General features: G+C 49.3%; 2 protein-coding genes and 1 non-coding gene across 3 annotated transcripts; 1 reads left to right on the plus strand and 2 right to left on the minus strand.

Annotated features, from left to right (window-relative positions):
- The first annotated feature begins 8,487 nt into the window (after window positions 1–8,487).
- Window positions 8,488–10,894, plus strand: Mesp2 (mesoderm posterior bHLH transcription factor 2). Its single transcript, XM_046439034.2, has 2 exons — window positions 8,488–9,384; window positions 10,280–10,894. Exons 1-2 carry the CDS (start codon window positions 8,566–8,568, stop codon window positions 10,544–10,546), a joined length of 1,086 nt encoding a protein of 361 aa, XP_046294990.1. The 5' UTR covers window positions 8,488–8,565; the 3' UTR covers window positions 10,547–10,894.
- Window positions 10,895–16,836: 5,942 nt separating this feature from the next.
- Window positions 16,837–35,862, minus strand: Anpep (alanyl aminopeptidase, membrane). The gene is made up of 20 exons (XM_046437425.2): window positions 35,123–35,862; window positions 34,508–34,650; window positions 34,278–34,417; window positions 33,702–33,828; window positions 33,466–33,620; window positions 33,113–33,226; window positions 32,872–33,015; window positions 32,625–32,690; window positions 32,439–32,504; window positions 30,572–30,747; window positions 30,228–30,307; window positions 29,396–29,532; window positions 29,239–29,294; window positions 28,053–28,200; window positions 24,037–24,128; window positions 23,496–23,606; window positions 23,187–23,354; window positions 22,128–22,268; window positions 21,619–21,700; window positions 16,837–17,418 (listed from the first exon to the last, which is right to left on the minus strand). Exons 1-20 carry the CDS (start codon window positions 35,725–35,727, stop codon window positions 17,266–17,268), a joined length of 2,904 nt encoding a protein of 967 aa, XP_046293381.1. The 5' UTR covers window positions 35,728–35,862; the 3' UTR covers window positions 16,837–17,265.
- LOC124089557 (U6 spliceosomal RNA) lies at window positions 26,108–26,210 on the minus strand. Its single transcript, XR_006850793.1, has one exon. It is a non-coding gene; the product is annotated as a U6 spliceosomal RNA (small nuclear RNA).
- Window positions 35,863–50,807: the final 14,945 nt, after the last annotated feature.

Raw genomic sequence — 50,807 nt, forward strand, 5'->3', positions numbered from 1 at the left:
TCCTGATGGCCCAGACAGCAGCATTCCTCAGGCATCTGAACCCCAGGTCACCCCAGCTGCAGAGCAGTCTTCCTCCTCCCTCCACTCACTAGCAGGCCGCTCAGACCTCCTGGGAACCTCAGCCCTGGCCCCACCAGGCTCAATGCATGGACTCTGACTCAAAGGCAGATACCAGTGAGATAGAATTTTGGCTCTGAAGACTTTAGGCAAGTGACAGGACCTCTCTGGGCCCAGTTTCCTCATCTGTGCCGTGCATGGGGTTTGAGAAAGGAGCAGGCTCCAATAGGCACAGTGTTCAGCCCTGCTTTGTGCTGAAGTGCTCAGAAGACAGGCCGGTCTGAGGTCAGGTCAGGGAAAGCCCCGGTTCCAGGGACTGCTTTGCAACCTTGCTTTGGTGGTTGTAAGTCTCTGGGCCTCCTGATAACACTCATGGTCCACTGTCAGACAGGGCCTTGTCCTTAGGCTTCCCTGGGACCCGGGAGGCTGACTCAGGGCTCCTGAAGTGAGGGGCCCCTTTCAGACACCTGCCCCCATACTCCTTCCATCCCTGGCCCAGGGACACATGCCCTATCTTTACTTTGGCCTCCCACCCCCACCCCAGGAATACTTTCTGGGGCTTCTGAGGGGGCCTGCTGCCTGACTGTTTTGGAGGCCCCTCCACATTCTGGTTCCCAAGTCGACACCTTCTGCCCTGAGGGAGGCAGCAGCAGTGTCAACAGGCAGCCAAGAGGTGTGAAGGCAGGCACAGTGGCAAGGACCTCTGTGTTTGCTGGTAATGAGAATACCACTCGGCCCCTGCATGCCCCCTCCTTCCCTCCAGTATCCCATATCTGACACCCCAGGGCCTGGAGAGGACTCGAGAAGAAAGGGATGGAGACCTGTGGTCAGAGGCCTTCTCCGGGGCCCTGTGTCGCCTTCCCAAGGGGGAATGCTGTAGAGGACTCTTGGCGCAGTACTGTGGGCAGCCCAGGGTTGCTGGGGCCAGGCGTGAGCAAACCTGGAGACCTGTGCTCAGCTCCCACAGTCAGGCAGGACCTGGGTCACTGCCCTCCCACGCCCCTCTCAGGGCCAGGGCTGACTGAGCACGGGTAATGGGGGAGAATCTGGGGACCCTGCTCTCCCCTCCTGACTGGTGGTTTGGGGAAGTGGAGAAGGGGGTGGTGGGATGGAGGCTTCGGTCTCCTCACTGGTCTGACAGAAACACCAACACGGCATTGCCTGCCTCACAGTACCAAGCTGACCCATACCACGTGGGCATGTCCATCCAGCGGTGAGAGTGGCCTTCTGGTTCCTGTCCTGGAAGCAGGCCCAGCTGAACCACAAGCTGCAGGCACAGAGAGCAGGGGTGGAGGTGGTCTGAGCTGAAGGGCCTGGGAGCCTCGCTCTGCACTCCCTTATCCTGGGACTCTCTGCACTCCCTTATCCTGGGACTGGCCCCTGGATCTGGGATCTAGAAGTACCTCAGTGATCACTAGCCCCAACCTTTCTGCTGTGTGGTGTTTGGCAAGGGCCATCACAACTGCCCACTCCTGTCTGGCATGCACCTAATGTGTAGTAGTGATATGGCCTCTTATCTGCCTCCAAGAACAGGCCACTCCCTCTCTCACAAGATAGTCCCTCCAACCCTAGAAAGTTCTTCAGACTCTCCCTGGAGTGCTCCCCTAGGGCCAGGTCTCTCAGGATTACTAACACATCCTATTAGCTTCTTCTTTTTGGACTAAACACCCCACCAAGTCCTTGAGATGTTTCTCTGGTGACCTGGCTTCAAACCTCCTCCGCCTGAGCTCGGGTTTGTCCCAAAGCCCAATTCACTGTGGCTTCCAGGTTTCACTGCTTACTCTAGGTATCCACCCTGCCTGGGAATGGGAACCATCACCTTCTTGGTTCAAGACCTGCTGCTTCTTGCCAGTTGGAATGCACCTTGGCTTTTCCTGCACTTGACACCTGGAAGACAATGACCACCACGCCCTTCCCACCTGTACTGCTGCTTACCTGAGGCCTCCACATCCTAACTCGCAGGAGGGGTACATACGGCTTTGTGGATTCTATCTTTTTACACCTGATGGGTTTGTCCCAGCCCATCAGAGTCTCTTTAGATTCTGGCTGTTGCCCAATTCACTTCCTGGGTTCAGGTCTTACCCCAAAATATATCAGTCCCCATCTTCACTCAAAATCACATTGCCCCCAAGCAGGTACTTCCCTCCAGAGACCATCTTCCAGGTGAACATCTGTCCATGCGTCATCTTTTGGAAACTGTCTCTTGTGAATTCACTCAATAATTCATGAACTGCCACTCAGCTCACTTGAATGTCATTTGTTGACAAGGAAATCCTCGGAATTTCCTTATTATATGGACAGAGATTGTGTTTGGTTGCTCATAGAATAAACTCACGATGACAAATGAGATGGTGATTTTTCTTCCACATTAAAGAAATTCAGGGATGGAGAGTCCAGAGCCCCTGTGGTACTTCCATGTTGTCACCAACGCCTCAGGGTTTCTTTCTGCTTCACCATCCTTAGTGTATGATTTCTGTCCTCAGGACTGCCTCAGAGTAAGAGGAGGGTAGCTGAATTTCCACCCATCGTGTTTTTCAGGTAGGAAGAAAAGATACAGTACAGAGCCACAGGACTGTGCCTGTCAACTCTCCAAGCTGAGCATTGGTGCAGGTGCCTAGAATCCCAGTTACTTGGCAGACTGAGGTAGGAGGATTGGGTGTTTGAGGCCAGCCTGGGCAATTTAATGAGACCCCAGCTCAAGATTAAAACAAACAGACAAACAAACAAACAAAAAAACAGTGGTCTCCCAGAAGCCCCAAACAATGACAAATGACACCTAATAACATCTCATTGGTCATTCCAACTGCAAGAAATGTAGGTTTTGGGCAGGGCATATCACCACCCTCAACAAAACAGAGTCCTGTTATTTTAAGAAAACAAGACAATCAGAGGTCATACTAGATGCAGTACGGGTAAACTAGCTGTGTCAGTCACACTGGTGAAATCCACACATTTCACAACCACGTTTCCCTGACCTAGCCACTGCCTCTTCCTGTCACAGGAAGGAAGAGGTAATCCTGGCATTACCAGGCCAAGGCCCAGAATTCAGCCACCCTGCCCAGCAGCACAGCCATGCTCCCTCCTCTCGACAATGTCAGATGAAGGCTGGAGGGCAGGACTCAAGCCTAACTAGTTGTCCTGCACCTGGAGCAGGTTATAGCCCACAGTAAGTACCTGGCTCCACACCCATCATCCAGAGGAATAGCTTGCAGGGATGCAGGCAGGTGGGTAAGTTGGCTGGGCCAGGACCCTGCCCTCCAGGAGGAGCTGGTTCTGACCTCTATGTCTAGTCTTCCGAGGCTGGTTGGCCAGCACCAGCTCCGAGCACTGGAGTTCTGCACTGCAGGTCTGGTGACTCTCGCCATAAGACAGGAGGAGGCACCTGTGGAGGATGGCCCTGTGCTGAGTCCAGGCTGGAGATGGATAGGGGGTGGGGTGGATGCCCAGGGTCTGGTGCTGGACAGTGTCATAGAAGGACGGATTACTTTCCTTCTGCTGGGAACAGTGCTAGGGGTATCAGCCCCTTTACAATCCAATCCATTCCTTTACCCACCTCATTCTGCCACCCCCGAACTTGCTATCAGCATAACGTCAGCTCTGTGCTAGATACTATGGCACACACCATCTGAATTATCCAGTGATCAGAATTTCTACTTTATAGATGAGAAAACTAAGGTTGAATGAGTTATCCAAGTTCCTAGAACTGTTCAGGGGTGGAACTAGGAGTTTAAACCAGCCTTTTCTGATGCCACAGACCAGCACTAGCCACTTAGCCACACTGCCTCCCTTGCCAAGTGGAGTCTCAGGGAGCGGAATGAAGTTGACAGTGTTCCCTATGCTTCAAGAGCTGGTGGAGGGGCCTATCAGAGGCCACAGCAAACCAGGACTCCACCTTCCAGAACTTACACTCAGACACCCCACAGCCTAGGGCCTGGGCTTTAGGGCTACCCCAAACCAAGGTAAGTGGGCCAGGATAGTCTAGAGATGAGAGGGTAGTACTTACCATGCACATGGCCTTGTGTTGGGGGCGGGGTCTCACTCCTCACCAAATCCCTCCCCAGGAAACTCCTTTATGCTGGTTCTATAGGATACAGGGGGTGGGAGGGTAGGGGGTAGAGAAATGATTCTGGAAATTCAGAACCTTCCTGGAAATTACAAAGTCGTTCCACCACTGCCCATTCAGCTGTTCACACACAAGACAGCACTATGTGGCAAAAACTAAAAATACACTAAAGGGCATCAATAAGGGACTGTGTGGAATATCATATAGCAGTTAAAAGGTGTGAGTCAGAAACATCAGTAAAATACATGGATCTGAAATTTCTGAATGCAGATTAAGATATCTATGTAAAAGGTAGAGCTGGATAAGAGAAATAACTTCTAATGGTCTATAGCACAGTAGCGATCTGTGGTTGATGACAATTAACTTTATGTTTTCAAATAGCTGAGAGAGGATTTTCAATGTTCCCAACACAAAGAAATGATGTTTTAGGTGATGGATACACCAATTGCCCTGATGTATCATTACACATTGTACTGTGTATTGAAATACCACACTGTAACCCATAAATATATACAGTTAAGTGTTGATTTAAAAAAAATTAAAGCCATGTCTATGAAACTAGATGGATTTTGTTTATAGCTGTCAAATACATGTATGTAACTTCCTCATTAGACAATATATCAAGAATTTTATGTGGTCTTGGATCAATAAATCTGTACTTATACTACATTTGCCATTATTTTAACCTAAAAAGTCTAGGATTGTCTGTTTTCTAAGTCTCCACTTCCACCAGTAAATGGTATTTGTGTGTGTGTGTGTGTGTGTGTGTGTTAATAGTGAATGAATTCCAGGGTCTTGAACATGGTAGGCAATCACTCTACCACTGAGCTATACCACTAGCCCCCCACCTTTTTTAAACTTTGAGACAGGATCTCATTATGTTGCTCAGGCTGGCCTTGAACTTGCAATCCTCCTGCATCAGCCTCCCAAATCACTGGCAATTTTTAAATCTTGGTTTAAATCATTTTTACATCATTGTATTAGTCTGTTTTCCATTTTTATGTTTGGCTCACAGTGTTAATGGTCCAAGAGCATGGCACCAGCTTCTTCTTGGCTCTGGTAAGGGTTTCATGGCCATGATATCACAATGGCTGGAGCATGTGTGGAAGAGATCACATGGAAGAGATCACAAGCGAGAGGCTTGAGGAGCAGCCAATCTTGCTCTATTTATAACAACTCATCCTGGTAGGAACTAACCAGGGCTCTATGAGAGCTGCATTAATCCCTTCTAAAGAAATGCCCCCCAATAACCTAGCCACCTCCCATTAGACCCCACCTCTTAAAGGTTCCATGACCTTTTAACATTGCCACATGGAGGACCAAACTTCCCACTAAAGAACCCTTGGGGGGGCACTCAAGCCACATCCACTCAAGCCACAGTCATAAAATGCTGCCTAACTAGCTGCTTCTCCCCTACCCTGCTCCCTGCAACAAGCAAACAAAATAAATCCAACCCTGTTTGAAATTGAGTCCATCTTTTTTTCAAGTTATGGACATAAAGTTCTCCTTTTCATTCATATCAGCTAGGATAAAAAACAAATGACATGCCTGGTCCATTTTTTTCCCCTTTTTGCACTGGAAATTGAACCCAGAGCTTTGAGCATGCTAAGTGCATTCTCTAGCACTTAGTTACATCCCAACCACCAGTGTTATTTAGCATCAACTATTACTTCATTAAAACAGAGCAGAAATTTAGGCATATTTTCCCCCAATATACTTTAAGTTCTGTAAAGTAGAAAGTGATATAATTTCATCACTGAAGGTTTACCTGTATGTCCTGCCCTTTTACCATTTCTCCCAAGTTGACATTTTTTAAATGGATGAACATTTAAATCAATTATGGCCAGGGATTTGTTTTGTACATAATCAATAGTTTAAATCTGCATTCATAAGCAATACAAATTTGATTCATTGTTTTTAAAGAAAGAGTCAGCTAAATATGTCCTGACATGGAATGATCAAAGAAATGCTGTCTAATGAAACAAACAAACAAAACCCCTCAAAAAAAAACAGACAGGCAAGTTTCAAGTTGATATATACAATGTACAATGTGCAGAATGTAATCTCATGAGTACGTAATCCATTATTCTGTTACCATACCTGAATACCATGGACTGAGTAAATTTTTTTTTGTACTGGGGCTTGAGCCCAGGGGCCCTCTACCACAGCTACGTTCCCAGTATCTTTTTTATTTTATTTTGAGATAGTCTTAAATGTGCTATGTTGCCCAGGCTGAACTTTAACCTGTGATTCTCTTGCCTCAGCTTCCCAAATTGCTGGGATTACACATGTGCACCACCACACCCAGATGACTGGGTAATTTATAAAGGACTTTACTTATTTACAGTTCTGGAGGCTAAAAGTCCAAGAGCAAGGCATAAGCAACATCATAACATGGCCAAGGACATCTCAAGGTGAGATGGAGTGAGCAGCATGTTAGAGAGAGCTCCTTTCATAACAAAACCACTCCCCTAACACCCCATTGATCCAATCCCCCCCAAAGTTCCCACTGTGACTCTTGCTGCATTGGGAAGCATTCCAGGGAGATGGACCCACACCATGGTAAGTACTGTGGGCTTTCTAAGAACACACATGTATGTAAATTTACTGACAGGGCTAGAAGGAAATATATAACCTAACAACTGCTATTACCTTTGGGGAGAGTTACAGTGGTGTTTAAAGGGACTCCAATTTTATCTGTCATGTTTCCATTTCTCACAGTGAAACCTACTGGTTACATAATTTGTGTAATTCAAAGTTAATTTTTAAAAACAGTCATAAAAAAAATTACAGAACCATTTACAGTACTCCAGGCTGATGCAAGCTAATATATTCTTGAACACTGTCATCGTGTTGACCTTTAATTATTGATTGTTGGTTTTTTAACTATGTCACCCTTCTGCTCAAAGTCTCTGTGGCTCCCCATGACCTTGAGAATAAAATCCAACTCCTTCAGCCTGGCGCCAGTAGTCCTCTAGCAGCATCCTACTCCCGAAGCACCTCGGAGGGGTCCTGCTGCCAAGCCTTTGCTTTTGCAATCCCCTTCCAGAATGTTCTCCACACTCCTCTCTTCCCTACTCAAATCCTACTCACAGTTCAAGGCCCAAATGTGACCTGCCCACCTTTGTGGCCAGAACCCAACTGTCCTGGCCTTCATTTGGCTCTTCCTCCAGGCTCAGCCTTTTCTCTGGAAATCACAAGGGACATGGATACCTCCTAACTGTAATTGCTGCTGAGAACACTTACTTTGCAATCTTATTATCTCAAAATTATTCCTTACAACAGTCTGTAAGTAGATACTATAATTATTGCTTCTGTTTTGTGGAACAGAAGGTCAAGATCAGACAGGTTAAGAACCATGCCCAAAGGCCCCCAGCTAGTTAGGGGTAGAGCTACTAGTTATATAATAATGTGTCCACATGTCTTTCCCATTAGACTGAACCTCATGAGACCAGAGATGGCAATGGGGTGGTTCACCCTGGTGTGCCTGACATTTACCAGTTGCTAAATAAATATGAATTAAATGAATAATGCACATAGTGATTTGAAATATTAGTACCTTCTTTATAGAGTAATAGTAGTAGCAAACATTTAGCCCACTTGCCAGGCCCTTTCTAAGTTCTTTACAGGTATGATTGCACTGCTACCAGCAACCATCCCAGGTGGGAGGTACCTTGTATTATTACTGGAATGATGGGGAGGAAAACTGAGGCTCCACGGAGTAGTGACTTGCCTAAGATCATTCAAAACAATAAAAAAGGTGGGTTTGGTAGTCGATCTTCATTGCTTAACTGTACCCCAACCGTCTCCAGGCTGCTTGGTTCCATTTCTGGTCAGTAAAGACAGACCCTGGGCAGTAAAACGACCTTCTCAGTGTCACCCAGCAAATCAGCAAGTGCAGGTTCTAGGGTCCAAGAAAGGTTCACCTATGTACACCCCTATCCCCATCACTGTGGGCAGATTCTTTGGGCTTGTCCTCGTTTCTTGTCCAGCACACAGGAGACACTGGGTAGAAGTTATTGGGCACAACCTCAATAAGGAGAGGCGGCCAATCCTCAAGGAGTCCATGAGGCACTTGAGGGGCAGCCTTCAGTCCGCAGATCATGGCTTTACTCTCTAATAGGGACTCCTGGGCACTCAGCCCTGTGCAGTGGTTGGGGCGGGGGTGTGGGGTGAGAAGCTTAGCAGCTCCATCCAGATGCGAATTGTCCCTCCCACACTTCCCGGGCTGCGGGGGCCTCCATTAGAGCCCCTGAGGAGTCAGAATCCACACCTCCGCAAATGGGTCCGCTTTCCCAGGGCCCCCCTGCCCAGACCTTCCCTGGGCTCTGTGGGTTTTGACACCTCTCTGTAACCTGGTGGGGGTCCACCTCGCACCTTTGGTTCAGATAAAAGCTGAGGCCCGAAGGTGGCAGGTCCAGCCTCCCAGAGCCCACAGCCCCGGCATGGCCCAGTCGCCTCCTCAGCAGAACTTCCTTGGCTTAGACCATTGGATCTTCTCCCAGGGTTGGGGCTGGGAGGGCCACTCTGACTCCACGTCCCCAGCCTCTTCCTCGGATTCCTCGAGCTCGTGCCCCTGTGACAGCGCCCTCGGCCTCTCTCAAGCCCGCAGCGCCCGAGAAGCTGAGGCCACCCCGACAGTGCCCAGACGTGCACGGACGGGTCCAGCGGGTGGACAGAGGCGGAGCGCCAGCGAGCGCGAGAAGCTGCGCATGCGCACCCTCGCCCGCGCCTTGCACGAGCTGCGCCGCTTCTTGCCGCCGTCCCTCGCGCCGGCCGGCCAGAGCCTGACCAAGATCGAGACGCTGCGTCTGGCCATTCGCTACATCGGCCACCTGTCGGCTATGCTGGGCCTTAACGAGGACAACTTGCAGTGTCGGCGCCGGTGGCGCGCGGACGCAGTGTCTCCCCAGGACTGCGCGCTCTGCCCCGACGGCGGTCCCGTGCAGGTGCAGACCCGGGATCCTGGCCCGGGTTTGGGCACTGCTTTCTGTACCGGGCCGTGCTGGGGGTCCCCGCCCTCCTATCCTGCCACCGGAGCCCTGGCTGAGAGCCCGGGGAGCAGGGTTTCCAACACGGATTCCTGGGTAACACCCCCTTACTGCCCCAAGATACAGTCGCCCCCGCTCCAGCCCCTAGGGAGAGTTCCTGACCCGGTTCTTTGGACGCCACCCCAAACCTGTCCCGGGAAGCAGACATCCCTAGAGCCTCAAAACCCCGCTGCACCCTGGACGCCACCAGCGGAGCTGGCAGCAGTATACCAGGTACGCCATGGAGGCCCTTGCCCTTTCCTTGGTTTGATCCCCAGGTTTAATTTGGGAATGGAGTGGGTGGGTAGTTTCTAGTCTGCGGAGGATCTCATCTTTTCAGATCCTAGTTTATCTAACGGCGGGAAGGATGGAAAGAACCCTAACATCTATAGGGAAAGAGATGAGGCCCTGGGAAGTGAATGACACAACCACTGCCACCCAGCAATCTTCACAGCGGTGGACAAGAGAGGCTCCCTTCGAGCTTGCTCAGAGGTGGGGGTGGAAGTTGGGAGATTGCACTCTCAGGAAAGGCCAAGTGCTTCTTCATTAAGGGTTCAGGAGGGGAAGGGAACCCAAGGTAAATGGTGGTCAGCGGCGGACCCTCGCCGGCGCCTTGCACAAACTGTGCCGCCTCCTGCAGAGCCTGACCAAGATCTAGATGCTGCGTCTGGCCATTCACTACATCCTGAATAGATGGGCTTGCAGTTGGAGACAGTCATATTTTTTTCAAGTTTCATTCATTTATGAGGCCAATGAATGAATCGTGGTTCATAAACGATCATATCAGTAACCAAATTTATTAAATTCTTATTGTCTGCTCCACACTATTCTGGGCACTTTCCATGTATTCATTCATTCTGCCCTTCAAACAATCCTATGAAACAAAATCCTATGAAAAAAAATAAATTTTAAAGATGAGAACACAGACAAAAAGAAGTTACCTGAATTCCCACAGTGTAGCAGAGCTGGGATTTAAAGGTCAGCAGTGAGTCTGCAGAACCAGTGCTTTTAACCACTTTGCTCCACTGCATCCATGACACCAGGACTGTAAAGACATCATCAGCCATGCCCTGGGGAGCATCCAGGTTTTAGATTTCTGGGCAACAAGCTGTTCTTGTCTTTCTTACAGGGTATCTCTGGGTCTTCAGAATCCTGTCTACCTCTGGGAAGTCCACCCCTTCTGCCCCGCCCTTCATGCCAGAGACTCCAGCCTCAGACACAGTGGGGGTGTTGGAGCCACAGTGCAGAGGCGCTGCCCAGCTCAGAGGACCAGGGACCTGGCCCTGTTTTCCAACTCAGTGAAGTGAGCCTCACCCAGAGTTCAGGCCTACGGCTCAGTAGCTGCCCTGAACTTTGGCAAGAAGATTTGGAGGAGACCCACCTGGGCATCTTCTAATGGCCCTACCTGGCCTTTTTACATCCAAGAATCCAGGCTTGCAATGTGGACGTCCTCCTCTTCTGTTTCTTTGGTGGTTTTAAAGCTTTCTAGCCAAATACTTATCATGAAAACTGTCTGGAACAGAGATTGTGGGTATCCTCCCTAGCTGGAGCGGGGTTATGACAGTGCCCTCTACTGCTAGGCACCCCCCTCCCATACACCATGCCTTGTATTCTGCAGAGCACAGTCTGAGCTGCTATGAAAAGGGGGCTGCTTGACCCCAAGGAGACCATGATGGGACTGGTAAGGGAGTGGGCATGGAGGCCAGGCTCTTGCTTGCTGTGCTTCTTGGTGACAGCTGTCCAGAATCCGATATGCTTAAGATGTTTTGTAACTTTTAAAAAAAGAAAAAAATACCAATAAAATTTTGATACAGTCTGTTTTTCTATCAAGATAGGTTTTTCTTGCCTCTGGGGTAGGGGGGATATTCCCATTCTTGGGGAACAAGGCCTATTGCCCTTCCACTCCTTGAGTGCAGGCCTGCCAAGATAGATGTGGGCCCTTGCTTATTATCTTGATGGTATTTATTGTGTCCTGGTTCCAGGGCTGAGAGTACTGCCTGGCCTGCTGTGCAAGGTGACCATAGGTAAGCTAAGACTAGGGCCTGCTCACTTACCTCAGACACATCACCGCAGCTCATTTGCATTCTTCTGGTTGCAGTCCTGCTGACCCATGGGGTAAGCATATGCAGTTATAAACAAACAGGGCCTCCAGGGGAGGACGCCTGAGATACAGAGACCTGTGATTTAGGGCTCTTTCACAGTGATATAAAGTTTTTTCCAAAGGATGCTGTGAGTGGCTCCTATGTGCGTGGCCCAGTGTACTAGTGTCTAGGGCGGCCATAGCAAAATACCACAGAAATGCATTTTTCAGTTCTGGAGTCTAGAAGACCAAGAAGTATAGGCAGGTTTGAATTACTTCATGGCTTGCAGATGGCCTTCTCACTGTGTTATCTGTGTCCTAAATCTCTTTTTTTAAGGATATCAGTCATATTGGAATCAGGCCTACCCTAAGGACACCCCCACACACACCATTTAATCTTTTTTTTTTCCCCCAGTACTGGGGATTGAAACTAGGGACTCATCCAAGTCCTATTTATTTTTTGTTCCGGGACAGTGTCTTGCTAAATTGCTGAGGCTGGCCTGGAATTTGCAATTCTGCCTCAGCCTCCTAAATTGCTGGGATTACTGTTATGTACCAGTGTACCAGGCCCTGTTTAATCTTAATTACCTCTTTAAAGGATTTATCTCAATATTCAGTCACATTCTGGGGTGCTAGGGGCTAAGGCTTGTGTTAACTTTCTGTCACTATAAAGAGAAAAGATTTATTTTTGTTTATGGTTCTGGAGTTTCCAGTCCATTCCTTTGGACCTCTGGTGAGCAGAGCACATTGTGCCAGGAATGTGCAGAGCAAACTGTTTACATCAGGAGCCAAGAAGCAAAAAGAAGAAGGGATGGTATCCCACAATCCCCTTTGGGAACACACCCACAAAGACCTAAGGACCTCCCACAAGGCCCCACCTGCCAAAGGTTTTACCACCTCGCAAGAGTACCACCTGGGACTAAGCCTCTAATATTCAACCTTTGGGAGACATTTAAAATCTGAACAATAGCAAGGCTTAAGCATGAATTTTACTGTTTAGCTCATAATAATAAGTGTCAGAAATTACTCCCCAGTTAATGAGATAAATTGCAAGGACATAAGTGATCAGAATTCAGGTCCTAAATGCAAGGATGAGAGTTTATACAAAAGGCTTTAGGACCAGAGAGAGATGACAGGCTGGTGGAAGGCAATTGGCAGTACCTTTTCTTATTTTTTTAATATTTATTTTTTAGTTGAAGTTGGACACAATACCTTTATTTTGTTTATTTTTATGTGGTGCTGAGGATGGAACCCAGTGCCTCATATGTGCTAGGTGAGCACTCTACTGCTGAGCCACAACCTCAGCCTGGCAGTACCTTTTCATTCTTGAGTTACCTGATCCATTAGTCTCACTATCTTGATTTGGGCTGTCTTACCTAAGAAGAGGCACTGTGAGAATCTTGAAGAAAGGATGTCATGATCCGTGAAGGTTGCCATGGACTTGGGAGCCAACAGAAATGGTATCTTACTTCTATATCTACTCTGACTAAGGCAGGGAGTATTGAAGAAGACGTAACCTTGGGACTGGGTGTTGGAGGATGTGTAGGAGTTTGCCAAGCAAAGGAAGAGAGACTTGGGAAGGAACAGCATGAGCCAAGTGAAGACAGAGGCTGCTGGTATCTCCAGTTGATGGGGAAAGTAACAAATTGGAGAAGGAACCCAAGGTGTGCAGAGCTCTGTGGGGGTGTTATAGGAATTTGGCCTCTCTCCTGGGTGGCAGGAGGCACTGATGGTTTGGAGTAGGGGTGATCTGGCCGAGGGTACACTTGGCCTGTTGCCTGCTTCACACCAAAGGAGCAGGCAGGGAGGCCACTGTAACAGTTCAGGCTGAGAGAAAGGGAGGGAGGAAGTTGCCTGATTTCCTTAACCTGAGTTCTTGGCCACATTCAGGGCCTTGCATTTGGCTCTCATGACAGCCCATTGCTTGCTGAGATGCCCTGGGACATTGGGCATGTCACTTCCTCTCTGAGCCCATTTTCTCATCTCCTAAAGGAAGAACTGAGGTATCTTATTCCTCAAAACTTTGAAGGAATCTGGTTTCTGGCCCAGGTCCCTCTTGTCCTCAGGGACTGTTAGTCATCCTCAAAGGATGAGAGAACCCTAATCAAGGTTAGAGCAGAAAGATGGAGACAGGCCCTGTGGACCTAAGAGTACATTCCATTAGGCTTTTACTGGAAGTGTAACCATCAGTAAGCTTTAAAACCTCCCTGAGACTTGTTTTTTCCAACTGTGCAATGGAGCTAAGAGACCTTACCTACCTCTCAAGAGTTCTTAGGCTTGGCAAATAGTAAGTACTCAGTAAAATGAGTAACTAAGCAGAGTCCTGTGACCTAAGAGATGACAAGTGGACCCCAAACCTGGCTGCATATTGAGCCATCTGGGTCCAGGGTCCGTCTCTGAGAGCGTGATTCAATGCATCAGTTTCCCAAGATCCTTTCCAGAGGATTCTGAGGACGAGCCAGGTTGGAAAGCAATAGGTATTCTACACCTCTTAATTTCATTGCAGAGGAAACTGAGGACCAGGGAGAGGAGCAACTTCCCATAATCCCCCAATTAGGTGTGGACCTCAGACCCCTAACTCCTAGCCCAGTGCTCTCTCCTTTCCCCAAAGACTCAGGATCGTGGCTCCACAGTCTCGCACAACTCTGCACCAGAGGCAGAACCAGACAGGGGTTCTCACCAACCTGGGGTTGTCTTGCAGAGGCAGGGGAGGCCCTCCATGGCCATGATTCCCCGCTCCCAGGCTGTGTGCAAGCCCTAGTGGAGTCCAAGAGGACCAGCCCCACCAGCTGTAGCCCCATATAAGCATCTTCTGGAATTTGACAGCCTTGTTCTTCTAAGGCACTCAAAGGCAGAAAAGAGGACCCTAAGCCATCCAAGCAGGAAACATCACCAGCTAAAACTGCCTGGGAGACATCCAAGATGCTGCTGGATTGAGGAGAACTGGGCCCAGGAGGGCTTAGGGTAATTCTCTACCCTCGTGCTCCCTCACTGGAAGGAAAGGCTCAGTCCCACCTCTCAAAGTGGCAACTCTCATTGCTCCTGACCCCCATCCAGTCCCTTGTCTATGGCTGTGTCCTAGGCAGGTCTCCCTGGTCTGCACCTGTCTGCTAAGTGCCAGCAGGGTAGAGAGAGGGGCTGACACCTATGTCCTGCACAGGTTGACTAGTCCATCCACACCTTCTTGGCAACCCCAGTCCCCAGTCATAAGAGATAGGACACTGGCTGAGTACCTCGCTCAGGTCTTTCAACCACCCTGCAGTGTAGCAGACACTCCAGTTTTGCACATGGACAGCTGAGGCTGGGAGCAGTGAAATGCTTGGCTCAGGTCCAGGGCTTTGCTGAAATGTCATCTCAGTGTCCGGCACTAGGTCTGAGAAGACACTGGGCTGCCGCCTGCCAATGCCCAGCACCTTTAATTCTTGCTGGCCTAGGGCAGGCAGAGTGCCAGACAAGGAGCCAGCAGTCTGAGTTCTAGTAAGTTTCTACTCTATGACCTTGACCAAGGCTCTGCAAGCAGGTCTTTGGCTTCGGGTGTCCTCGCTATATATAGGGGACTGGTTTCCTGTATACCAGGGGACTGGTTTCCTCCAGCTACACAGAGCCTTTTGACTGCAAGCATTGTTAAGTGGACCAGTGACACAAGCATATCAGTGTGGCTATCACAGAACCTGCTGCAGCTCTGAGTGGAGGATTTGCAAGATCAGAGTCAAGTGCTGGCTTCCAGTGCTACTGCCTTTTGATTTAAGTTCCCTGTGCCTCAGTTTCCTTATCAATAAAATAGGGCTGGATGTGTAGGACAAGGGGTAGAGTGCTTGCCTAGCATGCGAGGTGCTGGGTTCCAACCCAGAACACAAAAAATAAATAATGAAATAAGCTGGCCAGCCTCAGTGACGCGCATGTAATCCCAGCAGCTCAGGATGCTGAGGCAGGAGGATGGAGAGTTTGAAGCCAGCCTCAGTAACTTAGCAAGGCCCTAAGCAACTCAGTGAGACTCTGTCTCTGAAAAAGGGCTGGGGATGTGGCTCAGGGTTAAAGCACCCCTGGGTTCAACCCCTGGTATCAATAAATAAATAAATAAAAATAAAAAGCTGAGATAAAGACAGTTTTCACTTAGTGACAGATAAACATGCGAGAACAGCTCAGTCAGAGCCAGGCACAGAGAGTAATAGGATTACTTGTCTCTCTACAGGCAAACCCTCCCCTGCAATGTCCCTGAGCACAGAGCCCCCTAGGGACCCAAGATGGCGAGGCTGGCCCTCTCCCCAGTTGGTCCTTAGAAGGTCAAGTGCTAGCCATGACTGCTGGGTACTGGCGACAGGAAGGGCTGGCCCAGAGCTGAGGGGCCAAAGGAGTTAATCTGGAGCAGCCCAGGGAGCCTCCTGGACAGTCCCCCGTCACCCAGGCAGGCCTCTGTCCCTTGGCCGGCCCTACCCTTTGATGTGCAAATGGCAGTGGAGAGCCAGGGCCTTCCTGGTCTCAGCGGCCTGCTTCTCACTCCCAGGAAGAGAGGGTGAGAGGACAGCTGCTGGGGCCTCCAGCCAAGGATGTCACACTCCTTGTCATGTGTCAGGCCAAGTGCTCCCTAAATCCACAACAGGCTCCTTTATTGTCTTCATTGTGTGGAGGAGGAAACCGAGGCTCAGGAGTTTAGATCCCTTGCTCCAAAAGAGTGTCTGGGCCACCATCTGAGGCCAGACATTCAAGATTCCAGCTGGGGAGCTTGTGGGTGTCAGTGGAGGTGACCCCCAAGGAAGGCCTGCGGCTGTCTTGTTACTTCCTTCTTCCCCTCTCACCATCCTTGATGTTCACGGGGCCCAGTGGAGCCGAGGCCAGAGTGAGCTCCCTACAACCTGGCTCCTTTGCCAAGAGATGCCCCACAGGGCCAGTGTGCACCGTGGAGCCTCAGGCCTTCTCAGCATGGACCACCAGCTGCCAGAGGTGACCTGCAGATTGCAGTCCTGACTCCTGGTGAGGTATAGCTCCCTTGGTGGCTTGCCTGCCTCTACTCCCAACCCTCTTCTGCGTTCCACTCTACAAAACAGCCTGTTGACAAATTGATATCCCACCCCCCATGGAGTCTGGAGAGGTGGTGGGACATGCCCTTGGCCAGTGAGTGGTGGTTGCAGGCTTGGGACCCTGGGTTTTCTGCTTTCAATGCATTGACCCTTTCCCCAACTATCCCAGGGCCCCTGGTGTTGTGGAAGTGCAGGGAAAGTGGTGCAGTTGGCTTCCTGCTCCCTCGCTTCATGTAGGGTGGGTGCTTCTAGAAAAGCTTACCTTCCACTGTGCCAGGACCTGCTCTGTGTGTGGCATCACAGCAGCCCCAGCTCACACCACCTGTGGGAGCCACTGTGTCCACAGTTGTCCAACCTCCACCTCTGAGGAATTTCCTAGCACTCAGCACCGCAATCCTGCCAGCAGAATTGGGAAGAAATGCACCTGCAGGCAGACGCCGTTGCACAGGTGCAGGGAGGGTTGGCAGGCTAGGCATCTCTCCCCTCCTTTGCTCTTTGGGGTTCCAGCCCCACAGTGCATCCTGTGCATCCCAGCGTCCTGCCTCCCAGCTAACCCACTCGTGCTCCTGCTTGGTAATGTCTGGAAGCTCATCTAGAAATCCTTTATTTACATTTTCGCTTAGAAAAAAATATACAGATCTGGTGCCCTATTGATTCCTCAGTTTTGTGGGGAAGGTGAGAGAATGTTCAGGGCGGCTCCCTCAAGACCGTCCATTGTCCATCAAGGGCTTCTGCTCATCTGGCCCTAGAGCTGGGCTTCCCTGAGATCATCCCCAGGGCCCTGGGTGACAGGTGCCATGCCGGGCCTGGGGTGGGATTGGCACAAGGGGCAGGGGCTGGGAGGTACTTGGACAGCCTGGCCATTAGAAACTAGAGGCCCCACAGGCCAGAGACTTCGTCATTGAGGGGAGGACACTGGTGTCTCGGGCTCTGAAAATGGAGGCCCTGCCACAGACTGGTGGGACAGAGAGTCATGGGCACCTCACTAGGGGCCAGGTGGCTTGAAGACAGGAACAATTATTGGCTTCTTTCTGTGAACCACTTGAGCACTGTGTCCTTGTTTTCCTTCACCCACTTGATATTGGCTTTCGTCTTCTCCAGGGCTTGCTCCAGAGCCCGGGTGCCTGAGCCAAACCCAGTGTCCATGTTCTCCATCTTGAACCTCTCCAGCTGCCAGGAAAACAAAGATGGTCAGTTCCAAACTGGATCTTTTTTTGAGGGGTTGGGGAGGACTGGGGATTGGACCTAGGGGTGCTCTACCACTGAGCTACATCCCAAACCCTTTTTATTTTTTTATTTTTTGAGGCAGGGTCTCACTAAGTTGTTGAGGCTGTCCTTGAACTTGCGATCCTCTGGCCTCAGCCTCCTGAGTAGCTGGGATTACAGGGAAATGCCACTATACCAGGTTCCAAGCCAGGTCTCTAAAACAGCCTGGAGGACAGGAGAGGGTCTCCCAGTCCTCAGGCTTCTCACTACCACCTGGAGGTAGCCTGGACTGGAGACTACACCTTGATCCCTGGATAGGGAGGGCCAGTCCTTCACCTCTCCAGGGGCAAAGTTCTAATCTATCCAGAGGTTGCAAAATGACAGCCTCAGGCAAAGCTTGGCTCGGGAAGGGATCAGGCCTTCTCTTTGCAATATTTCATTGAGTTGATCCTCCTGTATAATCTCAATCCAATCAAGAAGGGAGAAAGGGACAAATTAAAAAACGCCACATGGAAGCAACAGTCAATTCAAACATGTGGAAATTTCTAAACCATAAGTGTTCCAGTTGCCTCAATAAATATGTAGCTTTAAAAAAGGGTGGGGGTGAGGGTGTCACTCAGTAGTAGGGTGAAGCCCTAGATTCAATCCCCAGTACCCTCCAAAAACAGACAGACAGACATACTATTACACATTAAAGAGGTATCAGTACTAGAGACTCTAGCCAGGTCAATTAGGTAAGAAAATGGAATAAAAGATATCTGAAAAGGAACAAGTAAAACTCTCTCTGTTCACAGATAACATATAACATGATTTTGTATACACAGAATCTTTAAGGAATGCATAAAAGAACTAGAAGGGTTGAGATGTAGCTCAGTGGCAACGCGCTTACCTAGCATGATAGAAGCCATAGGTTCAATCCCCAGCACCCGGCCCCCCAAAAAGAGTGAGCTACTAATCAATTTATCAAAGTTGTAAAATACAAGAACAATGTATAAAAATCAACTGTACTCCTACACACTGGCAATGAAGTCTGAAAATGAAATTTTAAAATTCCATTTATAACAGCATCAAAACCTAAAATACTTAGGAATAAATTTGACAGAAGCAGCACAAGACTTAAAACTTTGGTTAAAACTACAAAACACTGTTGAAGGTAATTAAAGAACACCTAAATAAAAGGAAAATAGGACCAAAAAGTAAAATCTATGTTCATGGGTTGGAAGATTTAATCTTATTAAGATGTCTATAAGGGGCTGGGGAAGTAGTTCAGTGGTAGGATGCTTGCCTAGCATGTGTTAGACAAAAATTAAAATTAAAAAAGTAAAAATTTAAAAAGTCAATAATCCCCAAATTGATAAAGAAATTCAATACAATCCCTATTAAAATCCCAACTGCTTTTTTTTTTTTACAGAAATTGACAAGCCAATCTTAAAATTCAGACGGAAATGCAAGCAAGGATCCCAGAATAACCAAAACAATTTTGAAAATGAACAAAGTTGGAGGATTCACACCGATTTCAATTTCACTCACATCAATTTCTTTGTAGGTCTGACTACAGACCCACAATGATCAAGACAGTATGGTGCTGTCATTGGATAGAAATACATATCAAAACCAGCCCGTGATGTATGTCTGTAATCCCAGCTGCTCAGAAGGCTGAGACAGGAAGTCTCAGCAATTTAGCCAGGCACTTAGCAACTCATTGAGACCCTGTCTCTAAATGAAATCCAAAAAAAGGGCTGGGGATGCACCCCTGGGTTCAATCCCTAGAAGAAAGAGAGAAAGAGAGCGAGAGAGAGAGAGAGGGAGGGAGGAAGGAAGGAAGGAAGGAAGGAAGGCAGGAAGGAAGGAAGGAAGGTCAATGAAATGGAATTGAGACTCTAGCTGTAAATCCTTACATTTATAGTCAAATGATTTCAACAAGTTTGCCAAAAGTATTCAGTGGGGAAGTCTTTTAACAAATGGTGCTGAGACAAGGGCTTAGCCACATACACGCAAATAAATGAAGTTGGACCCCACCTCTCACCATGCAAAAAAAAAAAAAAACAAGTCAAAATGATCAAATGGCTGCATATAAGAGTAAAAGCAATAAAACTTTTTAAAAATATTTATTTTTTTAGTTCTAGGTGGACACAATATCTTTATTTTGTTTTTATGTGGTGCTGAGAATCGAACCCAGTGCCACCCACATGCTAGACGAGCGTGCTACCACTTGAGCCACATCCCTAGCCCACAATAAAACTCTTTTAAAATTCCATAGGTATAAAAGTTTGTGTCCTTGGGTTAGGCAATTGTTTCTCAGATACGACACCTAGAGCACAACCAACCAAAAAAAATTTGATTAATCGAATTTCCTGAAAATTAAAAACGTGTGTTTCAAAAGACACTATCAAGAGAGGGAAAAGACAATCCTCAGAATGGGAGAAAATCTCTGCAAATCATGTGTCAGGTAAAAGAATTTAGTATTCAAGATATATAAAGAGCTCTTATAACTCAACAATAAAAAGACAAACACACACACATACACAAAAATTTTGTCAGGGGGGCCCCCAATTGAACCCAGGGACTCTCTACCAATGAGCTACAACCCCATCCCTTTTTAGTTTATTTTGAGACAGGTTCTCACTAAGTTGCTGAGACTGGCCTTGAATTTGTGATCCTCCTGCCTCAGCCTCTAGAGTCAGGGATCACAGGCCTGCGCTAAGTATCCCAGGTTTTTTTTTTTTTTTTTTTTTTTTTCGGATGGGGGGGGGTACCAGGGATTGAACTCAGGGGACTTGCCCACTGAGCCACATCCCCAGCCCTATTTTGTATTTTATTTAGAGACAGGGTCTCACTGAGTTGCTTAGCACCTTGCAGTTGCTGAGGCTGACTTTGAACTCGAAATCCTCCTGCCTCAGACTCCCAAGCCACTGGGACTACAGGTGTGTGCCACCATGCCCAGCTATAACCCAATTTAAAAATGGGCAAAGGATTTGAATAGAAACTGCTGCAAAGATACACAAATGGTCAATAACCACACAAAAAGGTGCTCTACATCATGTTGTTAGTCACTAGGGAAATGCAACTCAAAGGCATAATGATACTAAGGATGGAGAGAAATTTAACCCTCATGCATTGCTCCTGGGAATGTTACAGTTGCTTTGAAAAACGTTTTGGCAGTTTCTAAAAAAGCTAAGCATAGAGCAATTGCCTGAGCAGAAACCCCACTGCTAGGTGTATACCCAAGAGAAGTGAAAACACATGTGTTTGCACAAAAAAATTCCCATGAATGTTTACAGCAGTACTATTCATGATAACCCCAAAAGTGGAAACCACCCACTATCCAAGTGACAGAAGCCACGAAAATGGTCATCATTATATGATTCCATTTTACAAAATGTCCAGAAAAGACAAATCCATCATAGACACATAAAGTAGATTAGTGGTTATCAGGAGCTGTGGGGGGAGCCAGTGTTAATGAGAACAGGGTTTCTTGGGGGACGGAATGATAAAAATATTCTGGAGTTAGTAGCAATGGCTACATAAATCTTGCAAATATACTAAAAATGTTCTTAAAGTGGTGAGTTTTATGGTACATGAATTATATCTCACTTTTTGGAAAAAAAGGTAGCTGGATACATAGTCCTGGCTACTCAGGAGGCTGAGGCAGGAAGATCACTTGAACCCATGAGTTTCAGGCCAGTCTGGGTTACATTATGAGACCTTGTCTCAATCACTCAGTTAAAAAAAATTATATATATATATATATTAACTACACATGACATTACAATGATCTTGGCAATTCATACATTTGAATATATATATATTTTTTAATATTTATTTTTTAGTTATAGGTGGACACAATATCTTTATTTTATTTTTATGTGGTGCTGAGGATCGAACCCAGTGCCTCACACATGGTAGGCGAGTGCTCTACCTCTGAGCTACAACCCCAGCCCCCAATAAATATATTTTTAAAATTCCAATATGCTTTTTTTTTTTTTCTGACAGAATTGCCAGTATTTACAAAGTCTGGCCGCTCAGCCCGGGCTCCCTGTGACAGGCACAAAGTCTGGCCATTCAGCCCATGGTCCCTGTGACAGACATTGAGGCTGAGTGGTGGCTGCCACCTTAGGCTGGGAAGTGCCTCGGCTGAGTCCAGGCTGGGGGACAGCTTCTTACCTGCTGCAGCTCATACTCGGTGGAGAATCGCTGGGTCACCGCCTGGATGAGGTTGGAGAAGGAGAAGGAGCCACCACCATAACTGCAGGGTGGAGAGAAGGGTGCAGTGAGCGGGGCCCAGGATGAGGGCACATTGCCTGGCAGCCAAGACTGAAGCCTCAAGACTGCCCTGGGAATCTTTGAGCATGGCTGAAATGAAATGATATGCCCAAGGAGGTACCACAGGGATGTTGGGGAGTTGGGTCTTGAACACAGGTTTGTCTGCAGTGTCCCTGACTCTCCTCTTTCTAGAGACTTCTAGCAGTCACATTTTATTTCCAAGTGGGAAAACGGACAACCCATACCTCACTGTCTTTCCATGCCTGCCTCCCACCCCAGGCCCCAAGCTGGGTTCATGGTGGACGGCTCCTGCCCAGTGCCCCCTCTTCCTGGGGCATCCCACACACACAGAACACCCAGGCACCCCAGCCTTGGTACTTGCTGCCCTGACACCCTCACCACAGACTCACTCCTCAAAGAGCTTCTTCCAGTTGCTCCTGACAAAATCCCAGACCAGAGTTTGCCCTATGACATTGTTGGTGATGCTGGTGATAGTGGAGACAGCGTCCTGCTTCCGGATGTAGTCAGGGTTCAGGGTGTAGCTGAGGTATCTGGAAGGGCAGGGTGCCAGGATAGTGACCACTCCAAGGGCTGCAGTCAGACGATGCAGAGAGAACCCCAACTGCAAAGCACCCTGCTCTCACACCTTTCACCTTCTCCTGTGTCCTCTCAACATCCCCTTGTGGTGTCAAAGACTAATGGACCCCTTGATCCTACCTCTCTCTGTAGATGGGAAACTTGAGTCACCTAAGCAGGGTCACAGGCTCACTGGCTATGCCAAAGGTATGCCTGATGGGGGTACTGGTGACTGAACTCAGGAGCGCTTTAACACTGAGCCCCCTCTCCAGCCCTTTTTATTTTTTACTTTGAGACTGGGTCTTACTAAGATGCCCAGGTCAGTCTCAAACTTGGAATCCTCCTGCCTCAGCCTCCCAAGTCACTGGGATTACAGGCATGCACCACTGTACCAGCTTGCAAATATTTTTTTTTTCAATGAATAAATGAAGGAAGGAGTATTAGAGTACTGAGCCCTGGCACAAGGTAGGGTGACACTGACGGTGGCTCTTCTTGATGGGGGTCCAGGTTATGACAGATGAGGCACACAGAGGGAGTGAGAAGCACTCATGCAAGGGCTTGAAGGGGTGCCTGGCTGGATGTCCAGGACAGGATCAGCCAGGCCAGAGCCCTTGACAGAGAGGAAGATGTGTTGTCATGTAAGGGCTAAAAGGCCACAGCTATTAAAAGCACAGGACATGGGCCCAGACCCGGGTTTGAATCTTGGCTCTGTCATTCATTAAAGCTCATGGTCTCTGGGTCAGTTGCTTTGCTTCTCTGAGCCTCAGTGTCCTCATCTGTAAAATGGGGGAAATACTGCACAGGCTCGTGAGGCCAGTGTGAGGGCCCTGTGAGGACAGCAGAGACCTGGAAGGTTTTCCAGGTGGGGAGCAGCCCCGCCCTTCCCAGCTCACCTGTTCAGGAGCCACACCTCGTTAGTGCAGGCCAGGGCTGCTCGGAGTTTGTCAGCCTCATTTACCAGGGTGGCGTTTCTGAACTGCTGCCAGGCGAACTCCCACTCCTCCTCACCACCCTGGGAGATGGCGTTGCAGTAGACGGTGGACCGCAGGTTGGGGTGGATCCTGTTGTGGGGTGGGGGTGTCAGATGCAGAGCAGCAGCAGGGAGGGGGGAGTGAGGGGCCGCTCAGGACAGGGCTGTGGGCTCCCAACCCACTTGAGAGACAGATAAGGGCTGGCCGAGGAGATGCGGGCGAGACACTCACGGGTTGATGGTGGGGTTTTTCATCCACTCCTTGAAAAGGTTGGTGACCAGTGTCTCACATTCCTCGATCCCATTGGCGCAGGCAGTGGAGATGGCATTAACCTCATTGTATCTGTCCCAGGGTAACATGATTAGCACATCTGGCCCAACTGCTGGCAAGTTACTCCCGACATACCTCCCGGCCCACTGGACTTTCTGGGGCTCTCCCTGTTTTCTTCCACCTTGGCCCTGAGCTTCCTTGATTCTCAAAGCTGCCCGGGGAACCACAGGGGTAGGCACAGGCTCCAGTGCCAGTTTCAACACCTGGAAGCTGGTGACTCCAAGCTGGTGGGGTGACCTCAGAAGGTTTAGTTCAAGCCTTTGTATAATGAAGCCAGATGGGCTCACAGGCCACAAGGATCCCAGCTCCTGGGCAGGTGTCTCTCTTTGCCTGGTGGCCTCGCCTGGGCCAGGTGTTCAGAGGTCCAGGGGAGAACCCCGCCAGGCATGGCTTTCGACTCCCCAGGTCAGTCCTGACTTCCAAACCCACGAGAGTCACTCACTGTTCCATCAGGGTTGGTGGCCGCTGGGTCCAGAGGTTGGTGAGGTTTTGGTAGTAGGTGAAGAGGGGGTACACTTGCTTCTTCAGGTAGTTCTGAGAAAAAGAACACACAAAGAGCTCTGAAGAGTGGCGCTGACCAGTCAGGGCCCCCAGGACTTCAGTCGGGTGGGCAGGAGGTAGAGGAGAGGCTGGTAAGGAGAGGGGTCAGGGTTTTGCCCATAGCTGGACAGTCCCCAGTGGGCGGGCACATGGCTAGGTTTAAACCACTCCACTGACAGTCTTCTCACAGTCTTAACCAGTTCTAACCCTCTTTGTCTAAGCAACAGAGTTCCCTCCCTCCCTCCCTCCCTCCCTCCCTGCCTTCTTTCCTTCCCTCTCCCCACCACCTTTCTTTCTTTCTTTGGTACTGGGGATGGAACCCAGGGACACTTTAAACTACTTTTTAATATTTATTTAGAGACAGAGCCTCTCTGAGATGCTTAGGTCCTTGCTAAATTGCTGAGCCTGCTTTGAACTCTCAATCCTCCTGCCTCAACCTCCCAGATGCTGGGATTACAGTGTGCGCTCCTATGCCTGGTGTGACTAAGCAATGTCGTTTCTTAAAATAAAGGTCTGGGGGGCTGGGGATGTGGCTCAAGTGGTAGCGCGCTTGCCTGGCATGCGTGCGGCCCGGGTTCGATCCTCAGCACCACATACAAAACAAAGATGTTGTGTCCGCCAATAACTAAAAAATAAATATTAAAATTCTCTGTCTCTCTCTCTCCCTCTTTCACTCTCTCTTAAAAAAAAAAAAAAAATAAAATAAAAAAAATAAAGGTCTGGGTTTTCCCCTCAGATACGTGCTTATTGTGGGGAATTTAGAAAAGAAAGGAAAGCATTTGCAGAAAATAAAACACACCCAGAAACCCACCAAACTTTGATTTCCAAATTGGTTCTTTATTCCTTCTTATTTCTACATTATTTTTCATTTTGACTTAGTGCGTCGATCATTCTGCATGCTGCTCTTTTTATCTAACCTTGTAATGTCAGCCCTACACCAAGTCATTAAAATCCTTCGCAGACTCTGGTCCAACATGGCCGATGGACGTCTGGGCCAAGCTGAACCCACACCCAAAGGTAAAAGGAACCAACCCTCAAAGAGGACAGGAGACCCAGTGGTGGGCATGACATCCGCAGAGTTGAGGCAGCTGAGAAGCTCAGAGGGAGATGAACCAGGCATGACAGAGAGGGAGAGTTTGCAGTTGGGTGGCTGCAGTAGGGGAACTTGCTGTGACAAGGCTCAGAATCGAAGGGACTGTTCTGAGGAGGCCTGGGAGCTGCATGTTAGGGATAACACAGGGACGACCAACATGGAGACAGAACTAAACCCTGCAGAAGGGGTGAGTCAACCTCGAGGCCCCACTTCCCTTGTAGCAGGTGACACCTCTCCACTCTCCTTATGAAAGACACTGGGCCAGAGGAGCTCCAGACGTGGGGTCACGAGACACAGTGGGAGGGGTGGCAAAGAGGGTCAGAGGTGGAAGTTTCCATACTAAATGGTGGTATCTGAGTTCCCTTCCCCACTCAGATCCCAGAGGATGGGCATTTCTATCCCTATTACACACAATAGAAGCCCATTCTCTGCACAAACTAGTGTTGAGAGACCAGATAGATATTAATTTTATATATATATTTGTTTGTTTGTTTTTGGTGCTGGGAATTGAACCCAGGGTCTTGCGCACTAAGCACATGCTCCCTCTCTAGGTTAAACCCCCAGTCCTTAATTTTTGAGGGTTCCCAATTCCACCAGGTCACCCTGCAATAAGAACCTGCCCAGAACACAAACCCCACTTCTCCATGGAGCTTCCAATCTCTTTTCAATTTTTAAAAACATGGCATGCTTGCTTGCTGGGCACGGTGGCACATGCCTATAATCCCAGAGATTTGGGAGGTTGAGGCAGGAGGATCACAAGTTCAAGGGCAATTTCAGCAACTTAGCAAAACCCTCAGCAACCCCATCAGAAGCCCTATCTCAAAATAAAAATGAGGATTTAGCTCAGTGGTAAAGCACCCCTGGGTTTAATTACCAATATCAAAATTAGAAAAGGAACACTTAATGATTTCACAACCTTGTGCAGGGGCCCCATGAATCTTCTTCATATTGTTCCAATTTTAATATTTGTGCTGCCAAAGCAAGCATGGCTTCCAATCAGTTTTTATTGCCTCACTCTGAAATCCAAAGGGAAGTTCAGCCTCCAACTTGAAAGGAGACCAAAACAAACAGAAAACTCAGCAGAAATAAGGGAAGAAAAAGAAAACTTCAAAAAGATGACAATAAATATCCTCCAAGAATGAACAGAAGGCATCACATCACATAGGACACTGGAACCAGAAAGAGCACTCAGAAATTCTGGAACATGAAAGAAGAAATGGAAACTTTCTCTAGGTGAAGGGATGTGCAAAATCTAGGGGAACCCTCCCAGAGGGTTCAAGTCAACAAGCCGGAACAGAGAAGAGATCAGAAAGCTAGAGGCCAATGCAAGAGAAGTAAGAGGTATTGATGGGACGCAGAAAGAGACAACTGGAAAACAAGGGAAGAGAGTTTAGAGAAGTGATGCAGGAATGTTCACCACAGGACCCGAGAGTCCATGTTGGAAAAAAAGGAGAATGAGAAAAGACCCAAACCAAGGAGCACCAGGACAGAGAGGGGGGAGCACAGAAGCTTCCAGACGATGGAAAACTGGCCACATTCCAAGACCTAGAAATGGGAAAGGTTCTGGGCTCTTCAGCAGCAATGAGGGGAACCTGATGTCAATAAGGCAAGACCTTAAACATTCTGAGGAGTAACTTCCAATCTAGAAATTTCTAAACCTGGCTGAACTCTAAGCTGGAAAAAAGATGTTTCAGACAAACTACCCCAGAAAACCTGTTCTCATGACCCTTTCTGAAGACTTCTGGAAAATGTGCTCCCCTAGGAAAGAGAAAACCCAGGAAAGAATCCATGGGGTTCAGAAAGCAGAAGGTGCAGCACTGGAGAGGGGTCCTCTGAGCAGGGGGGCTGACCAGGCCAGGAAAAAACAACACCCACAAACGACCTGACGGGTCTGTGAAGGTGTACAGAAAAATGAAGAAGTACAAATATAGTACTCTAGGTGGCTAGGTAGAGAATATTTACATAATTTTAATAAACCAAATGCCAAATATTGATTTCATCAAGGATTATAATGCAACTATGTTAGAAGGATAAAAGAATCCCAGGGAAGGCAGGCAAGAGTTAAAACTTCATTTACCAAAACAGGATGTTAAGAGATTATTTTAAAAATATTTAATGAAAAAACTCTTCAAGTATGATCTCGTGACTATGTAATACTCCTTCAAATGGATATTCTAGTTTATCTGAACCAATGCCCAACTGAGCTACCAGCCCTTTTTATTTTATTTTTATTTTGAGACAGCGTCCCAAATAACTGGGATTACAGATGTGGACCAACGTGTCCAGCTGTTCATTTTTTCTTTTTTTTAATAAGCAATGCTGCAATGCTGTAGTTTCATCCTGAACAAGCTCCAGTTTCTTTTTTCATGTCCTAGGTGGGAGAATCAACCCTAAAGTAGGCCCCTGTGTTCTGAATTAAAATATATCAAAGCCTGTTAAAACCAGTGTGCCCTGCTGGCTGGGCAAGCAGGGTTGCTCGCCTTACAGAGGGGTTAACTGGGGCTGAGAAAGGGCTGCCAAGGCCACACGGGTCTTCAGTCTCCCAGCACAATGGCTAATTCTGTGCTTTCCAAAAGCAAGCTTTGCTAGCACAGTCTGCTTTCCTATGCCCCACCCACTCTCATTCACCTTGTGGCCAGGCCTGCTCTCAGGAAAGAACTTGACCAGGTGATACTTCTAGTAACTTTTTTTTTTTTTTTTTTTTTTTTTTGATGGTGCTGGGGATTGAACCCAGGGCTTTGTGCATGCAAGGCAAGCACTCTATCAACTGAGCCATATCCCCAGCCCCTGAACTGGTTCTTGAACCCCACCCTTTGACTCTGTACCTTCATGGGACCGTAGACCTCGAAGCGGTCAAACATGAGCTTGAAGTAGTTCAGGCTGCTCAGGGCAGCCTCCCAGGGCATGTACTCTGTCTCTTGAATCAGAAAAAGAGTGTTGTCCAGCGCTAGAGTGACAGGGATCCTTCCAGCACTGTGGACCAAGAGAAGGGACCAAGTAAGCACCCCTACCCAGCCCAGCACACCTGGAGAACCATAGCCCAAGCTCTCAAGATGCACCTGGACCCTGGACCCCTGCCCCCTCCCTGTCCCCTCCCAGGGTCCCAGCTAAGCCAGCTCAAGTACTTGCCATGAGGGGAGGAGTGATATGGGAGTATAAACCAGACCCTCACACTGACCCAGTGCCATTCACATTCCCTTATCATCCCCATTTTACAGATGAAGAAACTGAGGCTCACAGAAATAAACTGACTTGCTGAAGGCCACACAGCTCATAAGAGACAGAAGTGAGACAAAAAGCACCAGGCATGGTGGTGCACGCTTGTAATCCCAGCAACGGGGGAGACTGAGGCAGGAGGATCACAATTTCCAGGCCAGCCTCAGCAATTTAGGAAGGTCTTAACTGACCTAGCAAGATCCTGTCCTCAAAATTAGAAATAAAAAGGGCTGGGGATAAAGTTCAGTAGTAAAGCACCCCTGGGTTCAATTCCCAGTCCAAAAAAAAAAGGACCCAAAGTCAGTGCTTTCTGTTCTGCCCTCCTCTAGGTCCTCATTGGTGCACATTGATCCACAAATGTCCATGTCTATAGGTGGCTCAGGTCAAAGAATTAGCAACCCGCTGCAAACAGAGTATACGCTAAATAAGTACTTGTTTATCTGTGCTGTATCCCCACTGTCCCGCCCATCTCAAGTTTACTTTAGCACCTAGCATAGTGGTCTGGCACAGTCAGTGCCCAGGAAAAGCTGGGTGTCTTGGAGTAGGATATGAGCAGAGCACTGCACAGGTCTGAGTCTGGCCACCCTGGGCTACCATGTGACCTGCAGCCAGGTGGTGCGACTCTAAGTATCAGATCCTTCATCTGTGAAATGGGCATGTGGGGACAGAGGGAGGGTGTGCAGGGAGCCCTCTGCACAGTGCCTGGCATGCGTCCAGGGCCGTGGAGGGAGCAGGGCTCCCATCCTATAGTCAGCCACGGGGCCTCAGCCCAGCAGAGCCCATGAGGACACTCACCTGGCCAAATTGAAGGAGTCTTGGATCACCTGCGCCCGATTGATGACAGGGATGGCCTGGAGGGAGACAGTGTGCCCCCTCAGTGTGCACTGCCAGCTGCAGGGGGTGGGGCAGGTCTGGCGGTCCATCCTGGGGTGGGGGCGGGGGAGATACCCACCGACAGATTGGTCTGCAATTGAGTCTGAATCTTCTTCCAGTTGCTTTCGTCGTAATTCACCAGGTAATAGCCGGTCACATTGAGGTTCAGCAGGACCCATTCATTGTCTGATGACGTTCTAAAATGCTCATGCTGGGCTGTAGGGAGAGAGCAGAGCTAGCAGGGTCTGATCCCTGGGCCTACCTGACCCTCTTCTTCCTCTACAACACAGCTCACCTCTTCCAGGAAGCCTTCCCCAACCTCCGCAGGAAACTGAATCTCTCTGTCCCCATATTCCTGACCTTATCTCTGCAAATCCCTGAGCACAGTGCCAGGATGTCTTTAACTGCATCTGCCCTCCCTTTACCCTATAGTTGGCTAAGGCCAAAGATGACATGCCTTGACCTTCACTTCCTTAGTGCCTGGCCAAGTAGTGCTGCTCATTCCATGTACCAGGTGTTGTTTATGCATTTTATGTGAATTTTCTCCCTCCCTCCCTCTCTCTCTCTCTCTCTCTCTCTCTCTCTCTCTCTCTTTGCAGTACGGGGCAAAGTATCTGTTGAGCTACATTGCCAGCCGTGAATTCTCATTTAATCTTCACATGACCTAAAGGAATAGGTACTATTCTTAGCTCCACTTTATAGACAAGATAATGGAGACCAGTGAGGGATGGTAACTTAACCAAGGTCACACAGCTGGACAGCAGCGAAGTAGACATTATAACCAAAGAAGTCAGCTCCATTTGTTGAAATAACGATGGAAACCACTTTAGTCGCACTCCAATCCCTGGAACTTGAGCCAGGAGCTAGAAGTACGGGGTGGGGCTCCTCCCACTGGGGCAGGGCTGGATTACCTTTCTGGACACTCTGTAGCCAGTATGTATCCTGCTCTATGCCATTTCTGATAGATGTGATGGGCACAATCCACAGGTAGCTGCAGCAAGAGAGTCAGAGGTTAGGGGCAAGAGGCGACAGCTCTCGATATTGCTAGCAAACAGTGGTCCTGCCAGGCTTCCAGCTTCTGCACAACTCTGGCACAAAGTGCTTCCATCCTCTTGTCCCTAGAGAGCGAGCCTGTGTCCAGCCACCAGGGCTGGGAGCACAGTAGGCCAGGTCCTGCGGTGGTCAGGAGGCCTTCCCAGCAACCTGCCTCTGCCCCGCCCACCTCACTTCACTGGGCCTGGGCCTTAGGGCTCACTTGAACTGGGAGGGGCGGGTGACATTGGACTCAGGGTCAAGGAGGAAGTGCTCCTGGGAGATTTCCCCTTTGCTGGTGTCCACGGTGATGACTGGAAAGCCCATCTGCAGGATCCAGCGGTCCATGATGTTGCTCACGCGGTCAGGGAGAATGATTTCTGTCTGATTGTCCACTGCCTGTGGGCAGAAGGCAAGAGCATGACCATCAGTGGACTGCCGTTCTTCAGTCCCCACCTACCCAGGGTAGCCCCTGCAGATTCCAGCCTCTACCCCATGGTGCCACCTGTGTGGGAGGCAGGAGCTAAAGTCCCCATTTGGTTCTGCCTCTCCATAGCTGGCCCGGTGCTGGGCAAGCTGGAGAACCTTCCTAACTCTGGTTCCTTTCACATCAGCGCAGACATCTACACAGCCCCCACTGTGGGCCCACACTAAAGCATGTGTGTGTGTGTCAGGGAAGGGTGCCTAGGGTGCCCACGGCTTCTTCTGAACAACATGGAGAGGCTGAGAGGGAAGAGGAGATGGAGATGGAGGAAAACCAACTCCCAGGCCGGGGTGAAGGACAGGACGGCGGTGGGGTGGGAGTGAAGGACGTGCACATAGACCAGAGGGAATGGGAGGAGGTTAGGGGCCGCTGGGGTGTTGTCTTCTTGGGTCTTTCTAAAAAACCTCTTTCCCTGTTCATGCATTGCTCTTACAACCACAACATAAAGTGGTAATCTGTGTTGATAATCAGAAGCTCCTAGGAACAGGGCAGAAGAGCTTTTCAGAAAGGGGAAGGCTGAGAGGGGAGAAGATGCCCAGAGCCTGCAGAAAGGGACCCAGGGAGAAAGCCAGAGGGAGGGGGCTGGACAGGGCCAGGCGTGGAGATGTGCTCTGGAGGGGAGGAAGGCATAGGGAGGTGGAGGGAGGACCTACAACTAACAGTGGCACCATCTTGTCAACAGAGTCAGGGGATGAGGGAGGGGGACCACGCTGGGGCCCATTTCTGTTAGGTCGTAGACTTGCCAGGAGAGAGCCAAGCTGTGACTCTGTGACCAGATCCTGGGTCTTCCCACTGTGGTGAGATTGACCATGGGGACTAGAAGGACAGCAGCAACCATGAGGGGAGAGCTGGAGGAAGCCCCGGGTCTGGGGTTCTGGAGGGGATGTCGGTGTGGGGACAGGCCTTGTCCTGGGGTTGAGGAGGCTACAGTGGGTGACAGCTGCAGAGAAGGGGTGGGGGCAGTGGTAACAGAGAGGAAATGATGGGACAATGGAGAAGAAGGACAACAGCACAAGGAGCGGCAGGACAGGAAGCAGTGGCTTCTGGGAAGGCCAGAGGGTGTGGTGGTCAGAGTCTGCCCCACAGACAGGGGCTGCTCAGGCTTGGAATGCAAGATGGGTAGGAGCACGGGGTCAGAGTTGTGCTGAGGGTGCTGATGTATGCAAGATGCACTGGGAGGGGCCCACGGGGCACAGTGTGGGCCCACACTAAGGCACGTGTGTGTGTCTCCCCCCAGGTAGAACGGCAACGCTTCGTTAGTTGAATGGCTGGCTCCAAAGTTCCAGGGGGAGGAAGGTTCAGACTTGTGAACTCTGAGGGCCCAAGTCCTCATCAATCATTAAGGATGGGGAAACTCGAGTCTCCCCCCGCTGGAGCTCCACAGCTGGAGCCTGAGGCAGACTGCAGGGGAGGGGTCATGACCAGTGACATCACACACCTCCTTCAAGAAGCCATCAAGCCACCCATTTCATAGGTGAGTAACTGAGGCTCCCAGTGACCTGCCTGGGCTGGAAAGCAGGGGATCTGGACACATTCTCTCAGGCATGTGCTGTCCCCAGGGACTTTGGGCAAAAAGAAAGGTTTGGGAGGGCTGGCAGGTACCCACCTCCTGAAGGTGATGCCACAGGTCCTGGTAGACAGTGTTCTGGTACTCAAAGGTATGAAGGTAGGACTGTGGAGACAGGCCACCGTGAGGACTGGACCAGTGCCCCCAGGCTCCCCTCTGGTTGGCTGGGGCACTGGGGCTGATGGAAACCCACTCCAGGGGTTGGCCAAGGGGTGCCATACTCACCGCCAGGCCTTTCTTGAATAGGTTCTCTGTCAGGAAGCTGGAGAGCATCCTGAGGACCGAGGCACCCTGGGGTAGGGGTGACGGGGGGAGTCAGAAGGCTGTAGGCTACCAGGACCCTGTGACCCAAGGGTGTGGGACAGGTAACCCCAGGACCCCAGGTGTGGAAAGGCCCTGTCGAGGGTGAATCCCTGTCTCTCTCCCCACACCCCATCATGTCTCAGGGTCCAGAGGGAGGCTGGGGCAGCACCTTGCTGTAGGAGATGGCATCAAACAGCTCACTGATCTGGGACGGTGTGTTGATCTCCTCGGCAGGGGTGGACAGCGGGTGGGACGAGGCCAGGGCATCCACAGCCATCACACGGTACACGTCATTCAGTACTATGAGGTCTTTCTGCAGATGGCCGACGGCCATCAGGAGACTGGCCTGGGACAGGGTGACCCAGGCATCCCTCTACCTCCCCCTCCAGTCCCCAAGGCGGCTGGCTCACCAGATTCCAGGTGGGCTCTGCATAGTCGGCACCCAGGTACTCCACGTAGGAGGCAAAGCCCTCGTTCAGCCACAGATCATTCCACCATTCCACAGTCACCAGGTTCCCAAACCACTGAGTGGGGAGAGAAAGGGGGTTCATCTGCGTCGCTCCCTAGTAGCACTTTACCAAGCCCCAGGCAGCTGCCAGGCACAGGCCAGGCACTCTACTGGCAGCACAGTGAGCCCCTCCTGCCACTGCGCCAGGTGCTACCCTCTTCCCCTCTCAGCTTCTCAGGGCAGAGTTGGAACTGTGCCATCTGCTCCCAGAGCCCCTGATCCCTTCTCTGCCCTCTCTGTGCAGGGGCTGGCTACCTGGTGGGCCAGCTCGTGAGCAACCACAGTGACCACCCGCTCCTTGTTGGTGCTGGAGGAGGACACAGGGTCAAACAGCAGGGCGTTTTCCCGGTAGGTCACCAGCCCCCAGTTCTCCATGGCCCCAGCGTTGAAGTCAGGCAGGCCTATCTGGTCTGCAGAGGAGAGATGGTTGGTGAGGTGGCCTCGGTGTGGAGCTGCGCCCACTGCCTCCCGCTTCAAGGCCCCTGACTCACCAGATTTTTTAAGTGGGTAGGGTGTGTCATAATGCCCAGCAAAGAAGTTTAGGATGGGGCCTGTCACGTTCAGGGCATAATCACCATGGCCTTCATCGATAGCACTGGGTCGAGCCCAGATCCGGATCTGCAGAATGGGAGGGTGGAAGGTAGGAGGCTAAGTGCCCTCTTGGAACTTGGTGCAGGGGGCAGAGTAACAGGACCCAGTGGGCTGGGGGGTTTCCAGACGCCAAGCCTAGGTTAAACTGAGAGGCCTGGTCAGCAGAGGGACAATTAGGGTGCTCTGAGGGCCCTAGGTCCTAGGGAGGGGCCTTTGGGGATAATGAGAGCCATAGCCATCATCTGTCTGGCACCTGTGGTCGGGAACTTTCTTCATGATGAGGAATTATATTGTTCCCATTTTTCCGATGCAGAGACCAAGGTTCAAAGAACTTAAGACACTTGCCTGGGATCACTCAGAGCTGGGACTCAAACAGTGGACTAACCATTCAGAAGCCGGCAGAGGGGTGAGGATACGGAAATATTCCTCCAGCCTGGGTCAGTATAGGCCCAGAACACATGGGCACAGCTTCTTACCAGGACATTATTGGGCGACTGCGTCTCCACTTTTGTGAATTCGCTGACAATGTAGGCCAACAGGTATGTGGACATCTTGGGTGTTGTTTCGAACTCAGTGATAGACCAGTCGGGCTCTCCATCCAATGTGACACTGGGACCTATGCAGGGGTCATATGAGTGTGGGACGGTGCACCCTCTGCCCTGCACCCCAGCCCCATATTGCCTGCTCCCGGGACCAATCTGCTCACCTCTGGGAAGCATGTTAGACAGAGCCACGTAGTCCTTGGGGTGGATGAGCGTGATGTTAAACTGGGCCTTCATGGCAGGTTCATCAAAGCATGGGAAAGATTTCCGGGCATCTGCTGCCTGCATCTGTGTCGTGGCCACCACTCTGCCCAAACCAGGGTGTTAGAGGGTATTCTGGGGGGCAATGTTGGGGTTTTTAGGGTGCTCTAGGACATACCAGGGAAGGGGTGCATGGCAGCTGTTCCAGCCTGGCTCCTGCCCTCGCTCTCCCCCAGGTGCCCAGGGGCCCTGGCAGGCCAGCAGGTTGAGAGATCAAGGTTCGAGGACTCAGTCTAAATCCCTGTATTAGCTGGGGGACTGCAGCAAGCTTCTCTCCTCTGAGCCTTGGTTTTCCTGTCTGTCCAAGGGACCCCTCTATCCCTCATGCCTGGCTCCCTGAATTGGGGTAGGCAAGCCCTCCCACTCTGTCACATGGTGTGTATCTGATCCACACAGCTGGAGATAAATGTTGGGCCATCCCAGGGCTCCAGAAGTTTCTAAGGCCTTGAATGCAAACCCTCTGGTGGGCCTTGGGACCCAGGTCTGCCCCCAGGGGCAGCCCAACCCAGGGAACTTACTTTTTGATGTTGCCGTCCATGTATTCACTGCGGTAGAAGCCTGCCAGGTCATCGGCCAGCTCCCCCTGAAACTCGGTGTCCATCTCATACTTGTGGCCCACCTCCAGGTAGCCCTTGAGGTGTACCACCAGGTACTCGGTATGCTCCACCAGCTCAGTCCTGTCGATGGCAGGGGGCTGGGAGTCACCCACGCCCCGCAAGACCACCATGTGCTCCTGTTTCCTTGTGTAGTTGAGCTTTTTGCTGTGGATGATGATGACGTTGGTGGCTTCCTTGCAGGTGAAGAGGACGGTGCTGGAGCCCTCAAAGATGTACAGGCCGTCTTTATTGGGAGTGAAGTAAGGCCTCAGCTTCACCTGGTAGGAGTCAGGTATCAGAGACTTGGGCAGGCGGTACTGGTTCCATGGAAGGTTCTGGTCCACAGTGGTGGCCGAGACAGTAGTGGAGACCACAGGGATTTCGGGGGCTTCGGTGAAGCTCTCAGCATTCCGGTTCTTCTCCTGAGCGTACACCACAGACAGAGCGACGATGGTACACAGAGCTGCCACGCCCAGAAGGATGCCCAGGATGCCTAGGGACTTGGAGATGTAGAAGCCCTTGGCCATGGTGAGGGCAGCAGGGCGCTCAGGGCGGCTCAGTCCAGGCAGAGAATGGAGCAGCCTTGGGCCAGACTTATATCCTGCAGAGGGAGGAGCCCCACCGCCACTGGCCTGGGCAAAGATTAACCAAGGCTCAGACAGGCGAAGGTCACTGGCCTGGGCAGGGGCACGCTCTGCCTAGGGCTCCAGAGAGGAGATCCAGGAACCTGTGCGGATCCCGGCTCAGGGGTGCCTGTCGGAAGCAAAGGGTGTCTGGTTACAGGCTGCAGGCAGTTGGGAGCCGGGCTGGAGGACTGAAGGACAGGCGGTAGGCTGTGGGCCCAGCAGGAAGAGGGAGCCGCCAGGTGGCACTGATCTGCCTGTGAACAGAGATGGTGGGCACAGCAACAGGATTGAAGTCAGAGTCAGGGAAGGACTTCCCAGAAGCAAGATCAGGAACATGCACAGAGAAGAATGAAGCCTATTCCCAGCTCCCTGTCACAAACACTCAGAAATCACCCTTTAGGTTTGATCCCTGGAAAGACGCCAGGGGCTCCTTAGCGACAAGGTCCTAGCCTCTCTTGCCTTCTTCCGATTCCCCTCCCTTTTCTTTTCTGTCAAAAACCTTCCCCTCAATTAGCTCCCTGAATAAAGTGCAATGAGTTGTTTTCCTGGGTTTTTTTGTTTGTTTTGTTTTGTTTTGTTTGTTTGTTTCTTTGTTTTGGTACTGGGGATTGAACTCAGGGGTACTCAGCCACTGAACCCAATTTTTGTATTTTATTTAGAGGCAGGGTTCACTGAGTTGCTTGGCACCTTGCTAAATTGCTGAGGCTGGCTTTGAACTTGTGATCCTCCTGCCTCAGCCTCCCAAGCCTCTGGGATGACAGGTGGACAGGTATGCACCACCTGGCTGCTTTTTTTTTTTTAAGTAAGGAAGTTGGAGGGCTGGGGCTGGGGCTCAGTGGTAGAGCGCTCACCTGGCATGTGTGAGGCTCTGGATTTGATCCTCAGCACCACATAAAAATAAATAAATAAAGGTACCGTGTCCATCTACAACTAAAAAAATTTTTAAAAATAAAATAAAGTAAACAAGTTAGAAACTAAAGTTCTTCCCGTACGTGACCTTTACAGTATCTATATCTCAGGTTTGTACAACAGATTTAAGGAAAAATCATTAAACACCCCATAGTAGAACCTAGCAGACATGCCCATCCTTCTCACCCGAGCTCAGTGCTGCCTTTTTTTCTATTGTTGTTAAAAATGAAGAGATTACTTGTACTTAATAAAATATGCCCACACAGGAAAACTATGTTCACTGATTGTCCTTCTCATCCACCAGCCGGGTCTCTCGACACAGCCCGACACTCACCACCGTGTCCACTTCACCCCCAACTAACCACGTCCTTGATGTGGACCCTGCTGTACCCTCATGGACTCCCTTCATCTTCCAGGGCCTTCAAAACTCTTCACCACACACACTGGATAATTTTCTACCACTGCTTAAAGTCTTCCTTTTGCTCTGTAGAACCCAGACCACACCTTTTCAAGGGGCCCACAAGTCCAGAAGCAGTTAGCCCGACTACTTCCCAACCTGGTTCCCACCACTCTCCCCTCCAACACTATTCCAGCCACTCTGGCTTTCACCCAGCCCTACCACCACAGGGCCTTTGCACATTCTGTTCCAGCTGCCTGGATTGAATTTTCTTCCCTTTTGCCTGAGTTAATCCCTGCTCATCTTTCAAGTTTTCCTCAGAGAAGCCATGCTGACCTCCCTGACAAACCATTACCATCATAAATCTCTTCTTCAAAGCCCTAAAACTCAGCACAGGTTTCCACTTGATCTGTATGATGATGACTTGAGCAGGACCTTGGCTGTGGCCCCCAAGGGTGGCCTGATGCCTAGCATGCGGTAGGTGCTCAGGATACATTTATTGAGAGAATGCACATGTGGAGAAGTGGGTATGTGAAGGGTGGGTGGATGGGTGGATGGGTGGATGGACTGGTGGATGGATAGATGGATGAATGGGTGAACGAATGACTCAATCCAGGGGAAATTCCTTACTGACTTCTTTGGAGCCTTCACTCCACCCTATCCCTGTCTGACACATGCTCCAGGAGAAGGGTTCACCCTCTTGAGCCTTCCCCAGCCTCCGTAGATGTGCAGAACTCTGGGCAGGCACAAGCGTCCAGGGCTCGCGCGTCTGTCTGCTCCTGAGGGTCTCATTCATCTCCCACCTCCTGCCAGCCCACAGCCACACGAAGTCTTGTTAAATAAACATGTGCATTAGTTGAAAGGCCACCTAGATTAACTCACTCAGGCCCAAAATGTGGAGTGAACAGTGAATGATGGCCACTCTCATCTGGTCTATGGAGGCTGGAGTCTGTGCGTAGGCTCTTTGGGGGGAATCCTGAAGGTTCGCATTTCAGACTGAGGGTGCTCCGAACATTTGACATTTCCCTTTCCCTCCAGAGACCCGTCCCCAGAGCCTTGGTGTGGGACTAAAGTGGGCTTCCCACTGCAGGGACCTGTAGCCACTCCCATGAAGCCTGGGCTGATGGCCAAGGGGCAGTGACAGGAAGCCAAGCATCTGGGGTAGTGCTCTGGTGTGGGCACAGTGACAGAGGGCATAGTGGCCCCCAAGGGTGACTCATTATGTGCTCAGAGTGGAATTTGCTCAGGGAAGGCCATCTTCACAGTGCCCACAGGCTGGCCGCTGAGGGGCCACACATCCCCCTGCCCCTCACTTCATTCTGAGAAGTGACTGGGCCTGCTGCGGATCTTCTGTCCCCACACTCCTTCCCGAACTCCTAGATGGTGCAAAGCCCTCCCACCTTTGCAGTAGAAACACCCACAAGTCCATTCAGCCTAATCCCTTCTCCAAACAAAGAAAAAGGCCCTGCCTGGCCCACCGTGGTCTCTTCCTGTTTGCTTTGGACACAGACCACGGGCCCAGCTGGCTGCAATCTTCTCTCTTGGAAAGGGGCCTCTGGTCTTCCAATCTGGCACAGCAGGAAGCCCAGAGCTGCCCCCACAGGGGTAGCATGGTGTGCATCCAAGCCCCACCCAGGCACAGCACCTAGCAACAGCAGACAGGCTTGTAAAATGGAGGCACCAATAGGAAAATAAGAGACAGCAGTTAAAGGTGGAGCTCCAGGCTAGGGCAGGTCCTGTCACCACACTCCTTCCCGAACTCCTAGATGGTGCATGTGAACCACTTTTTGTGATCTATCTGCACATTGTTTACTTAATATTTTCTTTAAATCAATTCATTTTTTTCTTTCTTAGCTTCCTTTTGAGTAACAATGACAATGAAACCATGGTTGGATGTGTTAAATTATATTTCTTTTCTGATAAACATCAACTCATGACTATTAACTTAAAAAATGTTCATCTTAGTGAGTCATGGTGGCGTGTGCCTGTCATCCCAGTGACTTGGGAAGCAGAGGATTGCAAGTTCCAGGGCAGCCTGGGAAACTTAGAGAGACCCTGTCTCAAAGCAAAAATTTTAAAAAGGAGCTGGGGGTGTAGCTCAGTGGAAGAACACCCCTGAGTTCAATCCCTAGTATCGCAAAACAACCACCACAACAAACCTATTCACTTAAAGTCATCTTCTACAGCTACACCCACTTGGGAACCACTGCTGTGCCCTTTATGATTTGGGGGTGCTGTCGCCTGAGGGCTGTCTTTGGCATGGGATCTTTCTGCAGGTGAGTAAAATGTATGCCTTCTTTTCCAAACTGTTCATTTCTTGCTGGAGTTGAAGCCAAGATCCCCAGCCCATCTCAACGAAGACCACTTCTCTATAGGCTTACATTTCCAGCTTGCTGATATTTGAGATCAGAAGACAAAAAACTAACAAAACAAAACACTCATACTGCCAACAGTTGTGCCACAGAAGATGTAGGCATGGTCACATGTGCAGAAGATGTCATCTGAAAGGAAGAAGCTGCCTTGTCTCAGATCAGAGGGTAAAGTTGCACAAAGACCCAGGAGCTGGGAAGGGCTGTGGCCTGAAAGCGGATGGGTAGTCAAGGAAACCGCCGGGTGACCCAGGCTGCATCCTAGACCACTGTCTCCTTGGATAGGCCCCTGGCCACTCTCCCTCAGTGCCTCCACTGTGGAATATGGGGCTGGGCAGGCTAGGAGTGAGGGGACAACCTGAAGTCCTAAAGGAGTAGTCAGGGGGGCAAGCACAAGGCTGGGCCCATCAGGGTACACTCTGACCGTGGCCTTCTCCTGCCCTGCTCCAGCCTCTACCACAGCTGCGTTGGCTGGGCCTGGGCCAGACCCCAGGGTGCTTCCTCTGGGAGCCTTCGACATTGTCCATCCTGTGAGAACCCCATCAGGCTCCATGGAGCCCCTGCAGCCCAATGCAAGGCACCTGGGAGGGAGGGAACAGAGGGGTCCTTGTGGGGTGGGGGGAGTACAGAAGCCATGGAGAGGCCATGCTGGGCTGAAGATCCTTCCTGGCAGTTCTCATCAGTATGAAAGCATCTACTAGGTACCACGCTGGGATAATTATCCTTTTTTACAGATAAGGAAATGAAGGTCAGAGAGGTTAAGTGACTTGTCCAAGGCCACACATCAAGTTAGCATCAGATTCTATAAATGGTAGTTATATATGCCTACCAAAAGCATCCTCCCATACAGCCCCGCATTTCTACAGTGGCAGAGCCCAGAAAAGTTAAAGACCTAAATAGAAGACACATTCTTTTAGTCAGGCCAGGACCACGAGCAGGGCCCAGTTCTGAGAAGTGAAACTTCCTGTAAGCAGGGGCTCACACACAGGTTTGTGGAGGACCCTGGCCCTGCCTCTAGAGCTATGGCTGGGGCCACTGTAGGGCCTCTGGTGACAGAAACCCAGGATTGGGCTCAGGCTGGGGATAGATGGCTGCTGGCCAGTGTGGATAAGGGCACTAGGGCCTCAGTGTGAGTAGCTGGCCTGCCATACATGCTGGGGGACTTGCTTTAAATGTTTGTGGGCCCCAAGGCCTAGAAGGCTCTAGGGGAATATGAGGGCAGGGGACTGGCTGCCTCAAAGAGTGTAGCCTGTTTTTTTTTTCCATCTCTGAGTAGCTTTGTTGTACTCAAAACAAGTCCGGGTCTAGTCTCAGACTCCCAGGCTCTAGAGGGAGGCCCGCTAGAGAGGATGAGAGCTGGGCCTGGGCAACTCTCTCCTCCCCTCCCCCAGCTCCTCTCACACTGGGTAATGGGGCAGGGCCAGTCCTCCTGTAGAATGCGAGCCCATCCCCACCTCTTCCTGGACACCCCCGCCCTACATGTCTACCTCCTCTCTTCAAAACATGACCTGAGGGACCACCCGTCCAACTTTCCCCTTGCATAGGAGAATCAAATGAGGCCCAGGGAAGCCTGGGGGCATTCTGTGACTCGGATATGACACCATCAGACCCCGGGTCCCAGTGTCAGTCCCAGAAGGCACCCAACCTCATGACTCCCGTTTGGATCCTAAGGAGCTCAGGCAGAAGGAGGGATTTAAGCACAGCTGGGGACTTTGGAGGTGACCGGGTTAGGACCCCATGAGTCCTATTTGGGGGACACCTCCCTAGAACAAGCGCTGTTCGCAATGCAAGCCTTCACCTGTCTCGGCTGCTCCCCAGGGAGGGCGCTAATACTCAGTTCCGCGTCCACAAACCCGGCACCTGCATGAGGTTGTGATCCGAGCAGGGGACACCAGGGTTGTAAAATGGGCATTTAAAACTGAGTGCCCTTCCTATAGGTCGAGGGCTGGGGCGGAGGGCTTCCGAAGGAGGCAGGAAGTCAAGGTTGGCCCAGGGGCCTCCCCTAGCCCCGCCCCGGAGCCACCGCTAGAAGACCCCAAGCGCCAGCTGAGGGTTCCCCACGCCTTTGGCTCCGCCCACCTACCGCGGCCAGCCCTCCCAGCCGCGCCTCGCCGGCCGCTCGGCGCTCACCTTGTGTCCCCACCCTGCACTGCCCTGCCCCGCCCGCTCTCCCTCGGCTCCTACCGAGACTCCGGCTGTCCCCACACCCTGGAGACCCTCCAGGGGGACGGCCTCTGAGCCTCTGAGAGCCCGCTGGGGAACCCACTTGGCCATGAGATCTTGGAGGGAACTTGGCCAAGAGAATCCTTGGCGCTCCCCGGCCCTCAGTTTACCCATCTGAGAAGGGGGTCATCCGCAGCAGCTGTCCGGCTCTGCGCACGCGGCGTCTCAAGCTCGCTCGCTCGCTCGCCCCCTCGGGCTCCCGCCCACCAACGGCCCGCAGCTCCCCCGCCCCGCGCCCCTCTCCCATTGCCCCCCACTTGCCTGGGGCCGCCACGCGCGGGACTCGCGGCTCCGAGCCTCCTCCCCAGGCACCGAGCGCGGCCCGACGCCGTGCTGCACGGTCACTGCCTCGCCAGGACGGGACTCCTCCTTTTCAGCCCTTTTAAAGGGAAGTAATCTGACCCGACCACTACTCCGCCCGCGCTAACCCCTAGCAGGCGGTCTCCCGAACCGCGGCTCCGCCCGGACTCCTCCCGGGCCTCGGGGCTGAAGGCAGGGAGGCCACTGCTTCGACGGCTGTCGAGCGGGGCCTGAGATTGCTATAAGGCTGCTGACCGCCTCCTTTCCTCCGACCAGGACCCCTGTCACCACAGTCCCAGGTCCCCCGCCCCTCCACATCTGGACCGCATCTGCCACTAGGGGAGGGGCACAAAGTCTCCGCTCTTCCAAGAAAAAAAAAGCTAGCGCATCTTTTGGAGATAACTTTTGGAGATAATTGAAGCTCACCAGGACATCCTTTAACTGTCGTGTTACCTGGGGCCCATCCCTAAGAAGTCACGGTTGCGCGGGGGAGGGGTCGCGGGGGCGGGGAGTGACCGCAGTCTGGAGTATAGGCTTCTTACCCTGATTCTACTTCCAAGCACTGTGCGGTCTCTGACAGGGAATTGCCCGTCTCTGGGTATCTTTTTATTAAGCAGTACCAAATGACATTTGTGTTCATTTCCCATAACTGCTGTAATAGATTAGCACAAACTTTAAGCGACACAGATTTATTACTGACAGTTCTATAAACCAAAAGTTTACTTAGTCAGTTTCCTACTGCTGAACACTTAAGCTATTTCTAATTTTCAAGTATTACAAAAAATACTACAGAAAAAAAGCCTTACATTAAGACTCACTTAGGCTAAATTCCTGAAAGTGACCTTTGTTCCTATCCCCAAATTGCCCTCCAGAAAGTTGGAATGCACTTCTGCCATAGCAGGATGACTACTCCTCCCAGTATCCCAGAAGTGCTGAGGTGAGACAGATGGAGACCAGGGTGGAATGAGTCTCAAAATGAGTCTCATTGGACTAAAATCTTGAGTGGTGGTGGGTTGTCCTCCTTCTGGAGGCTCTCTGGAAGCAGGAGTTTTCTTTGCCATTTACTCTGCCACTCCATGCCCTGCTTCCATCTTCAAGCCAGGAGTGAATGGTCCAGTCTCTGGCATTGTATCACCCTGACACTGACTATTCTGTCTCTCCCTTCTATTGTTAAGCGCCCATGTGATCACATTGGGTCTACCCAGATAATCCAGGATGATCTTCCTATTTTAAATAAACTGATTAGCAACTTTAATTCCATGTACAGCTCTAATTCCCCTTTGCCATGTAGCACAACATTATCATGGATTCTGGGCTTTGGGACGAGTGCATCTTTGGAGAGATTTGTGCCTAGCAAAATATTCAAGACAATCCCCAGAATCTCAGATTCAGAGGCAATGTAGAGATTGAATCAGCTCTTCCCATTCCTTGCTGGAACCTATGAGACTTTCAGCCCTGCTGTGCGAGTCAAGATTCATTTCTTTTTGACTGTGTTTATGGTCACACTTGAACTTGTGCTTCCTTGGAAACTGCTGTGGTCCAGGTGCTGCTGAGACACAGCCTTGCTCCCCTTCCTAATGTGATGCTGTGGGCTTAAAAACCAGGCCAAAGTTAGTGGAATATAGAACTGTGTACAAAGTAAGAGTCAGTGGGCTCTGACAGAAGCCCAAGTATTCTAGGCTTTCTCTCTTCTTCTAGTCCCAGGCCTGCCTACCTACTCCATCATAAGTGGCATAAACTTGCCTGTGCTGACCAGCAAAGAAAAGGTTAAGTCAGGCCTTCCACCCTGGTCTCCATCTGTCTCACCTCAGCACTTCTGGGATACTGGGAGGAGTAGTCATCCTGCTATGGCAGAAGTGCATTCCAACTTTCTGGAGGGCAATTTGGGGATAGGAACAAAGGTCACTTTCAGGAATTTAGCCTAAGTGAGTCTTTATGTACAAGGCTTTTTTTCTGTAGTATTTTTTGTAATACTTGAAAATTAGAAATAGCTTAAGTGTTCAGCAGTAGGAAACTGACTAAGTAAATTATACTCCTTCTATATGACGAAACACTATGCCACCATTAAACATAGTTCCTGTTTTGGCTGGGAGTGCAGCTCAGCTGTGTCTAACATTCACAAGGCCCTGGGTTCAATCTTCAGCACCAAAAAAGGAAAAGAAAAAAAAAGAGTGTGTGTGTGTGTGTGTGTGTGTATGCATATTATGTTCTATAATTGGGCACAGTGGCACAAAAATTAAATTATATACATTTGCAATTGAAGTATATTTAAAGTGACCAACCAGACTTAGTTGGATGTACCTGTAATTCCCAGCAGTTCAGGAGGCTGAATCAGGAGAATCAAAAGTTCAAGACCAGTCACAGCAATTTAGCAAGGCCCTAAGCAATTTAGTGTAACCTTATCTCAAAATATAAAAAGGGCTGGGGGTATTGCTCAGTGGTTAAGTGCCTCTGGTTCAATCCCTGGTATTTAAAAAAAAAAAAAAAATAGTGGTCAGGCAGATCACAAGTTCAAGGCCAGCCTCAGCAATTTAGCCATATCCAGTCTAAAGAAGAAAAGGAGTGAGATGTAGCTCAGTGGTAAAGGGTCCCTGGGTTCAATCCCCAATACCCCAAAACCAACAACAAAATGGAACAAAACAAAAGTGATCCGGTATGGTGCCACACACCTACAATTCCAGCAATTCAAGAAGTTAAGAGAGGAGGACAAGCTTGAGGCCAGCCTCAGCAACTTAGTGAGACCCTATTTCAAAATAAAGGATATATTCTCAAAGCTCAAATGGTAGAGCACTTGCCTAATGTGCACAAGGACCTGGGTTCAATCCCCTGGACAGAAAATCAATAAAAGCATTCTGTAGCTACTTAATGAGAAAACCATAGGAGAATTAAAAAGAACAACTCAGTGGGAAGGGCTTTCTAATATTTTAGAAAACCTGAAACCTCCAAAGAAAAAAATTTAAATTTCTCATCTTGCACTGTGACTAATGATGATACTCCCAGCTACTCAGGAAGCTGAGGCAGGGGGATCAGGAGTTCAAAGCCAACCTGAGAAATTTAGTGGACTGTCTCAAAAATAAAATCAAATAAAATTCTGCATTGCCAAAACTAAAGTCAAGAGACAAACTCTTATTTGGTGAGGGTTGGAAGGAGCTACAGCCCTTAATGTAAGCAAAAGCCTAATTTCTCTAGTATGTAGAGAGTTTCCATGGATCATTAAAAAGTGAAGCAATGACTCAAACTGGGGGGAAAAAGGACAAAGGGAATAGAGAGACAGTTAATAGGGAAATTCAAATGAGCTCACAGAGATGTAAAAAGATGTTCAATAACTTATAATAATGTAAGTGAAAATTATTACTATAAAAGATACTATTTATCACTTATCAGATCAGCAAAGATAAAAACAATTTGATAACATGCTGTTTACAAGGACTCCAGATAGCCCCTGGCTGGTTGGTGGTTGGTGTGTCAACAGATTAGATCTCATTGGAGGCAGTTTGGCAATACTTACCACAAGTTTAAACATGTCTTCCCTTTGATTCAGCACTTTTAGAAACTTATTGTACTAAATACTCACACATAATTGAGATGAGGAATTGCTTTTCACTACAGTATTGTTTGTAGCTGGAAATAACCTAAATGTCCATCAGTAGAGACAAGATAAATGAATAATTATTGTTTGCCCTTTCGAATATATATATATATGTATATATACATATATATGTGTGTGTGTATATATATATATATATATATATATATATATATATCAGAATGCAAAATATATACATTGTCTTGGAATAATCACCAAGACCTGTTGTTAAGTAATAAAAGCTGGATGTAGAGTAGTGCTCAGGCAGATTATCAATTGTACTTTGAAAGGGAAAAAGCACACAGGCACATAATTTGCTTTTATATATATGTATAAGGACTCAGTGATGCTCGAGAAACTGATACCCAGGGAGCAGGAGGAGAAAGAGATTTCCCAATGTATTCTTCTATTCTTTTGAGAGTTGTGCCGTGTGAATACCCTGTCTAGTCAAAATGTAAATAAAATGTCAGATAAATAAAAAGACCAGAAGAATAACATGTTTTAGAATATAAAAATTTAAGGCTTTTATATTTATATAGGACATAATTTGATGACTGGGGTCTGTTTGACATAGTCCAAACAAGGTAGAGAAGTCAGGGATGCTCTGTATGGCATGATTTTAAATAGGAAACAACCAGATATTAAGTATTTGGGAATTTGGTTTAAAAAATTATGATGTTCCATATGAAAAAATACTATGCTATGATTTAAAAAGTAATAGTGTATTTTTTTTTTTGTACCAGGGATTGAACTCAGGGGGACTTAACCACTGAGCCACATCCCCAGCCCTTTTTTATATTTTTTATTTAGAGGCAGAGTTTCACTGAGTTGCTTAGGGCCTTGCTAAGTTGCTGAGGTTGGCTTTGAACTCATGATCCTCCTGCCTCAGTGTCCCTTGCCACTGGGATTATAGGCATGCAACACCACACCCAGCATAGAGCATGTTTCAGAAGTACTTGAAGAATATATTTTTTGTTTTGCTGTTACTAATCTTGGAGTAGGAAAACCCTTCTAAGTATGATACAAAACCCAGAAGTTGCAAAAGAAAGGCTGATGCATGTGCCTATGTAAAAGCTAAAATCTCTTCACTGCAAAAATTGTCACAAGCAAAATCAAAAGCAATACTTCACACAGCCATATATTGGTAATTGTTTAAACTCAGAGTTAGGTGTATTGGAAATTCACTATATTGTTTAAATTATTTTTTAGTGTATTTTCTTTCTTTCTTTCTTTGAATTGAACAGTGTTACTTTACCACTGAGCTACATCACCAGTTCTTTTTATTTTTTAATTTGAGATAGGATCTTGCTAAGATACTTGAGGATCTTACTAAGCTGCTGGGGCTGACTTCGAACTTGCAATTCTCCTGCCTCAGCCTTCTGGGTCACTGAGATTACAGGTGTGAGCTACCATGCCCAGCTGAGTATATTTTCAAATAACTGCAATAACAGGTAAAGAACAAGTTACATTCTGTATATACAAACATCGACTTCAGTATGGCAGAAGACAAATATTACTTGGGACAATAATACTTGTACCTGGGCTAGAGGTGTAGCTCCATGGTAGAACACTTGAAGCGTATATGTGATGAGGCCCTGGGTTTGATCCCCAGCACTGTGGGTGGGGGAAGATAATACTGATAATGTTCAAACAACATGATTAAAACTGAACAAAGGATTAGATACAAAAATTCACAGAAGAAGAAATAAGAAAGACCAATTGACACAGAAAAAGATGTTGGTCCTTAATCATATTCAGCAAACACAATTTCAAAACAACAAGATTTTGCCCACCATCCTGACAAAAGTTTAGACATATCCAGATTTGGCCAGGTGTGAGGAATTTCCCTGTACCTCAGGGGAACTTAGCTTGAGAAAGTAAAATGGCAAGACCTATTTAATGCATATGCCCTTGGACCCAGTGACCCTATTTTGAAGAATTTGTCCTAAATCCAGGAAGAAGGAAGCCAATACTTACAGACTGTATAGGAGGAGGTTTATTGCAGTATTCTTTGTTACAAAAGATAAAAAGACCCAATTGTCCAGAGAATGCCCCTAAGCTATTGGTAGCCCACAGGGAAACTACAGCAATTAGAGAATGAGCACCGCTGTATAGATCAACCTGGAATGATATCCATAGTATATTTTTAAGTTTAAAAGGCAAGTTCAACAACAACACCAAAAAAAAAAGAAAAAAAAAAAAGCATGTTCTGACATCATACATTTCCTATTACCCCATTCTCATAAGAAAGGGCTCCCTCTGGGGCTTGTGGTTACGGGTGGGTACAAAATGGAAACATGACACAATGTGAACCCTCTTTGTGGGTTTGGTGTAGGGGTTGGGTTAAGTGAAGGAGAGAGGGGAGAGACTACCAGCTGTTTCCTTATACACCTGTGCATTCTTTGAATTGTTAGAACAATTATGCTATTTTGTAGCAAACAGGTACACCATCCAAACCATTAAAATACTTAGAGGGTTGTGGCTGTAGCTCAGTGGCAGAGCGCTTGCCTAGCATGTGGGAGGCACTGGGTTCCATCCTCAGCACCACATAAAAATAAATAAAATAAAGGTATTATGTCCAACTGAAAAATAAAATATTAAAAAAATAAACAAAGGCACTCTGTCCGTTTACAACTACAAAAAAAAATAAATAAATAAAAGTAAATACTCTTTAGGAAAAGCAGGGCTGGGTGTGTAACTCAGTGGTGGAGTGTGTAACTCAGTGGTGGAGTGTGTACTCAGCATGCATGAGGTCCTGGGTTCCATCTCCAGCACCAAAGTGAAAGGAAGGAAGGAAGGAAGGGCTGATGGACAAGGTATTGGGGAAGGGGAGAATGAGTGGGTGATGGGGCTGGAAATTATACCTGCTCATTCTACATGGGGCCCCTCAGTGCCACTTGATCTTGGCCACAGTGCCCTGAGCCAAGCAAGGTGAAACCTGGTGTAGGGGGGTGCCAGATGTCAGTGTGACAGGGGTCAGCTTTGAGAGGTACTCATGAGGAAGTTTCCCCACAGTCCCCTGTCCCAGGCTGGAGCCCCTTAGTGGACACAGGGACCTCCTCCCCTAAGAGTTAAGAAATAACATGGTGGGAGCAGGAGAGGGGTCTCCCCTCCTGGGCACCCCCAGCCTTAGGACACTAAACCCTCACTTTCTCCCCCATCTCTGTCCCTTGCCTACACATACCTCCCTCTCCCCAGGGTCAGGAGTTCCTCTCCTAGAACTGAGCACTTGCCTCATGCTGGTGATTCAACTCAAGGCTGCTGCTGCCACTGCTGCTGCCCAGGACCAGAGACAGTGAGGAAGAAGAGGGTTAATTAAAGCCGCTTGGTGGTGGTCAGTCAATCCCTGAGCATTTAGGGAGCCCTAACTGCGGCGGGCTCTGTGCTGGGCTCTGTGGATGCAGGTGGTAGCTGTCCTCGGGACCCAGATTTACCTGGCCACAAGAGTAGGAATAATAAATCAGAAAGCTCGGGGACTCTGTCTGTTCTGTGTCCCCCAGACTTGACACATATCAGATCAATGAACCGAGTTCCACACAATGGTCATGACAGCAGAAGGGGTCCCTCACTGTACCTAGTTGAGTCTTGAAGAATGAGTTGCATTGACCAGATGAACAGGGAGGAATAGCTCCATCTTGACCTGCTACAGCCATCTTGGTCCTAACTGCCATCTTGCCCACCAGTTGACCCTGACATGCATCCCAAAACTTCATGGGATAAACAAAGGTGTTAAGATAGTTGGCAGAGTGTGTTTGCAAGACTCAGACACCGATGTTGGACATGTTGGTTTTTGAGAAAACCCAGGTATGTTCCAGTTGGCCACAGCCCGCCTTTTTCTATCTTCGCATATAAACCCCTTCCTTGTGCCCTAGGGTAAAGGTACCTTTCTGTCTTCCTATCCCAAGATACACTTCTGTTCATAAGCTCCTAATAAATTGCACTCTGTAATCCTGGATTTGTCCACGTCTTACTTCAATGTTTCTGCACCTTCTGCCTTCAGTGGCCAGCTCTCATGCACCAGATTTTTCTGAAACAGTGTCTGGAGCAAAGGGACCAACATGTGCAAAGGCTGGGGGGTCAGCTGTGTGGTAGGAAAAGAGGCTGAGATGGTCAGGGGCTAGATGTTGGAGCCTTGAGTGCTGGTCTAGGAAATACAGGCTCTATCCCTGGAGAGCACTGGTAGATTTTGAGAAAAGGACCCTCATGAGTCAGATTTGTCTTTTAGAGAGAGCCCCTGGGGAGAGTTTGGGACCAGCTTATAAGGGAGCCAGATAGAAGGCAGGCATGGGTCAGGAAGGGGCTCTCCAGAGGGAAAAGCCTCAGTAGCCAGGCCAGGCCATGGAAGGGGGATTTAGGAAGGTACAGTTTGGGGATATTTAGGAGACAAGAAGCCCAGTGACCAGGAACTAGGGGACAAGCAGAGAGGTCCCTAGGGCTACTTCTGGGCTAGGAGGGGAAGGCTGGAGAGTCAGTGTTTCCTGAGCTAAGTTTTTTTTTTTTTTAATTATTTTTTATTGTTGTTTTCAAGAACTTGGTTTGGATTTTATTACGAAATTGATTAAAAACACATTTTTTCAAAAAAAAAAAAAAAAGACAAAGCAGCTCTTAGAGGACAGGCTCTCTAAGAGGCAAGAAGTGGGAAAGGGGTTGCTGTCCTGGGCTGTGGAGGGGATAGAATGGACCCAGAGCCCAGTGGGAGGGACAGTCCCTGAGGCTGGCACGACAGGATAGGGAAGACAGGAAGGCAGAGCTGAGCCCTGGAGCCCTGGTGGGCTTCCTTCCTACAGAACACTCAGGACCCCACCCCTGCGCACTGGGCACAGGCTCCCACAGACTGTGGCTCTCCCAGGGCTCTAGTGGCAGGTCAAGGAGCCCCCAGGATGCTTAGTAGGAGGCCAGTTTTGCAGGAACACAGTTGTAGCTGTGTGTGTGTGTGTGTGTGTGTGTGTGTCTCACTGGGGATTGAACCAGGGGTGCTCTGCCACTGAGCCACATCTCTAGCCCTTTTATTTATTTTTTATTTTGAGACAAGATCTCGCTAAGTTGCTCAAGCTGGCCTCAAACTTGTGCTCCTCCTGCCTTAGCCTCCAGAGTCGCTGAGAATTACGGGAGTGCTCCACCACGCCCAGCACAGATGTGGCTCAGGACACTTAGAAGCTGGGAAACGTGTCTTGGGTCATTACTTACATTCCTGGAG

The sequence above is a fragment of the Marmota monax genome, unplaced genomic scaffold (genome assembly GCF_021218885.2).
Source record: "Marmota monax isolate L192 unplaced genomic scaffold, Marmota_monax_Labrador192_F-V1.1 WCK01_AAM20220418_F8-fsc00005, whole genome shotgun sequence".
Taxonomy (NCBI): domain Eukaryota; kingdom Metazoa; phylum Chordata; class Mammalia; order Rodentia; family Sciuridae; genus Marmota; species Marmota monax.

Excerpts from the sequence above, each read along its gene's own strand:
- Mesp2 (XM_046439034.2), top strand. The coding sequence starts at position 8,566 with ATGGCCCAGTCGCCTCCTCAGCAGAACTTCCTTGGCTTAGACCATTGG. Across the intron at positions 9,385-10,279 it reads AGCTGGCAGCAGTATACCAG|GGTATCTCTGGGTCTTCAGA; the intron begins GTACGCCATGGA and ends TCTTTCTTACAG.
- Anpep (XM_046437425.2), bottom strand. The coding sequence starts at position 35,727 with ATGGCCAAGGGCTTCTACATCTCCAAGTCCCTAGGCATCCTGGGCATC. Across the intron at positions 33,227-33,465 it reads CTCACGAGCTGGCCCACCAG|TGGTTTGGGAACCTGGTGAC; the intron begins GTAGCCAGCCCC and ends CTCCCCACTCAG. Across the intron at positions 21,701-22,127 it reads TGGAAGAAGCTCTTTGAGGA|TTATGGTGGTGGCTCCTTCT; the intron begins GTGAGTCTGTGG and ends TCCACCCTGCAG.